The sequence below is a fragment of the Archocentrus centrarchus genome, chromosome 14, assembly GCF_007364275.1.
Source record: "Archocentrus centrarchus isolate MPI-CPG fArcCen1 chromosome 14, fArcCen1, whole genome shotgun sequence".
NCBI classification, from domain to species: Eukaryota; Metazoa; Chordata; class Actinopteri; order Cichliformes; family Cichlidae; genus Archocentrus; species Archocentrus centrarchus.
This window is the reverse complement of record NC_044359.1, coordinates 31,563,385-31,634,830: the sequence shown is the minus strand read 5'-3', so window position 1 is coordinate 31,634,830 and position 71,446 is coordinate 31,563,385. Positions and strand designations below refer to the sequence as shown.

Genomic DNA, 71,446 nt, shown 5'->3' with positions numbered 1-71,446 from the left:
GCCAAATGCCGTGGGACAGATCGCAGTTAAAACAGATGGAGAAACAGTCTCAGGGTACCCAGAGTTAAAGAGGTAGAAAACCAATCTCCAGGCAAAATGAACTCTCTGAATGATACTCATTCTCCCAAATCTGATACTCCTGTGGCTGCCGGACATCATGCTGTGATGAATCCGTGTGACGGAAACCCTCTCCCTCATCCACTTATCTAGCACACTCTTCTTTAGTTCTTTGAAAATCCTTTTTTCTGTGTAATCATAATCTCATCTGAGCAGATCCATCATTGCCAATGAGACAAAAGGCCCCTAATAAGGTATGTTTCTTTTGAAAAAAAATATTATCATGAAACAACCAGATCACCTAATTTCAGCTTCCCTTGCATGAAGGTAAAAACAAACAAAAGCGGGGAAGCCCTGCAGCAAGGTCACAGTCTGTAATCCAGGTCCCGTGTTAAAATGAAGATATGATCAGTTCAAAAATTAAAGTGCATTGTTGAGCTAATAATGGAGAAAGTATAGAATTGGCTCCACCTGAGCAAACTTGGAATTTCAAAATCTCTGACGAAATGTATCTGCATCCAGTACTATAAAATATGTATTCCTACAACACTCATGGGGGCTATTTTGTAGTACTTTTACTCCACTTACATTTACTTTGGTACATTCTACATTTGGTACATTTGGTAGATTCTGAAAACAGATTATTGCTGGCTCAGTCACACTAAAGTACAAAAAGGACTGCAACCTCTTGTGATTAGGAAAAATTGGTGGTTGCCTGGTGATTATGCTGAGTTGACCTCAAGGTGATTGCACAGGTTGTCTGGGGGGAAGCAACCTGTCTCCAAACAATCGTGGTTCAACTCGGACTGACTGCAGTCACACAGATGAGTGCAACTCATCATCACACCTCTTTGCAATAGGAGACTTGATTCAACTGGTTGCCAACTGGTTGTATTCTAGTTATATTCTCATATGAAAGCAAAGTTGTCGAGCACCTGTGTCATGCTGCAGTTAAATCACTGTCTTGCAGCAACAATGTCACTATTTGTGGAGTTTCTGCTGGGTTTTAGACTCCAATTGTAGGTAGTTAAGTAGTTGTGAAAGCAGTTGTAAATTTCTGTGTATGTAGATAGAAGCAGATTTGGGATTTTCACTGATTTATCACAGTTACTCATTATATCATCTCAAACAGAATGCATATAATTGCCAGCTTGGCCCCATTCAATCACAAACTGATAGCAGGCTGACTGTCTTATTCCCATATTATCACCATTTCGATGCACCAAAGTCACTATGAAGACACCAACAGCCATTTGAAAGGCAACAACATTACAAGTTCACTGCACACGGTTGCAATAATTTTAGTCGTGCGATGGTTCCCAACCACCATTTTCCCTGGTGTGACTGCACCATTACTTGTAGCAGAAGATTTTTTCCACTGTTGCACTGCTACTTTTACTTTAGAAAAATGAAGGCTCCAAATACAGCTTCAACTAATGCTGAAGCCTCTCTCAGTGAGTGTACTTGTGAAGTATCGGATTCTGGAACAAGAACGCAATAAACTCATGCCAGCAGTTTTCCCATTCCACACAGCAAAGACCGCAGGAAGGTGTTAAACCTTTGTGATGGAGTGTTCTGAAAATCATGCTGCAAGCTGACTTACATACTGATTTCCTGAATCCAGCGTACATACACGTAATGCATAACTAAGTTTAAAACCTTCAGATGCACCCAGACATTGCTTTGTTAATATAATAAAGAGAATCTGATCCTCTGAGTCTAAAAATGCAAAACAAACATAAATCCAGCCTCCCTGAAGAATTCTAAAAGCGGCGCAGAAGAGAAGCAAGCTTTACACTGACATGTGGAAAGCAAGTACAATAAAATGACTATAATACTGTTAAAATCAGCAAATGGAAGTACAAATAACAGACTGGGATGCAGACAGGTGAACACATCCCACAGCACAGCATGCTGAACAATGATAGGAAGTGCTACACATTTGCTTAAGCGCTGTATGTGACCACAAATTTAAGGCACTTTTTTCCAATTTATTGTATCTTTATTTTTTCCACTACAGTTCAAAGTGAGAAAGTTACTCCACAACATTTATCACCAATTACTGGATGAATTAAATTATTCTCTATGAAAACTCAGTTACTCTGAGAAAATACAATGCATCGTTAAGCACTAACCCAGTGACATTTGCGTTTATTGAAATTGAACTGTTTCATTGCAGCAGGACTTTTTTCTCCTCTCACTGTTTGCTCCCAGATTTATTTTATACTCATTGGTTATGTATTCAAATTAAAATTCTAAACTGGATCATCTAAAAAGAATAGATCACTTAGAAGGGACATTATTCCCCAGAAAAACTGTAATACATTAGTTGGCGTTTGAAGCCATGGACAATAAAACTAGGAAGAGCACAACCCTCGTTATCATGTTTACATGGCTTTACAAAGGTATAGCTGTAGAGGGGGTGAAAAAATACTTGCCCCCTCCTTGATTTCTTACTTATTTGCTCATTTGTTTCTTTTACATGTTTCAGATCACCAAATTTTAATATTAGACAAAGATAACCTGATTAAATACAAAATGCTTTTTTTGAATGATGATTTCATTCATTAAGGGAAAAAAGTTAAACCAAACCTTCCTGTCCCTGAGCGAAAAACTAATTGCCCACTTGTGATTAACCACATGTTTTGGGAAGCTGAGATCAATTTCACTAGCCATATTCAGGCCTGATTACTGTCAGACCTGCTGAATTAAGAAGTCACTTAAATAGTGAAGTAGGCTAAAAAGCAACACATCATGCCACGATCTAAAGAAGCACCGGACCAGATGAGAAACAAAGTCAGTGACATCTATCAGCCTGGAAAGGGTTCCAAAGCCATTTAAAAGGCTTTGGGACTCCAGTGAACCATCATGAGAGCCATTTTCCACAAATGGAGAAAAATTGGAACAGTGGTGAGTGGCCGGCCTACCCAAATTACTCCAAGAGCACATCGATGACTCATCTAGGAGGTACACCATCTAAAGAACTGCAGGCCCCACTTGTCGCAGTTAAGGTCAGAGTTCATGATTCAACAATAAGAAAGAGACTGGGCAAAAATGGCATCCATGGGAGAGCTCCAAGGAAAAACACCCACTGCTGACCAACAACAACACAAAGGCTTGTCTCACATTTGCCAAAAATATCTCGAGGATCCCCGAAACTTTTGGGAAAATATTCTGTGGACTGACGAGACAAAACCTAAACTTTTTGGAAGGTTTGAGTCCCGTTACATCAACATGACATTTCATAAAAAGAACATCATACCATACCAGTCAAACATGGTGGTGATGGTGTGGAGCTGCTTTGCTGCTGCAGGACTTGAACGATTTGCTGTAAAGTCCTCCGCAGCGACGTGGAAGACTCCAGTTATTGCCAGTGCTTGATTGCAGTTCTTGTTGCCAAAGGGTGGCACAACCAGATATTAGGTTTAGGGGGCAGTTACTTTCTCCACACAGGGCCAGGCAGGTTTGGATAACTTTTCTCCCTTCATAGAAGGGGGAAAATGCCTTTTCACAAAACTGGATATGAGCTTCAAATGAAGTTTGCTGAATGAACGAGAAAAGTGAGTGTTGACCTGATCTTTGCGCTGGTGAGAAAATCGAGCTGCTTTCGTACCCATTCAGTCATTCAGTCACAGCTGTGCACACATAATGTTTAACAACACACACAGAGAAGCACAGTTATCATTACGCTGACTCATTTTGGTGTGACTGTTATTTTTTAAATTGAGTCCAAGAGAAGTGCCTCTTTCTATTATCTGCCTCATTACTTAACTCACAGTTTGATATGAAGTTAAGATAAATGGACATATAAACACTGCTGTTATTAAGCTGTGATTTATTTATGAGCTTTGGGGTTTATGATTTTTAATGACAGACTCTTCCGAAAATTCAGTTATGTTGTTTGGCACCCTCAGCTGCTAATGAACATACTTAAAGTTAGTTTGGGAAGGATTATGTGGAGATGCTTCCTCTTATTCCCAGCTCATTACTTATTGACAGTTGGTCGGGAAGCCCTTCTGTTTTAAAAGAACTTATCATCGGTTTCCAGTGTGAGGAAGAAAAATGACCAAGAACATAATACATACAACACGAGCGCTACCCAAGGTTAAACTGAAACTAATAAAAACTAAAATAAAAATATGGCTAAGTTTGGTCATTGGATTACATGTTTGGGCTTAGACCTTAAAATTCACCCTTTCACAACATTAAAACACACATTAGGAGGCGAATGTGTCCCATTTCCAACAAACCTCTCCAACACTTTAACTACCACAACAGTTACACAACAGTGATGACTCTAGCGAAGGACAAATTCCCTTCATCTCATAGTTTTGATTTAGATGACGAGTTTCTCCTAAACTTTATCAAACTGCCACACACATTGAAAAGCAGTGCCACAGAGGTACCCAGTTTATGGAAATAATGAACTATTTAACTAAGTTAATTTTGCCACTCGTGACTGACAACTCATTAGCCAACTAGCGTGTGGTTTCACAGCAATACCCGCGTCTTGCTGACACATCTGATTTTAAAAACATCAACATGGTGATGATGAAAACGCTCATTACAAGGCTTTAAAACAGGATTCTGGGGATTTTTTTAAAGGGATGGGATGGGGGAAAGACTTCACAGCAGGCTGTTTTACTGGTTCGTGTCTCTGTAATTGTCAGCATGCTGTTATGTTTGGGCCAAAAGCAGAGTCAAAGAGCACTCCACACAGAGACTGCAGTTTTGAAAGTTTTATTAAAAGTGAATAAAGATTTCAGCAAACAAAGTTAAGTGGCTGGGAGGACCAGGGCTTGGGCAGGTTTGCAACTAGAGTCACTGCCAGAGAGGAGAGGAGAAGTTAAAGTCTGACAAGGTAATATAAATATACTTGGTAGTATTAGATTAGTGGCCTTACTTGTTTGATTCTTGAACAGAGTTTCTCGGGGGGGGTTCAACTCGATGATTCAGGTAAGTGGGACTGGCAGTCCTCACAAAACTCCTCATAGGAACAGGGATCCAGGAAAAAAGCTTCGGGTTTCTGAGCTCACTCGAGAAACAAAGTTACAGGATGAAAAGCTAGTAAACAAACAATTTTCAAACTAAACCTGATTACAACCATAGAGACAATAACAATCTGGAAGAGGGCAACTGCACCTAAAACAGCAGGATCTTGATGAGGTAACTCAGAGCAGGTGTGTGAGGAAAAACCCAGGATGTCAGTAAGAGACATTGGTCCACAACTCTAGCTGCATCCAGGAGAGAGAACCCCCAAACCAGCCAGCCAGCATGAACACATGCATCTCTGCAGTTCATGAAAGTACATTAGAAACATCCAAAGGTAACGCACTCCAAAAACTGGGCTGCATTTTTGATTGATTTGAATGCAGTTTTCCATGTAATAACATTAATGATACATCCTTACAGTCGGAAGGGAAGGGAAGAGAGCGACTGAAGGTGCTGTGGTTATTTGCATTATCATAAACAGAAAGGTCTGCCAGGAGCTGCATATGAATATCATCTCCTGCCAGAATCTCCAAGACAACAGAGTTAGTGAAAGACTCAAGACCTATATGTGGCCTCCATTCACAATTATGCATAATCTTATTGCTGTTCTTGTGCAGATATACAGCTACAAGACCCAAGGAGCTACCACACACAGTGAACTGGAAATTTAGAACCATCTGCTAACATTACTTCCAGCATTTACCTGGAGTTGGATTTTAAGTACTGCCAGTGTTGGTGAAGAAAAAAGTGTGATTGTTTTGGATGAATTAAAATTAAAATATATTTTATTCACATTTAAAGACATTAAAATTTATGCCTGAATTATTTCTGTTCATTATAGATTTTGTGGACTATCATTTTCAGCTTTCAGCTCATCCACCTTCTTGCAATTGTCATTAACTCCGCCCTTAACTAATTTCCTTTCATAGATTTATTAAACCATCATATTGGTTTGTGAAACACCTGCATTCTCTATTTCCAGGTGAATTGTTGTGTTCTCAGGATTCATGCCAGGGGTGGCTGTGGCTCAGGTTGTAGAGCAGGACATTTACGAATCGTAAGGTCAGTGGATTGATATCCGCCTCTTCCTGTCTATGTGTTGAAGTATCCTTGGGCAAGACACTGAACACTGAGCTGCCCCTGATGCATCCATCAGAGCGTGTGTGAATGTTAGATAAAAGTGCCTAGCTATAGATAAAAGTGATGTGTTGCTTTCAGTGGCTTTAGTCTGGTTTCTAAAGATATTAGAGCTGTAGCTTCAACTGGAAAATAGGTGTTTTGTTAGTGAGATGTTTGAATTCAAATGGAGTCCATAAAAAATAATAAAAAATTCCCCACTCCTCTCAGGGGCATCTCTGCACAGCCTGCACCTGGGGTCTTGCGTTGCGTGGTAGACCCCTGCCTCGATCAACCTTGTGCCCAGAGCTTGTTCCTGTGCTGCCATGATTAGTGCCTCCGTGATGTCTGTCAGTCCAGCTTTGTTCAGCTGTTGGTAGGATTTTTCTGTATCAGCCACTTCTTCTATCTGCCAGTAGTACATGCCCTGCAGAGGCCTGGCTTTCCATGATGAATCCTGTTCTTCCTCCTTCCTTCCCCCATCTTCCTGATGTATTCATAGATCTTTGTTTTATCCAGGATAGTGGTTCTGATACTCACGAGTCCTTGGCTGCCTTCCTTTTACTTACCGTAGTCTCAGGGTGCTGGATTTGAGGTGAAACCCTACATGAACGGTAAGGAGCTTCCTTGTGTTGTTGTCAGTGGAATCTATCTCTTTTGGCCAGCTTATTATCCAAGCAGGGTGTGTGTGTTATTAGGGCTTATTAATTGATGCTATTCGTACCAGTTTAAAGATTTAATTTTTAAAATGGATATCAATAAATTGCCAGTGAAAGCCTGAAAGAATATTTATATCTACCTGAATTTTTCCTTGCACCTGTTCAAGGTGCATTGTGATTGGTCAGCTCAGCTTTCAGCTCCTTCACTGTCCTGCCATTGTCCTTCATTCTGTCCTTCATTCTGTCCTCCACATTCCTTAGCTCTAAATTGAGCTCCACCACCATAACTCTGAGTGCTCTCCCTTCTGCTCAGACATCAGCTAGGTCAACTCCCCACCCATACTGTGAGGTCACAACAAACCCAACAAAAACCCTCCTGTTTTGTTCAGTGTTTCATACAAGTTCCAAACTATTTCCTGAATCCATGGGTGGCGGGAGAAAGTGCTTTAATTTGACAGTTTGGGAATAATTCAAAGCCTGATCTCATATGCAGTCACAGCTGTGTACATATGTTTAATGACAAATAAATTGACAAATTTAATGATAAATAAAATGAAAAATGTCCTCTGTTAATATGCTGTGTTTTAATTATGAGAGTTCAGTTTTTTTAATCAGTGAAAAGTAAACTCTGTCTTCTAGCACCCTCTGGTGCTAACAAAAATACTCCGTTTGGATCCGAGGATTCTTCAGATTAAGACAGATGTTATGGTTTCAGGTTCAATCAACACTTGATTTAAAAAAGGTTTTTAAATATATGATGAACAAAAAAAGATCCACATACATTTATACAGATACATTTACTTCAACAGGCGCTAAAGTGCATATGAATTAAAAGCTAAAGGTTTACAGACAACCTATCATAAAAAAATGTCTCTAACTTCCTTGATGTGGTTACAAAAACTGGCATCTGTGGTTTATTTGATCAGGCTCAATTCTAATTTTTAGAAATAACACAAATTTAAATATTATCACCTCGCACAGACGCGTATTTGTCTCTGCTCGTGTCTGTGTGGACTTTGTAGGTAACTGTACTACACAAAAATGTTGCTTTGTTGGAGTGAAAAACTTGTTTTGCTGTCAGTGGAAGTCAGCCTGCTTTCTAAAGATATCAGATCTCTGGTTTGACCTGGAAACAGGCGTTTGATTCACTTCGGGTAAAATGAGCTGAACCTTTAGTTTAAATACTCCTACACAAAACTGAAGACACACTGAAGCTCATTAACAGTTAACACAAAAATCTGCAACTCAACTTTCTGTGTGAAGCAGCTTCATGTACACCTTGTTCACAGCCAGCTGAGCTTTCAGCTCCTCCACCTGCCCTTCACTCTGTCCTCCACGGTCCTCAGCTCCACCACCACATCTCTCAGTGCTCTCCCTTCTGCCCAGATGTCAGGGGTGGTTTGCTTCGTGGTCTGCTCGGTTAAGTCCCCATCCTCCCTGTGAGCTGCATACTCACACAGCACCAACAGCAAACAGAGAACGCCCCCTTCACTGTCCCGGTCTTCGCAAAGATGTAACTCTATTTTTTAACTTTCTAACTCTATATTAAATCATTCATATGCAGCCTTGATATTATTCCTATGTAATTCATTAAAGAGATTATTGACACATTTGGGCCCCAGCACTCTTTCAAACATGCTGTGGTCCAGCCTCTTTAGAAAGAAAGCAGTTTTAGGCCAATTTCTAAACTTCAGACAACACAAACTGCTCACTCAATGTAACCTATGATGTCATTTTAGTAGTCACATAGGGGAGATAAAGTTTTCTAAGTGATTTTGTGAATTATGACATTTTTATTGACCCCCATGAAACATGGGTTGACATCAAGGACGCTGCACTTGGTTGGCTGCATTCTCATTTTTTAGAAAGAACCTTATCAGCCCCCACAGGTGCTCATCATCATTACCTGTAGTGTACTGTAGTTACATTTTGGGTCCTGTTTGATTAAACTGCAAATCATCCAATGTTTCAGGATACAGTATCTTTCCATTACAAGGACATCTTTCAATAGGTTTTTTTTTTTTATTACTAGTGCTTTTACTCTATTATTTGTATGTCTTATTTACACTGACAGCTCTAGTTTAGCTTTCCATTTTGACATCTGTTTCTACTAAGCAACATAAGATTGTAATGCACGAATAATTCCTCAGAACTGCATCAAGTAAATTTTTTCTTACAAACAGATCTCACAAACTTTCATTTACTGGATCAGACACGTTTAGCAAACACATAAAATGTTTTTAAAAGCTTTGCCTTTCATCCTTAAAATGCTGTGCACACAGATCAGACAGGACAGACACACTGTTGTATTATCATTGTTATGAAATGATATACACAAAATAACTTGGTTACAAATCACTGACAAAAACATGTGGAAGTGTAACATTTTGTCACTTCAAAGTAAACATAATCCAAAGTCTTCTGACGTGAAATTATTCTTTAACACTGGATTTGAATCTCATCATAGAAAAATAAAAGGCTAAAATTACAAACTCCCTCCTCCCAATAACAGAACTCAAGAAGATGTGATGTTATTCGAGGATTTAAAGCGAAAATAAATAAGGTAAAAAGAGAAAGTACTTAAGAACACTTCAAATGACAACACCATTTACAATACCAAGGTTAGTGTGACAACCCCATAATGAGCCCATCATATCTCACCATCCAGCCCATAATTAAATGTGTCTAATAGGCTGGTCCAAATAAACATCCAGTACATCCAGCCTCTGGTGTTTTGAGGATGTAGGACAAGTCTAAAGGTCACTGCATTACTCTTGTACATGTGTATTATTATTATTAAACTCATCTAATTTAAACACTGTTGGATACCACGCTGTCTGTCTTTGGTGGTAGTGATTGTGTATGCATGGGGTCCTTAACACCAACCCTGAGAAGTGCATGATCAGGAAAAAAAATAAAGTCTGTTATTGTGTAAATTAATTAAAGGAAGACATCACCAACAAAACTAAAGTCACCCAAATGCTAAGATCCATGAGCACGATGCCACCAAATAAAACCTCAGTATGTTAACTTGTAACAGCAAAAACGATAAAAAATAAAAATAAAAATAAGGCACATCTGCAGTCTAAAGTACAAAATATAAAATCTTGCAATGGCAGAGCTCAAGCTTTTACCTGCGTACAACATTTCTAATAAACAATAAAGGCATCTATGTGATCAAAACAAAGACCAAACAATGAATACAACATTATTAAGGAGCGTCTCACCTACGCATCGACCCTGCATGCATCTGCCTGTCATATGTTGATATTTACAAGCTTTAATTTATACTTTTATTGATTGCTTATCATCATTTCCATAAGTCAGTTCTCACATTACATATTCCCATAGACTGCGTATAAAAGATGGCTATAACCAAAGCTGTCGCCATCTTCTATTCTGACACAGATACATAACGCAAGACGTTCTATTGAGGTTTCCTCAAAGTAAAAATAACAACTCGCTTCATTTTTAACCAATTTCAATGCCACACAAATGCCACACATATGTTTATGATACAGAACATTCGGTTAAATTAAATCTGCTGTTTCACACCAAAATGCACAATTCTGCCGCTGCTTTTTGTGATGCTCTGCTATAAATACAGACTGTAAATATAAAAACTGATGAGATCAGTCAATGAAACCACTTCCTGTCCTGTCCCTTCAAACTCTTCTCACATGAAATGAGAAATCATTTGGCTCAAAGTCTCTTCTGCACATAAATGCCTTCTAAAGTCGATCTTTGTTATCCACCTGAAAACCTTAACTGTTACTGAACATCATATTAGTGCCATGAATCGATTTATCAAACAAATTTCTGAAAGTATTTAGGAGTACCTAACACAGCAACACATACTGCAACATCAGCCAATTGACAAATATTCTCAACTCCCAATTTATTATACTGATGAAAATATTTTTTTTCGCTTCAGCTGGTATAACTTAATGTAACAGTCACTTAACATTAAGTCAGCTTAAAAGCCACACTACGTACTGTGACATATCAAATTAAACGTGTTTATGAGGCTAAAATAATGTAAAACAACTTTTCACTTGTGGAAGGTTTTTCTCAGTTTCTCTTCTGTTTTCTTTCACGGGAACATCACAAAACGCACACAAGTCTGGCATTTTTTTGGAGGAATGGGTCAGCGCTTGTGGTCAGATCCCCCGAGCAGGATGGTGACAGCAGAGACACATCTGCTGCCAGCTTCACTGTGTACATCGATGGGTTTTAAACCCAGATATTATAAGCAAGAGGATCTGATCTGAACACGGCATCCTCATACAACAGTGACTAATCAATCACAAGCTAACAGCACCCTAAATCACACTTCTTTTATCATCTATTCTACTGTAAATGGAACACAATTTATAAAAGCACAAACCATGCTGTATTAAATAGAACTAAAAATTAGAGAGAGACCATATTCCCATCACCAAAGTGTTTAGGTAATAAATCAGATGAGCAGTAGGATTATTTTTGCAACCAGGTCATCGCCCCCTGCTGAACAAATGCAGACTTTAGGCATTTCTCAGTTCAGGTCCAGAGGCTTCATCCATCTTTTACATACAGTCTATGTGATTTACTGAACAGCAGCTTGATAAATCTGAACTCTAACCCATGTTTGAAGAACATTTTTCTTGTCTGGAAGGAACCCAGTTACAAAATTCATCACAGCTTGACATCACACCTGATGTAGGAAATTTGCCAAAGTTGATTTGTCACTTTTTTTTTTTTTTTTTTATACATAATCCCAGTCTCAAAATATTTTAAGGCATTAATGGATAGCTCAAAATTAAGGCAGGCATAAGTTCTATATCGGACCACAATACAGCTAGGTATAAACAAAAACTCTTATGTACCATCCTCATCAACTTATCCTGAAGAAGCGCTGGATATATGTCATCCAATAACGGGCTCGAAGAGAAATGCTGATGCTGCTGCAGTGTTACAGGTGGCACAACCCAGCCTAACAGTCTGCTCAGGCAGACACACTAGTGTTATTAGTTCATCATTGAGGACAGATTTAAAGTCTTTCCAAAACACAAAGAGTGTCTGTTGATCTGTTAGCTTCAGTCAGTTAAAAATTAACCAAACATGCTGAGAACGCCGTGTCACAGCAGCTGTTCCCACCATCTTGCAGGACTAGGATCACACTTCTTCAAAGAAGGCCATCTGAGACATGTATGCAGAGTTTCTCTACAAAACAAGATGAGTATGAGCAGAGGTGGCCAGAAACAAGTGCAAAGTAATGGAGTATTCAGCAATTCTAAGAATACTAAATAAAATATGTACAGAATAAATACAAATGAATTTGATGTTTTCAATTATTTCATATTTTCCACATATTTACAACAATAACCATTTACCTGATCTTGTACATTCATTATTTACAGGCCAACTGAACAGTCAGCACATGGCTGAATGTGCATCCTGTCATCTGTTATCTGCAGGGTAAGCTGGGCTTCACAGAAATGCCACAATTTTTATTACATATTAACAGAAATCAAAGTGATTTTCTTGCATATGCTAAAATGTTGCCAACACAAAGGCACTTCCTTTGAGTATAATGTTCTCACATCAGTGCAGTCAAAGAAGCCACTTGAAAAAACATGAGATCATGGATGCGCTCAGAGTAGAACAGCATCATATACAAGTACCAGCGCATTTGAATTTATTTCTTATTTTAATGAGGGACAGATCTTGTGATACTCTTTAGATGATGAGATCAGAAGGCCCAGATCTGACTCGCAATCAGTGATTCAAGATAAACAGGAAAAACTACAATTACTAGTGACGCAGTGATATACTGGCCAAACACTTAATATTGACCTTACTGACTAGTAACAGCGTATGTGACGCAGGATGGGAAAAGCTTTCTAGCAATGACGCGAACAAAAACAACTGGACATTCCTGTGTTTCCAGCGTTTGCTATGTTAACTTCACTGTCATGAATACCGCTCAAAAGTCCTAAAAACTTTGGTTTCCAAACAGTTTCTGATGCACAAACTGCAAATAAACAACACACTATTTTGTCCCAAATCCTCACCCAACAAATCGTTCAGCTGTGGAAGGAAAAACACCCATGCACCTGGACAGGTTGCCTTGAGGGTGCAGCCTAATGAGTTAGCCAAGCATAATTTGCACTCTTGAGGCGCCAGTGACTTTTCCATCTTCAGCCTGTGGTGATTGTGGTTGACTGATTGTTTTTATGAATAATTTAATCGTTTACAAACATGTTACAAGTGAGTATTTATCTATCTACGTCATCACTAAACTACACAGATGCATAAGATAAAAAGAATCTCTTTTGCAGTTAATCAAGAAGTTTAAACTTTTAGGAAACGAAGTAAGAAATTTAATTTTGGACTTTAATTTCACAAGCGCTGAATCCCTAGTGGCCATGAGCTGCAGTCAGTGGTTAATCATCCAATAATAATAACACTCTGACACATGACTAATCATTGGTAACCCTAATGCCATTATATGAAGGGGGTCATACATACATTGCTGTGAGGTATGTAGACGGGCTCCGGGATGTACCCCCTCGCCTCACTGTGCAGGTTGTAGAGGCTGGCCTGCTGCTGCTGCTCTTCTAGCTTCAGAGACTCGATCTCGGACTTGAGTTCCTTCAGCTGGTCCTGAAGGTGTTTACTCTTCTCCATGTACTCCAGCCTGTATTTATGCATGCCACAGCATCATCAACAAACAGCCAAACTGTCTTTCTGAAGTACCGTTGCGGGGGATTTAAACTCCGGCTTACCTCTCTCTCTCAATCTCCATAGACAGCCTTTTCATGTCGGAGTCCTTGAAGTCGAGGCGTGCAGGTGCTGACTCATAGGCAAAGTCGGCAGCTTCAGGAGGAGCAGGAGGAGCGGGGGGAGCAGAATAAGCTGCTATGAGCTGGAAGACGAGTACACAGATGTCAGGGAAGGATGAATATTCTCAAAGGTAAGGCATATTACAATTTCACTATCTGTGGTCACACAGGGGCAAAAAACCGAGCTGGATTCACTTAACGTGGATTATCGGCACATCAGATGTCACTACTATTTCACGTCCCTCACTCTGAGTGACAGCACATAAAAGCAACCTTTTATAACCCAAAGCCAAGCTACAATAAAACATTTATAGGTGCTGTACTGAATTTCTCCTTCTGTTTAACTTGGTTGCTACACAGTTTATTTATAGCAAATCTATATGAAACACATTAATGCTCTACTATTTGTTTGTTGTCAAGTATCAATATTGATAAATATGAATCTGTAAGACTTATAAAACACCAGAGTTCCCACCTCTTATCTGGCCATTAAAGACATTCTGTGAGACAACAAATCAGTAACTTAGAGAAATACATGAGGCAAGTTATGAAACAATAACACCCCTCTGAACATCTCAAATTGATAATTCACACTAGACACATAAATTACCTCCAGCAGCTAATCAATGGCCTTAGTTATTAAAGTGACTGCACTGTAATAGCCTGGATTTATGTTTCAGATACTCTATAATGACCTTAGAAAGAAAAACCCTGTTTTTATCTACAATCTACAGTCATCACAGAGATCAGAGACTCAGCGGCAGGATCACAGTACAGGGTAAGTTGTTTTGGTGATCTCCAACAGCTTCTGCTTGGCTCTCCGCTCAGCGTCCTTTGCCTCAGTCAGGTCCTGTTTCAGGTGATCAGCTTCCTTCAACCTGGAATCAGAGTTTGGTCAGTTTTAGAGTAGGAGGGCTATAGTAAATACATGTCACTATATTCACATAGTATAGTCATATAGTTTTATAGTCTTACAGCTTATTCTGGATCCAAGGGAACATATAAATTATAGGTTGAATTATATAAATATAGGTTTCTTTTCAAATAGATGAAGCAAAGATTAGACTGAGTGATGGAATTCATATAGAAGGACTTTCATCCTTCTTTTGAACTGCTATGTAGTGTAAACTGTGAGACTTGTTTTTTACATATACTGACTGACACACAGGCGTGCGCACACACACACATACACAGAGGAGTGTTGCTCTAATCTTACCACCGGTTTGCCACCAGTGGAACCCAAACAGATCCTAGACATAATTAAAGCAAAGAGCGTGCACCTGTTACCAGATGATAAATGTTATCCACAGATTGGAAAGTTATAAAGGAATTAATATTTAACTACAGGAAATGTCTAAAGTACAAGCTCAGATGATTTCAGACCTCCGCTCAGACTGCTCCACCAGTTTTACAGCCAGCTGCTCTGCCTCCCTCATCTTCTGCTCCATGAGTCTTTTCTCCTCCTTGGTCTTCATGGCTGCGACCTCTAACCTCTGCCTCTCCTGCTCAGCTTCTGCAGCTTTGTGGGCCAACAGCTTTGCTTCCTCCTCAGCAATCTGAGCTTTCTCTGCCAGCAGGTCTGCTGTCTCCTCAGATCGCAGCTGGAGAAAATGCATTATAACATTTAATCACCATTTTTACAAAGCTGTGCAAGATAATCTGTGAAGATATTTAGGATTTAGCCAGATGTGGGAATCGGGCTCTTTAGAAAATCCAACAATTATCTCATGTTAAGTGTTCTCACCAGTGCCTCGTTAGCCAGTCGCGCCTCATCCTGCAGCTGGAAAAGTCTTCGTTCCATTTCCTCTTTTGCTCGTTCAGCTTCCTCCCTCATCTGTTTCTCCCGTGCCAGGATCTGACGCTCCATCTACATGACGGCCCATTTAAAGCTTGTTAACAACAAAATTTTCTTTATCATTGTGAGCATCTTATCTAATGTGATAGTCACACAGCTCCAGTGGGGCTGAGCAAGCAGAGACCTTCTTTCGGGCCTTTTCCTCTTTGGCTTGGGCCTTCATCTGCTGTACTTCGATTGAATCCACCTTCCTCCTCCTCATGAATAAATCATGATTTCCAATGCACAGCTGCAGGATCTAGAGAGATGGGAAACTCACTGCAAACAACTCACATTTAACCTTCAAATAGATAACATTAACATGAACAAAGAGTCAAACCTACCAGCTTGTTGACACGGAGCTGAGATGAGTAGAACTTGAAAACATCTTTCTTCTTGTCCAGGGGTTTGATTGTGAACTGCAACAATATAAAGGTAAAAAAGATCAACAGAGCACAGCTGTGAAGTGACCTTCTGACATCAAGAGAAAAACATTTATGATAACTGTGTTTGGTCCCAGTAACCAGTTGGCAACCATCTAGTAACTACTGGTTTTAAGGGAAAAATGTTTATTCCCTGAGTTGCTGGCAGCTGGAAAGTGAAATTGGTGAAACACCTGACAACATCCTTGTGATTGCTTTGGTCACCAGTAGTTTGTATGAAAGACACCGATTTGTCTGCAAATACTCACCAATTATTCTCTGAGTGGTAGTTAAACTATAAAAGTGCTTTTCAAACAGAGATCATTTGCCTTCAAAGTAAAAGCTGTATGTTTTACAATGTGTTAGCATTAACGGTGCAGCCTTTATTTTGAAGGCAAACATTCTCTGTTTCCAGACTGGGAAAAGTGTGACACAATCATTACTATCGCAATCACAGTCACAATTTATATATATATATATATATATATATATATATATATATATATATATATATATATATATATATATATATATATATATATATATATATACAGTTTTTTTTTTCTTTTCTTTTCTACTCATAAAGTAACACAAAGACAGTTCCAAGTCAAAGCCTTATGTTCAAATGTCACACAGGCACTTTCATTCAAATAAAGCTGTAGATGTATGTACAATGAACTACAGTTTCTGCATATAATAAATAATAACACTCCTTGAATAAAATAAAGATTGTTCCTTTCTTAGCAAAGACTCACAGCTGCACGATTAAACAAGCAGAAAAGGTACGGAGCAAAAACAAAAGCCTGACTTGCTCTTTAAAAAGTGACTTTCCACTGAAGTAGTTCCTTCTTTACCAAAGTGCTTCCTCCTGTGTATAGTCCTGTACAAAGATCTAGTAGTAAACAGATGGAATGAAATTAGCAACATTTCATCTCTTAGCCAGTGCACGTTTTGTGCAAATTTCAAATAATGGCAAAAATATAATGAGAACAAAAACAGCAACATGCCAGGCCAACTACTGTACATCTTACAGATTTTGTTCCAGGAAAAGTCATCTGTGAGCAGTATCAGGCTTCTAGGACGCTCTGTGGGAGGTTACAACGTTCCCATTTCAGAAGAAGCGCTGGCACACAAAGGTACTTCTTGGCCAGGTGGCTCTGTGCTGGACAGGCAACTTCCACCATTTGAAAGAGTCAGCATCACTCCCTAAACAAACTGACAACAGGCAATTCTTCTATTGCATCCCTCTGTGTTAAAGTGGTGCTGGTGGCTGTGCTGCGCTGGAAGAAGCCTGCCAGTGATATTTTCTTTTTAGCTGTGTGCACCTCTGCTGCTTGTCCTCGGTCTGCAGTCTAAGGAACAGCTGGGCCAGGCAGCTCAGACAAACATCTGCCCCGATAACCGACGACTTTATGTTTTAGTGGATCCATTTTTTCCCCACTCGGGATGCATTTGGCCCTGAACCACAGCAAGTGTGCATCAGCCAGTTCTCCCCTCTTTCTCCAGCTGTAGGAGAAGCTTTGTAAGAAGCTTTCTTACAAAGAGAAATGACCCAGATGATGCAGGTATGATCCATGCCATGTCCTGTAACACACACACACACAAAACCTTTAAAACTCCCTTTCATTTTTATGTTGTGAGGCAGCTCACTCAAAAGCAAATTAACACCCATCCATGTTTAGTAACACTGTATTTACATGTGTACAGTATAAACTACAAATGGTTTTATTCTACTTTGGTAAAATCACCAGCAGACGAGTGGAACAGATGTATATTTGTACATTTTTTCAGACTCAAACACTTCTGTATTTAAAATGCATCCCTGTCTCTTCTCAGCTGGGACCCCTTATTCACTGTCACAACACACAGTCTGACACACATGCACACACCCCAAATAGGCCTGAGAGTTTATGTAATGAAGTTTCAATTTCGTAAGTAGTACCTTTATAAACCTAAACATTTTAAATAGATAATCTTGTGGTCAGTAAGCGTATTAGTTCTGTAAGTGATTCGAAAAAAATGTTTTACTGAGTTCATTTGATGCTGCACTCACCAATGGTCAGAGGAAGTCTGTGACCAAAACACTGCATCCTCAGCCACCTGAAGGTTGAGCCTCCAGCTCGTCTGGGTATCCTGCAGGGCTTCAACTATATGCTCCCCGCTGTGGTCCTGGGAAAAGGAGCTGGTTTGGAGATGAGCACTTTTCCGCTCCCAGTTTTCTCTGAAATGTAGTCACGCTCACGTATGTCTTGCAGGTCCTGCTGAGCCACATATTGGTGGTCAGTGTGCAGTGAGCCACGTCTGCAAGCTGGATACCGAGACTTTCTCTAACTTCAGGAAACATTTTTGGCAGAACTTCTTTTGCAAATTCCAACTAGGGACAACATCAAGTTGTATGAGAGAAACAGGGAGAAGACAAAGGCGAACTTGCGGCTCTACGAGTACAATTTTGATGCAATATAAACAAAATTGTCTTATCTTATATCAATATGTCTTAAAAACTCAATATATCGCCCAGTCCTTTGCTCAGCTAGCAGTTACTGGGAATTTGCAGACAAGCTGGCATCGTTGGTAAAAACTAAGGGTTGAAAGTGGCAGCCAGCTAATGACCAAAACAATCACAAGGAGGTTTCTGGCTTTGCAACTGATTTCTCGTAGCGACAGCCAGCAACCATCCACCAACCAGTCTCTACCTGTGTGACTGAAGCTGGACAAAGTTAAAAAGTTGAAAACACGAAACAGCAGGAATAGGACTGAGAATGTAGAATACTACAGTACAAGGGTGCTCATGGGTGCTCAGACATACGAATGACAGAACCTTTACAGATACAAGCACGGACATTAATAAACACTGTGAGTGTCTTAATTCAGGTGGCAGGAAAGGGGTGAGAAAATGCAACAGATGACAAAAATATATTAATCTAAAACTACACAGCTCAAAAAATTAAAGGAACACTTTGAAAACACATCAAGTCTCAGGGGGAAAAAAAAATCATGCTGGATATCTGTACTGATATGGACTGAGTTTTGTGTTAGTAACAAGAGGATGCCACATCGTTTGATAGAAATGAAAATAATCAACACTCCTCTTTGGGGGTTGTCTCATTGTTGCCCCTCTAGTGCACCTGTTGTTGGCTTCATTAACACCAAAGCAGCTGAACCTGATTAATAACCCCCTCTTCTACTTAACTGACCAGATCAATATCCCACGTTTGACTTGATGCTATACTCTGATTCAAAGTGTTCCTTTATTTTTTTAAAGTAGTGTATTTTAACAATATCACTACAGATGTGAGCTTCACGTCCAGCTTCTCTGAAGTGAGAATCTGCAGGATAATCCACTCCTTGCACTTACCTCCTTTTCACTATATGATATATTACGGATGCCGCTCCAAGGAAAGGACTTGTTAGGAGTGAGTTTGCTGTTGGGGTTGTAGATGTGAAGACCCTGGGCGTCAACTCCAAGCAGCAGGTCTGTGTCCCTCTTATTTTGCTGTCAAAAACAACAGCAAAAACCCAAATTGTTAATCAAAGAGGCAGCAATGTTCAACATTTTCAGATTCAAACATGTAACATCAAGTCACAGTAAGTTGCACTCACAGTAATTTCAAAGTAGCTGACGCCGTACATCTCAAGATCCTGAGCAATCTTTAGGTATTCCATCTCAGCTTCATCTCTGTTTGGACGATGTGAAAATAAGAAAGACGATCGCGAATTGGATTAGCGAAAGAAACTGGATGGATGGATCATATTGTGATACATTTATTACACTTTAACTACATGATCTAGTGCAATCTTTTGATAAAGGTGTTAATGTGACTTCACATGCTGGTCTTCAGCGGGCGCCTGGGTCAGTCGTACCTGGCGAGGCCTCTGTGCTCAGCATACCAAGCTGTGATCTTCTCCTCCCACATGTCTGCTGTCATTTGGTACTGCATCAGAACCTGGGAAAAGGCACAGGATCACAGGAAAACTGTAAATACACTGAATGCCCAGACAGTGACCAACAAACCTGACAAGAAAATACTCAGAACAAAGGAAAATACTCCAAGTTTGACCTGTTTTCATAGGTCAATTATGCACAGAGACCTGTATACTTACTCTTTTTGGCAAAAGCTCATCTTGTGCTAGGAAGCCTGGTTTATGAAAGTTTGGATCATAGTCTCCATACTGAAGGGGAAACAGTGACAAACAAGAAAACCAACATTAATGATCCACACAGGAAAAAAATGTATTCAGATTTTCTTAGTTTAATAAGTTTCCCTAAAAAACCATTTGTCCATTTTGTATTTGTTGACCTCATGAACGCACTGCTATTCATGCTGTCGTGTCCATCCTCCATACATATCTAATCTGCATTATATTAATTTACTTCGTATTTGCATGAAGGATAAATGTTAAATTTTAAATGGACTCTTAACAGAAGAATTATTTTAAGATGCAAAAAGGCCGAGCTTACGGCAGGTTCAACGAGAATTGAACCCTGCAGCGTTTTCTTACCTTGGCTTGGACAGCATATGATGCCAAAAGAACCGAAGCTTCAGGGGAACAGAAGATCTCCTCATCCAGTATCTGTTTCTTCACCTAAATAAGAGTTTGCCAATATGTGTGAATATGTGCTGAGCTATGTAAAAGCGTTTCCTTCAACTTTTATATACAGGTAAGATTAAACTGCCACTGAAATCTTTAAGTGTTTGTATTAAAAATAAACAAAAAGAAACAAAACCAAGCAAACAGCTGCACCAGAAATGTTATCAGACTACCTGTAAGAAGAAGAGGTGCTGAGTAATTTCTTGAACCAGCTCCTCTTCTACTTTTTCTGGGAAGAATTTAGCCAGGAAATGAAATGTTATGGGAGAGTCCTTTGGGACCTCCTGGTCCAAAACCTTGATGAAAGACAGAAGAGGAAAAGTGCACAATATTATTGTTATTACACAAGCCCAATTCAAAAAAGAACACTGTAAATGTAAACAAATGTACAACAAACGTAAATACAAACAGAATGCAATGATGTGCAAATCTCATAAACCAACACTTTATTCACAATAGACATTGAAAACATATCAAACGTTTAAAGACGTTCTAAAATTTCATGAAAAATATTAACTCATTTTGAATTTGATGGCAACAACAAATTTCAAAAAAATTAATTAGCACATGCCAAAAAAATGCTGGAAAAATAACTGCTATTAAAAAGAATCAGCTGGAGCTACATTTTTCAACTAATTAGGCTAACAAGAAAGAGAATGGCTACATGAGTGGGTTTAAAAAGCATTTTAGAGAAACAGCGTTTGTAAGTAAAGATTTGGCGGCTCACCAATCTGCAAAAAACTGTATCTACAAATCATGGGACCAAAAAAAAAAAAAAAAAAATACAACAAAGCTAGGATCCCGTATCTGACAAGAATGGGACGACATTCCTCTCCCAAAAGTCCAGAAACTGGTCTCCTCTGTTCCCAGATGTTTACAGACTGCTGTTCTACACAGTGGTAAAAGCAGGCCAGTCCCAACGTTTCTGAAGATGTGTTGTCTTAAAATGGTACATTTTTGATGTGTTTTCTGTGCTCCATTGTGAATAAAAAATTATGGGTTTATGAGATCTGCAGATGACTGCACTCTGTTTACATTTTAACCGCATTCCAACATTTTTGGAGTTGGGTTGTACAACAACTAAAGAATTACTTATAATTTATCCACAGTTAAAACAGAGAATTCATGATCAAGTGATCAATCTGGCCAAATAGACATTAGCTCATTTCAGTGTCTGAGATGTCAGCCATGTGGCGCGTTTTTCATAGCCAGATGAACCTCTATAGATTCAATCCTCCCCTTACCCGTTTCTCTGGTTTCAGCCAGGCGTAGGTGTCCTTTACTGTGTATCTGAGTCCAAAAAACCAGGTCTCCCTCAAACCAACAGTGCGACACACCAGATCAAAGAGGTCTTTCCCTTTCCACTTAACCTGAAAAAACAAAGCGAGTGACAAAGATGCTCCAAGCTAAAGCATTTGCAGCTGTAGCTCGTTACCTAACCAGTCTTTATTTAAAGAAGTAAGAATAACAAATTATGTTAAAATACTGATGCAGTGACAGGGCTCACTGCAGTGTTTTATTGTGTAGGTGGGACACATCACCACAAATCTAACTTAACCTTTGACAGGATAAAAATGAACTTTGGTTTAAAGAGATAATATATTAATGTTAATGGGAAAAGTGAGTAGAGTTTGCGTAGATAGCCATTTACTACCTCAGTTAATCACAGCATGATATGTGTCTGGGTATTTAGCTGCTGCTAGACAGTTTTATGGGTGGACCCTGAGTGATGCATTTCCAACGAGGTTGTATGACATGCTCCAGAAGGCATGCGTCTTAGATTGCAACAGTGCTGCTCAGGTTTAAAACTTGTGAAAGGACTCCTAAAATTCTGCCTGCTTTAACTTTTGCAAAGCTGTGATGCATGAACTTTTCTACCATTTCCTCACTGTCAATCTGATAGGGTTCATTTTTAAGGTGCCAATGATTACATATAAACATGTAAGCATACAGTAAATTATTATACATATAGCCACACCTCACAGCTGAACTCCATTTCAGCGTCCATAGTGATGACTTTGACTTTAAAAGTCTTTGGCTGTTTCTTCTTTAATCCTAGGATAGACATTTTGATGGCGTTTCGCTGAAAACCTATGGAAAAAAATAATAGAGCAGGTTATACAAGTGATACAATGAGCTAAACTCATGATACAAAACAGTAGATTTTATTATAATTTACAATTTTAAGCACATGGATGGAACTGCTACTGGGTCCTGCTGTTTTTTAGCCATCAAACGATATTTTAGTTTTTCCAGCGGTTTTAGAGATACAAAAAAAAATCATATTTATTTAAAACAACATGCATTTAAAATATAGACAGGGCCATTACCAGTGAGTAAAGTTTGAAACTTCTGGTGTCCAACAACGCCGAGAAGAGGCAGGGCTTTTGTGTGGGGAGAGCAAAGCTAGGCTAACATATACTACACCAAGCAGCGTTAGCTTTCCAGCTATGCCACGAAAACGGAGCAGGGAAAGTTGTAGAAAAAGCGCAACTTTTGTGAAGCTCCCATAATGAAATACATCAGATTAAGTGAAATGCAGATGTTAAAGTTGATTCAAATAACATTTGAAAACGACTTTGCTAACGCTCTCGGTTTTAGGTGAGTTAGCTTGCTATTCAAATTTGAGGACGACTTTCCAGAAGATTTTTGTTTTGACTCCCAGGCGCTCTACAGGTGGGAACACGAACAGCAACCGTGGATAACGCTACTGCGCATGGGCAAGAGTTGGGCTCGAATGCCTCCTTCAAGGGTTGTCGGGAAATACAGTTTAAAAGCGTTCGGGACCAAGTATGACAGTGAATGCTGCAGCTAGTAGAGACCACAGGCTATAAAATAAAAGGTGTACGGAATCAACGCAGTCTGGAAGAAGGTAAAGGCTTCTTCATGGCGGAAGAAAGGCAGAAAGTGCTGCCCCTGTCCCTGGCAGTCTTTACTGTGTTAGCAGCAAGTTCGTTAATCGTAGTGCTGTTGCTTCCTGGTGTTCCAGCACAGGCTTTCGGTGCTCTTGAAATATATATAACCACATATTATCCTGTCCCCGATTATAGTTTGTTATATTAACGTTCTTCAGTTGCGTGAACTGTGAGCTCAGGACGAAGAAATAACCAGGGATGCTACTGCTGGTAACTGGCACTGCCTCTTCATTTTTCCACGTATACGCATATGTGGTAGCAGCAGACTCTACCTTGAAATCAAACCAGCTATAGTGTGTGGGGTCAATATGCAAGTCAGTGTTTCAAAGGAGTCAGAGTTATTTACTGTTTGTCAAGATAATTCAGCCTTACAGTGGCTTTTCATTGCAGAAGTTCCCATATATATATATATATATATATATATATATATATATATATATATATATATATATATATATATATATATATATATATTAGATTTTCCATGTTTAGAGCTGCTACACTAAGGCGATTGGTCAAGTTAAAACTAATAATAATAACCTGCAGCTATTTTGATAATTGATTACTGCTTCAGTCTGTGCATACAGGCAAACATGCCGGTTTAAGTACTCAAATGTGTGAATAAACTGGTCTTTGCCCCTAATGTGAAAGCGATCAACAGATGTGTTGATTATTAGAGCAAATCTAATTAACAGAGCAACTAAATATAATATAAAACAAAATTGATTATTTGTTAGAAATTTCGGCTCGCTTAAGAATGTATGCTGAATGCATTGCAAGGCTGCATATCTATAATGTCTATTCACAATTACAGTCTCAAATGGATGCGCTGTTATTTTGCTTGACTATGGCTCTTTTCGGCAGGTGTTTATATAATGTCGGCTGTCACTGACACGTTTGAACATGTGAAAGCAGTTATTCAGTCAGTTCATAAAAACGCCACATCAAGAGACAAGATCAACTTCTACAACTCCTGGGCAGAGCACTATGAACAGGTGATATACAATACTTATACAATACTGTCCATTTACAGTGTTTGTCTGTATCACAGCCGATATGACTTTAAGTATAATACACAGCATTTACAGTGGGGGAAATAATGATTTGAGCCCCTGCTGAATTTCAAAGTTTGCTCATTTTTATGGTAGTTTCATTTTAATGGAGAGAAACAGGATATCAACCAAAAATTAAGAAAAAACACATTACATTAAAGTTATAAATGAATTTGCATGTCACTGAGTGCAATAAGTGTAACCGGGTGGTTAAAACCTAAAACTTAATTTCATAAAGGAGTTTTCCATCTGGGCTAAACACATTTTTCTCTTGGGATGTTGGGGTGCCAGTAAACATTTTTTTTTTTTTGTCACTTTCTTTAGACTGACATTAGTTGTTATTTTGTGGTTATAAGGTACAAATGTAAAAATGTACATTAGCTTCACTTTATATTGCAAACTTCTATCACAAGGTGGCAGCATTGCAAAGAGCAGTTATTACCCCTTCAAGCATGCATTGTGATTTGAAACTTCTTCGTAAAGTACTTGGTAAATATGGCTGTAATGTGTTGAAATATTCTTGTCAGTGCTTTAAAGAAGTCACGAACAATATCGAGTCATTTTTAGTCAGCAAGACCATTCCTGTCGCAAGGCAGAAGCAGCAGTCAGTGTTTGGCAAAGTGACTTTATCCTTTGTTTCCTTTATCTGGCTAAAAAATGTCTTTATTAAATTAAAAACATTAAAAATCTCCTTTTTTTTCCAAGAGAGGTTTGACTGTAGCAGCAGAAATTGCAACAAATATAACATCACAGTTCTGTCAAGATATTTTAACTGGGCAAAAAGGACTGGATTGATTATAATGTAGGTGCAAAAACCCAACTTGCAAAATTGGTAATTTATTTATTTTAAATATAACCCCTTCATAAATCCTGTTGACTAGAATCTATTTACCAATGTAAGCAAAGATATTAAACATAAGAAACAAAAAAAGAAACATCAGAAATCTCTTTTTGTCATCTGCTTTTTCACTTCTACACTATGATGGATGGATGGGTATGTCACTGTTATGCAATCACAATTAGATGCCCATTTTTTGTGGCAAGCTGTAAGCATTAATTTGAAGGCAGTGTAACCCAGGCAGCTTCTTAAAATCAGCTGTTGTGTCACATACAACCAAGTGGAGGGTTAGGTTTAACACTAAAAACTAGCATTATAGCTGACAACACATTTAGAAGTTAAATTGACACCGGGAGTACAACATTTGAAAATGACCCTACGAGGTTTTGGTGAGTCTCTCTGCCAGCTCTCAGGCCTCCTCATTTAATTACTTTCTTCATTTCTGTGTCAGACAAAAATGAAATTCTGAATTGTTTTAACAAATGTTTGTCATTTCTTCCATATTTAGCACAGTATCTGATGGTAAGCCTCTCACAATTCTACTAGTACCAACCTGGTATTAATACTTTTTCCTTTAAACCTGTCATGGTGGAAGAGGTTTGTAATTTGACATTAAAAAGTTGTCATTTAGGTGTTCACTGGCAAACTCAAGATGGGCCTACATGTGCCTTCTTGAGCATTAAAAAATGAGACTGTTCATTTCTTTTTCAGTGAGCAAACTTACAAATTCAGCAGGGGATCAAATAATTATTTCCCCCACTGCATTTTTTTTTTAACTATTTATCTTGTAGTTTAAATGCTTAAATGTTATCTTTACTTTTCTAATCCTAGGCATCAGTGTATTTGTCACTCTGCTGTATTGTATTACCTTTACGGTGTAATTTTTCAAAATACATGAAGTTCTTCTTTATCTTTGTACTGTAAATAAAATATGCCTTCTATATTATCAATATAAGGCTAAATGTGAAGTACAAATTTAAAATTCTGTATCTGATGGAACTATGAGATGTGTTTTATACACAGATAATAACTGTGTTTGGATACCTATTCATGTTTACCTCGTGTAATGGTCACTGTTTTTTCCCAACATGTTTTCGAGTAGGATGTGGCCGTTTTGGACTACCGTGCTCCAAGTCTGGCAGCACACTGCATCTCTTCCCATTTCAGTGGAGAGCGTGAAGCTGCCGCCGTGTTGGATGTGGCCTGTGGTACAGGACTGGTGGCCAAACAGGTAAAAGAGAAAGAACAGATTGCCTCAGTGAGTAACTGCATATATGAAGTCCTGATGAAGTGATTTGTAATTTATAATTTGACATTTTTTGAAAATACTGTTGACATTTGTCTGTTTCAGTTTTCAGTAAATGTCTAGAAATATCTTATGATGCAGTGACCTTTCCTTTCTTGATCCTGCAACTCAGTAACCACGTGTCTGATAACCTAAATGTGTCGCTGTTACACAGTTGAAGAAACTTGGATTTGGAAACTTTGTGGGGATAGATGGAAGCAAAGGTATGCTGGAGTTAGCCAGGCAGAGCGGGTTGTACCAGGATTTGAAGCAGGTCATGCTGGGAGAGGAGCCACTGCCTATCCAGTGGGGTAATTAAATCTTTAATAATTTGCCCAGGTCATTAATCACTGTGTGATTTAGCTTTCAGTCCTCAGGTAAGATGTTTTAATCTGTATTTATGTGTATTTATTCGTCAGAGCTATCTCTAAATTAGTTGCATTTCAGTCGCTGTTTATTGTGTGGTTGTTATCCAACTCTTTCATCTGTAATGAACTCTATAATCATAATTTTAAAAAATTCTCATTATTGTCATATGATATTATGAATCTTACCTTTTCTGACTTCTCTTTGTCACTGTCAGTATGACTTTAACCACCAGAGACTCTCTGTCATCATATGAGGACATTACATTTTGGTTTTTCTGCACCTTGTACTTCATTCTGCCCAATAAAGTGCTTTATATGTTGATAAATAATAACTTTATTGTGTTGTAAAATATTGTCATTGTCCCCATATACAATAAGGACATACCTTCCTTTTTTTTTTTAATCAAAAAGTTACTTTCTGTTAAAAGATTATGCTTAGCTTTTATACCTTTTGGGTCCAACTAATCCCACCCCATCCACAGGGGAGCCACAAGGCAATGTACTCCTAGTCCTGGTCCCAAGCTGGGAGCAGGCATGTTTGGAGGAGGGTTGGTGAGGCAGTAGTGGATGCTAGCGATGGTGTGAGATGGAGGAAGATGACTTACTTTAGTGTATACATTTAAAAAACTAAATAACACAAAAGCTATTATCAATTCTCTGCTTATACTTTGAAAAAACTCTTGAAGTATTATTATTTCTTTGTATCATTACTATTATTATCTGTATCAGTAGCAGAAGCCACTAATTTTCCTTTTTTCCTTCTCGCAGCAGATTTGTTTGATGTGGTCGTGATCGTCGGAGCGCTGAGTGACAGTCATGCCCCTGTTGCTGTGGTCAGAGATCTGTGCAAGTCCGCCAAACCAGGTGAGAATATGTTATTTTGGTTCAGTGCTGTCTCACCTTATTATCGCCTCACTTCACTGAAGAAGAGCTCTCACCACTGAAAACCCACTGCACTGTCGCCTCTTTCCACCAGGTGGCTACATTTGCATGACAACCAGAAGTAACCAGGACAATCAGGAGTACAAAGGCCGCCTTGACGCCGAGCTCAAGCAGATGGAGAAAGAGGGTCTCTGGACTTGTGTAGAGGTCACAGAGGTGGAAGATTGGGAGAGAGCTGTGACAGAGCACGAGGATGGCTACATATCTGGTGCTGTGTATCTCTACAAGAAACTATAATTGTAAAAGTGTATGGTGATTTCAAAACACACCAGCAACATTTTTACAGATGATACAAATACTGAACAAAATTGTTATAAATTTGGAAAAAGAAGGCTTGTTTTTACATTCTCAAGAGCCAGCTTATGGAAAAGCTACAGTCACACAAATGAGTCGCTTGTGGATGTGCAACAAAATCCTTATTAAAAATAATGACAATCTTTTAATAAATGATGTAACTTTTGTCTGTTAGCTGTGTCTCTTGTGCATTAATAACTCACATGGATTAATCAGTGGGTTAATGAGGGTACATGTTCTAATTCAGCACAGTGATTCAGTTAGTTTAGTCCATACATGTTTGAAGAATGACAATTTTTAAAAGTTTGCCTCTGTATGCCACCACAGTGGACCTTAAGTCAAGCAACCACGATGAAGGGTAGACTTTCAGCTTTAATTCAAGGGATTACATTAACTGTAATTGCATTTCTATAGACGGCTTCAAAAAAGCAGGAGAGATGAAGAAAAAGAGAAAAGGTGGCAGTGTAGGCAAGCTGGAGCCCTAACACATGTTGGGAAAGTTTTTTTTTTTTTTTTAAAAGCCTGTCATGTCTGGTAGATCTTGCAAGCAGAACTGTGATCTGAATGTGTTGTTGTGCCAAACATATTTGCTATTTCAAGATGAGCTCTATAGGTTCTCAATAGGCTCTTCTTGTTGATGTTTTAACCCTTTATTTAATTTATCTGAGTTATTTTTAACATACAATGTAACAGCCAGAGCTGACAGGCTGAAGAAAAGGAAAATAAAGAAAAGAAAAAGGGAGAGAGAAAGAGAGCAAAAAAAGGAGAATAGAAAGAAAAAAAAAAAAAAAAGGGGAAAGAGCACAAGTCTATTAATCAGATAGTTCATCACTTTAACATTAAAAAATACTATCAATACTTGCAAAAATAAATTTGTGTGTGAAAAACAAAACTAACAAAGCATGTTACATACACCAACAATTTTGTTGAGTTGTGATTGAGTGGGTGTTTGTGTCTGTGTCATGTTTGTGTCTGTGTCATGGAACGTACTTACCAATGAGGGCAAAACGCTGCAGCTCCACCCATCAGAAGCCAGAGGCAGGTAGGGAAAGCCCCCGGAAACCCAGGCCACCAGCAGCCCACCAAGAGCCAGGAAGACCCATGGCTACTCAGTCCAAAGACAACCACACACCCACCCCAGCAGACGGGAGAGGGTGGTCTCAGACGGAGCCCCCCCAGTCGAGGAGCAAGGGCTCCAGGGAACCCAAGGCGATGAGAAGCCAGTCCCCCCCCAGCGGCCAGCCCCCTGCACTGGCCAGCGGCAGGGCCCCCGGGCCCACGGCACCCAAGGACCGCCCGACCCTCCACAGAGCCCCCCCCCCACGCCAAAGAAGCCAACGCAGCCCCGCACTGCACCCCCAAGGGGGGCAGGCCAGCACCTACGCCAGAACGTCCAGCCCCACCCAGGAGCCCTGAGGCACCCCCACCCCAGGGGGCAGGGGGGAGGAGGTACCCAGCAAGGAGCGGCCAGGAGGCAAGGCACAAGGCCCAGACCCAGGTCCAGCCATACATACAAACACACCCACACACCCGTGTACACATTTATGCACAGATACTCATACATGCCCATACATACTTACCCACACACAGATATGCCATACATACACATTCACTCACCCACCCATACTCACAGAGACGGTGACAAATACACAAAGACACACATTCATCCATAGCTACCCACCCTCTGAAGACGGGGCAAGTGGAAACCACCCCAGGGCCAACAGCGACCCCAGGACAACACCAGCCCGGTCCCCAAGGAACCACCCGACCCCTACCCTGGGCGAGGTGTAAGAAATCGGGGTGTGAGATGACCCATCCACCCCTCCTCCTCCCCAACTTGTAAGTGTATGTGTTAATGTTTGTGAGTGAATGAGGTGTATAGGGAGAAATGAATCCTCTCAGGATATTGTGACTTAAGGTACACTGAAGCACTGAAGCCACAACTTCTACATCACAATCATAATTAATATGGAGAATAACCCACGAGCACCATTTCATCCCGCAATACTCCTAACTGGCCCGCAGCAGCCTCTAATATAACCATACAAGTGTTACAATGCTGATAAAACTGAAGGCTACAGGCAATGATACAAATGTAAGACTACCTGGAACCATCATAAAGAAGCTTTATTGGTTTCCCACAATAAATGATCCACATCCTGAGCCTGTTAGAGACCAATAACTTGCTCCAACACAAAAAAAAAAAAAAAAGTTAAATTTGCAGATAAGAGCAATGTTGATCATAAATAAGAAAATTCTTATGATTCTATTTGCATGATGTGTACAAATTTTTTTGTTTTGTTTTTCTTATGATCTGTTAAATCAAGTCTTTACAAGCTTCCTACATACCAGAAAAAGAGGACTGGTTACCACCTCTGTGTGAGGATTAATGCCTGTTTTAATGATATAATCCTGGAAAGTGAAGCAGTGGACAGTGTCTCCTCTTTCAGGTTTCAGGTTTCCATTATGGGCTGTTGAGAGGTATGAGGCTTTCTATTGTAGTGTTGATAGTAAGTCCCAGTGTTGCTCTTTATGCTGGATGCGTGAATGTTTGTTTGCCTTGACAATGTCAAGGCTGTGCGATCGCTTGTTGTCAAGTGCAGCATTAGGCAAACTTGAATTAAGGTTAGTTTTAAAGATGTAAATGATTTCTGATTTGTTTTCATTCACAACCTGTTACTGTCCTCAGAAAGCTGCACAATGTCTGCAAACCTGGTCAAATCCAGTTTACCCATAATTATTTTTAATACTTTTTATGTATATATTACTACAGAGAAAAATCTGAAACACAAAATATGATATCTCTGGATTGTTGCTCCTCTCTTAATCTTGTTCCCTACTAATTATTGCAGAAAAGGTTACAAGGTTACATTCTTCCCCCTCAAAAAACAGCTTCTCTTTTCCATTACGTGGCTACATTAGCATGCAGAGATCACCATGGTAGTCTGCAGTGCAAAACATTTTGAAGTGTGAACTGGAGCAGAGGAGGAAGAATAGCTCTGGCGCTATCTCTGGTGGAGCAAGAGGATGAATGCTTATCTGGTGTTGTGTGTCTCTACAAGAAATGCTTGTATAGTACAATGTAGATTTCACCAGACCTGCAAATTCAGTTCAGTTCAATTCAATTTATATAGTGCCAATTCACAACAACAGTCATCTCAAGGCACTGTAGACTTGTAAGGTCTATAGTGGTGTATAAACCAAACTGTGTATGAAGAGATTAATCTCAATGCCTGTTTTGGTTCTTCTTTTTTTTTCTTTCTTTCTTCATGTGCAAGGACAAGTGACGTGAGTTATTATGGTCCGTCTCAAGTTATCTGCTACACTTGATGTAACCTAACTGTGACCATGAGCACCACAACCACTGTGCACCAGTCTAACACAGAGCTTAAATTCACCACAGTACAGCAAACTAACCTGTTTATCCTGCAATAAACTGTGGAGTATTTTCATGCAGACTTTTAAGTTAGTATAGTTAGTATACCTCAGTTTGTTTTGCAGAACACCTCCCAATATGAAAACAGATAACTTTACATCTACAGATCCAATATCTGATGTAGAAAATGTAAGTTGTACATGTAAGCTTTACATTTCCAGCTTATCAAATATCACTGAGCCGTCCTTATCTTTACCTGCCCTGCTCTTCTTACATCTTTCTCCATCTCTGAGTGAAGTTATCACTCATTCTGGGAAATCCAGCAGCTGTACCTTCAGCTAGCAGTCACACAGTGTGCCAAACGCTGTTAGAAATGTTGTATTTGAAATTACCTGCTACAACACTTCTTCCCTTTCTGGTTGCTCCGTAGCGCTGGCTAGATGTTGAAGTGCCGCGGCCACAACTTAGGAGATCTGCACCAAAAATGCAGTTTTGATTCCCGCTTTAACTCCTGAGTATAGCACGATAATTGATACATAAATAATATGGTTTTGGCTCTTTATTGTCTTTGTATCCAACAAGCCCCAGTGATGGATACACCCACAGGATTGGCTTTTATGTGTTATTGTTCCCTCTATTTAGGCTCAGATTGGTGCAGTGAAGTGAAGTGAAAATTTCCCTCAGTCTGGGTCTCTGGTTGATTGATACGTTAGAGTGAAAGCTTGCTTTGAGGATTTAGACAGCACGATTCAGGGGTGTTAAACTAACATATTCATTGTCCTGTAATCAGATTTCTGTAATGCAAAATTAGTAATTTGATCTATTATTCAATTATTTACTAACAGAGACTTAGAAGAGAGAGACCTAATGTTTAAAATCTGCAGTTAATTCATTCATTCTTTAGTGCATTTGAGGTTGTTATATTATTCTGTAAGTTTTTACACCTAAATAGTTTTTTAAAGATTTTTTTCTTAGTTAAATAAATTCAGCCAAATTTCTTGAAATGAGACCTGCTCCATCCAAAGTGGGATGGTTGCATCTCTCCTAGCATGTGTACATTTTCCAATTATCTATAAAACCCACATGGTTTTCTGGATACCACCTGGACAGCCAGGGGTTCAAGGATGATATGTGGCTAATAATGTCACCGCTGGTCCCTGAGTTTTGTTATTTCCCAGTTTGTTTTGATGCTCTTGTTCCCTTTGTCCCTGTCTCCCCTGCATCCATGGTCTTGTCTGTTTGTCATTTTGTCTTGACCCTGTTTTCATAGAGTTTTATTCCTAGTGTTGTGACTAGTCTGCGTCTCTGTCCCGTGTCTGTGTGCCAGTCCCCTGTCTAGTCTGCGTGTACCTTGTTTAGTCACTTCCTGTTTTATTTTGCCAGTCTTGTGTTCCCTGTGCTTTGTGCTAAGTTTTGCTTCCACTGTGTTATTAGTTTCATTTGCTTCACCTGCTGTTTCCTCTTGCCCTGATTACCTATTGTGTATTTAAGCCCTCAGTTTTCATCTGGCCTTTGTCGCATTGTCATCGTTGCTCCCAATTCTGTGTGTCTCCCTGTTCCGCCTCTGTTTAGTTCTCGCTCCCGTCCAGTCCCGGTGCAGGTTCATTTTTGTCTTTTGTTTCGTCATCCAAATAAACCACTTTAAGTTCACCCTCTGCCTGAGTCCTTCATTTTGGGTCTAACCCCTCCAGCCACACAGCCCGCCATGACTGCTAGGTAGAAAGCAAAGGGATTCGTCACTCTCACACGTCACACAGCTTATGAACAGAGTTGCCAACAAACCTCCAAAGCTACAAACAGGCTACATTTGTTACAAGTGCACTTAAAGAAGCAGAGGAATAACTAAATGTATGAAAAACAGAGCAGTAACCTGTTGCAGAACCCAAATGTGTTAGTCACTGTGCTTCAAAACATTGTTTAAATCCACAGGCCCATATTTTATATGGATTAATGTGTACATTAGGTGTAATCTTAGGGAAACCTTTTATACGCAGTGCAACATGATAGATGCAGATTTATATTTAAGGGATTCTTGCCAGAATAAAAACAAAAAAAAAAGCAAAACAGCTTTGTTGAACCCTTTGGATGAGTGTTCATAAAAGCAGGGTTACATTTTTCAATAATATTGTGTTTTGCTGGCAAAGAATAGCATCCGTTCTTAAGTTTTCCTCTTTTTGTTGTTTTCTTTAATGGTTTAATTTTTGTACTGCTATTCATTCATTTTTACACTTTCGCCCTTTGTTAAAGGTGTAGTCACGCAGTCATTTAAGCTCATAACAATGCTTTCATTGACATGAAGATGTTCTATTTTCCACTTTGGAGAATTCACAGCATAATGTTATGGCTGCGTCATGAAAACAACATAGATGTTCCACAAGCAGGATTTACTGAAACTAAACGCTGAATCCTCTACAAATGCACAATGCTTCCTCCTTTAACACTGCACACTATCCTGTAATGACACTTTCTGTCAAACCAGTTTGTCCTGTGGAGGAACAGGCTGAGAGTCCAGGGGGATTCTGAAAGGCTATTTTCAGCTCATGGCTGAAACTCACAGTCATTTATTGAACAGCAAATTATAAATACCAGTCAGTCAGTCATCTGACCAAATAATAGCAAAGTGCAATGACATTTCACTGCTGTGTCAAAGAGCATAATCATTACAATAACAAAATAACAAAAGACAATAATAATCTCACCAAATGAGCACATTCAAAAATGTAAAGATATAATCAGATATCAGAGTCAGGGTGATAGAAGCTACAAGCCCATTCTGAACAGAGGTAAATACCAAAAAAGATAGCTGATAGCATTATCATTTCACATTTACATCAGTGTTTAAATAACAATGTTAACTTCTTAAGAGATAATTATCAATCTTCACACATGACACAATAAAGCCGTAATTCTCCTTCATGTTGATCTCGTCCTTCAAAAAGAAAGCATGCTTGAAGCATAGTTAAATCCAAACAGAATCACTCTTGTGTGTAAACATAAGTAAATGTAATTACATATATGTGGCCATATTAAATGTATGTTTTTGCTGGATTTAGGGATACATCGTCACTGTCACTATCAAGTGATAAGATCTCTTCCATTTCTGCTTTTTTGAGCTGAGACTTTGTAGATGGTGCATCGCTGTGTTTAGATCTTGTAGATTCTGCTCTTTTCATCTGTGACTTTGTGGAAGGAGCCCATGATCTCTCTGAGTCCTGTTTCAAGCCCTGGTCAGACACAGCCTCCCAGGATGGAGGGCTTGTGTACTGCTGAGGCTTTGCAGTCATTCCCTCATAGCTTTGAAGCCTGGGGTAGTCCATGCCAACAGGTAGCGTCTCTGCTAATGACATCTGGTTGCGATGCAAACCTTTATAGCTAGATGCATTGGAGGAGCGGACCACCTGGTAACGAACAGAGGGGCTCTTTTCAGTTTCATGGATTTTGCTGGGGCGTGAAGAACTGATGAACAAACCGCCTCCCAGAACAAGCAGAATGGATGCTCCCCAGCCGATGTAGAGACAGGCCCCGATCTCCATCTTCTGAGCATTTATAGAGGTGCTGTAGAACTCCTTCACTAAAGCCCCAGCCACCCATGATGTAGGAATCAAACAGAACAGACCCCCGGCTATCAATGTTGCCCCTGCCACTACAGCCACTTTAACCTTGACCACGCCTCCCTTTTCATCCAAAAAGTGGGTGCACTTTCCACCAACAAAGGCCAAAATGAGGCCTATTCCACCGACAATGATTGAAATGACAGTAAGAGTCCTGGCAGCCTGCAGGTCACTGCCAAGAGCAAGGAGGGAGTCGTAAGGTTTACACTGCATGTTGCCTGTGCTTTGGACCACACAGCTCATCCAAATGCCCTCCCAGACAATCTGGGCAACGATGATGGAGCTCCCCACAAAGGCTGACACCCTCCACATGGGCAGTAGGCAGCTGGCGATGACCCCTGTCCAACCTAGGAGGCACAGAGCGCTGGCCAACATTTGAATCCCCAATGAAGCCATAGTGTGAGACTGGAGAAAAGATTTCTGATGATATTAGAAAAAGCCTTACAGACCTTTAAAAGGTGCCTTGCTGCTTTTCTTGATTTTCCGAGTTTCTTTAGTATTCACTCCGTGTTTCTCTGGTTGCTCTTCTCGTCTCTTGTATCTTTCTGTGAGCTTTTCTTTGTCAGTCCTTGTCAACATGTGTTGGCATTGTGATACAGCTCCATTTTTGTTTGTATTTTTTCTTGCTACAGTTGCAGCGTTGTAAAGTATCTATCTTAGGAATGCAAAACCCAGTATATTTCAGTTGTCGTCTTTCCTCCAGGTGCATCTCACTTAAGCCTCACTTCATTTGTTTACAGCATATCTGTCCCTCCCCTTTTGCATCTTTAAATACACTCCTTCCTCTGACTTTTTGTCTCTTCCTTCTTTAGTTCCCTACTTAAGAGTGTTCTTTTTTTGTCACCTGAGTGGCAACCTATGTGCTACTGGACGAGTGTAGAAGTGCCACACCCATGCTATGGAGAAAATAAATAAAAGTTGGCAAATAGGCAGAGACACAGAGAGAGAGAGAGAGAGAGAGAGAGAGAGAGAGAGAGAGAGAGAGAGAGAGAGAGAGAGAGAGAGAGAGAGAAAATGAATTGGGAGTGACATCATCTATTCCCTCCCTCATTATCTTTACCCCATGAGAACATTTTGTAAACAACAGCTCTCAATAAGACAGAATGAACAGAAAGCCGGTGGGCATAAACCAAGAGTCTATCAGTGGTCTGTCCTGATGTTATTCTGTCATAGACAATCCTGCATTTGATTAACAGGCAATGTATATACGTGCATCTACTGTATTTGAATGATGTGCTCATACAGAATGAAACAGGAGGGTGGAACACAGTCTCCTGAGAATAGACAAGTTTCACTCTACCAACCCGTACTGTGCAGAAAAACCTGTTTGAAATATGCAAAAACACCCGTACCACTCCCAAGCACACACACTGATGTAAACATGTGGCACCAAACAAAGCCTTTCACTCAGGCTCAGAATAATCTGTAATTTCTTCTGTTCCTGTAAAGGTAAAACTTTACAGAGATAAAAATCAAAAATGGCAAAAATGGCATACAACTTTGTGAATAAAACTGATGCAAAACAGTATTTAATTTGATATCCTTATTTAGTAAGAAATATTTTGTGTAGTTGAGCTCATTTGTAATAAACTGCCAATGCAAATCACTTGCTTCTCTCATGTGTCCTCAAACAGAAACTGTGCACTGGTTTTAATGATGAAGATTATTCATGACAACACATTTTAACATGCTTTGAGTCAAAATAGCTCACCTCTGTATTGACTGCCTGACACAATAGATGCGTTAAAAGAAGTGACACACTGCTTGAACACACTTCAAACATGACTGGTTGTCAAGTCTGACGTGTGTGTTCACTAAAAAAATCATACGCATTAGTTTGTGTTTTTAAAACAGCTGTTATCATTTGCTTTACAAATGCAACATTATTTGTTGTATAACAAATAATGTTATACAACATATAATATAATGTTGTCTTTAATAAAAAAACATTTTTTAATCTTCTTAAAATGTACAGAACTAAATACAAATAAAAAGTACCACATCAATGTTAGCATTCAGTCTTTTGTTTGTTGTCTAGTCTCTTTGAGAGGAAAGAAATGTAGCAGAACCTGTTTGACGATCGTTTCATGGACTCTCGGAAAACCAGATCTGCTATTTCTTTACCATTTGTCATTAGTGTTGCACTTCTTCCAATATCACAAGATGGAAAAAAAAAACACATAATCTTAATTCTCAGATTTTAATGGCATATAATCGTATGTAAAACAAAAATATCAATTAAGTAAAATATGACATAAGTAACATTCAGACAGTGAATCCAAATCAATCACATAGCCATCAATGATCATCTAGCTCAACAGAGAAAGAGCAGGCCTAGATGTAAAAGAGTGGCAACACAGGCACATTTGACAGCAGTTTTGGATTTCACACGTACTCAAAAGAAAGTCTATGTAAGTATGCTATACAGATATAATAAAGTAACATAATAAAAAAAATACAGAAAAAAGGTGTGGTAGAAAACAGCAACGAGGGATATATTCACAAATAGACTGAAAACACTGCATGTGTGTGTTCCCACAGCATGTTTTGAAGACAAAAAGGAAAACTTCAGTTACACAGACATCGTCTAATCATTCCTGCTTATTTTCAGATGTTGTTATTCTGGACTCTACTCTGGACTCAATAAAAGGACAAAACATTTTTGTTTTCGACAGAAGGCTGGATATCTAAACGTATTCTTTATGAGAATCCACAGAGCGAGCCTTGGAATACCTAACGTCATAATTCTTCTCGTCGTTCGACGGACAGGAACTGCAGAGAAGGCCTCCTCCCAGTAACAGCAGCGCTGCTGCACCCCAGCCGATGTAGAGTGACGCTCCCAGCTCCCGCTTCTGAGCGGTGGTCAGGACAGGGTTGTAGAAATCACGAATGATGGTGTTGGTGGTCCAGCAGACTGGTATGAGCACTGCGAGACCCGCGATGATGAAGACAACTCCAGCAGCTATAGATATTCTGCTCTTTTGCCTTTCATCTGACACAAAATTTGTGCACTTGGCCCCGACCACAGCAAGCAGAATCCCGAAGACTCCGATGATGATGGCGATGACGATGAGCGCTCTGGCAGCCTGCAGATCTTGAGGTAATTCTAGCAGAGAATCGTAGACTTTACACTGCATCTGGCCTGTACTCTGGATCACACAGTTCATCCACAGACCCTCCCAGATGATCTGAGCTGTGACGATGTTGGCGCCAATGAAAGCCGTGACTTTCCATACTGGGAGAGCGCAGATGATGATAGTCCCCAGAAAGCCGATGATGGCCAAAGACAAACCCAGAAGCTGCCTACAACCAGCCACCATGATGAAGCTCTGTTGATCTCTTCAATGAGGAAAGATGTCTGAGAGAGAGAAATTCAGCAGGTAGCTGTTTTTATTGTCCTGACAGGGAAGATGTTGGCTGTGACTTTCTCACTCACTGGTTATATTGTTGAGATGACAGAGGAGGAGTTTTTCTTGTATCTGAGGTGAAACAGGTTTGTGAAGAAATGCCACCCAGCTGGTTTTCATCAGAAACACCTGTAGAGAGGACATCCACGTATCAGACATACATACGAAGGTTGACAAAATGACATAAATCACAAAAACAAGGCACACTGGAATACTGATCGTCATCAACACCATATTTTAAGCTCTATAAAATTAAAAAGGAACATTTTGAACCGTCATTTTCATCAGGATGATATTTGCTTGGATGATACTGAGTACACATACTGGGACATACCAAATGACCAATGCTGAAAAAATGCCACTGTATTATGACAATCTTTGTTTCAGTATCAACTCTTTTTTTAATTCAAAACCTTTTGACCAAACACAAACTGAATAAACTCACAATGAAACAACTCAATAAGTTGTTTAAGTGTAGGTCCTAAGCAGCATATCCTGTACCACTGTGATATGTGAGATTCTTTCACCAAAGATTCAAATGTAGAAAGAAGAACTCATGACTTTCAAAGTGACCTCATTGCCAACCGATACTTGTTGCTCACAGATTAATGGTATGTAGGTGTTCGAAAGCGTGTGAAGTGATTTCCTACAAAGAAACTCTCTGTTCTCCTGGGTGAGTCAGTGAAATGGGAATGATACTGTGTTGCATTTTTTAACCTCAGCCATGTTTTATAAAATGCTTTAAAGCATATCTATAAATCACACACACACACACACACACACCCCAAAAATATAAAAATAGTCATGGAGTTGCCAAACCAGGTGCTGACCCTCTGAGGTTTGATGTCTTGCCCGTAAACACTTTGGAACATTTAAGCTTCAGCAACCCGGCCCTTGAAGCAAACCCAAAAGAAACAAATTGTCCTTTGACCCAGCGTTTTGGTTTATGATTTGTTTTTTGACTCATGTTTTCCTTTGAGCTTCTTTTGTTTCTGTTCATGGTTGTGTTTTGATTTCTAGTTTACCAGTGTTCTCCAGTGTTTAGTGTTCAGCCTGTGTCTTGGTTTCTCATTTCTTAGATTCTTGCCTTGTGTCTCATGGAAGGTCATGTTTTGGTTCCCTGGGTGCTTACCACCTCTTATGTCAAGTCTGCATTTTTGTCTTGTTTGTTTTTGACTTCCTGTTTTATTGTGATAGTCTTCTGGTCCCTGTATATTATGTTGTTTTGCTTCCCCTTGGTCATTAGTATAATTTGGTTCACCTGTGTTTGATGATGATGACGATGATACTTTATTGATCACACAATGGGGAAATTACAGTTAACAGAACACCCATCCAAGCAGACAAACAAACATGGGAAGACAGGTGAACTGTGGCCATGTTGCCCCTCTTTTGGAGATGCTGCCATTAAAAAGAGAGAGACAATAGTGCAAAACATACAGGGATGAGTGAGGAAAAAACAATCATCTCATACTTTGTATACATACACACATACACATACACAGTAAAAGTTTACAAAAACCTCTGCGATGGTGCAGAAACATATAGCATGGGAGCACTAGGTGGGTAGGTCAGGGATGGAAGTTAGCCAGCGGAGGCGCAGGGGGGCTACTGTGAGCTGACTCAAACTCCCCTCCTCAACTAACAGTTCTGATAAGATGTGGAGTTCATCAGCAGCTAGGTCAAGGTCAAACACAGGTCAGAAGAAGACAGGACGGGGGGGTGTAGAGCATCTGTTTACGAAACATCCCGGAGAAGAATGAAATAAGTGGCAGTCCAACGCCGCCAGGGAGCCAAATTTCTGATTCTACGACTTGTTTTGGGTACAGACTGTACTGATTAATTTGTCGACAGTCTTTAGTCTTTCCGGCACCTCTCTGTGGCGAAAAAAATTTCAATTCATCCAAATCTTCTTGGTTCATTCCTTCGCCATGCAGAACAGATACGTCTCCAAGATCTAATCCCACCGAATCATCGCCAGAAATACTTTCCAGCTGTTTCTTCTTCCCTCTCAGCCCTCTTGTATTTAAGTTCTATGTTTCCTCTGCTTGTGTTTGGTCATGGTGGTGTGTCGTGTGCCCATGTCTTGCTTCCAAGAGGATTTTGGTTTTCTTATTTTGTACTTTTACAATTACTACGGAGTCCTGCATTTGGGTCCAAATCTGCCCATTCATGCCACCTGTTATGACACAAATCCTCCACAGCACCAAAAATTTAATTTTTCCCATTTTAAGTTATATCAAAAATGCATTATCTAAGCAGTTTAAAAAAGTGGATGACTGAATATACTGTTTTCATTTAAATTTTTTGTTGTTAAAGATACAGGTGCTGGTCATAAAATTAGAATTTCATGAAAAACTTTACTTTCAGTAATTCCATTCAAAAACTGAAACTTGTACATTATATTCATTCATTACACACAGACTGATCGATTTCAAATTATAACTGACAACTAATGAAAACCCCAAATTCAGTATCTTAGAAAATTAGAATATTGTGAAAAGGTTCAATATTGAAGACACCTGGTGCCACACTCTAATCAGCTCATGAACTCAAAACACCTGCAAAGGCCTTTAAATGGTCTCTCAGTCTACTTCTGTAGGCTACACAATCATGGGGAAGACTGCTGACTTGACAGTTGTCCAAAAGATGACCTTTGACACCTTGCACAAGGAGGCCAAGATGCAAAAGGTCATTGCTAAAGAGGCTGGCTGTTCACAGAGCTCTGTGTCCAAGCACATTAATAGAGAAGCAAAGGGAAGGATAAGATGTGATAGACAAAGGTGTATAAGCAATAGGGATAACTGCACCCTGGAGAGGACAGTGAAACAAAACCCATTCAAAAATTTTGGGGAGATTCACAAAGAGTGGACTGCAGCTGGCACAGACGTGTGCAAGACACGGGTTTCAGCTGTCGCAGTCCTTGTGTCAAGCCACTCTTGAACAAGAGACGATGTCAGAAGCGTCTCGCCTGCGCTAAAGACAAGCCAAGACAAGCCAATTTTATTTATAAAGTACTTTACAAACAGCAAGCGCTGACCAATGTGCTGAACAATGAAAACAGGACAGAACAGTACACAAGAAGTGTATATAAAAAGTAACAAACAAGATAAAAGCAATAATAAAGTACATAACTTACCATAAGTCAAATAATAAAATAGTATAAAATAACCAGATAAAAATAAACAAGAAATAAATACACAATGACTAAAATCAACATCTCAAACCTGGTCAAAAGCCAGGTGAAATAAGTGGGTCTTAAGAGATTTAAAAGTGGCCAGCAAAGAGGCCTGTCTAATACACAATAGCAGCGAGTTCCACAGTTTAGGGGCTGCCACAGCAAAGGCTCTGTCCCCCCCTAAACTTCCGCTTAGTCCTCAGCACATCCAAAAGCAGTTTATCAGCTGATCTGAGCACGCAGGAAGGGGTATGTAGGTGCAATAACTCAGAGAGGTACAATAGAGCAAGGCCATTTAAAGACTTAAAAACAAATAAAAGAATTTTAAAATGAACTCTAAAATAAACAGGTAACCAGTGCAATGAGGATAAAACAGGGGTAATGTGCTCTCTCTCACATGTTCCAGTCAAAAGCCGTGCAGTGGCATTCTTGACCAGCTGAAGACGAGACAAGGAGAACTGGTTAACGCCAAAATACAAAGAGTTACAGTAAACCAGCCGGGTTGTGACAAAGGCATGGATTACTGCTTCAAAATTATCTTTTGACAAGATAGTTTTAATCTTGTCAAAAAAAACTGGATTTCACCACAGCAGTAATCTGACCCTCCAACTTAAGACTCTCATCCATCTTTACACTCAAATTTGTGACCTCAGGCTTTACATACAGGGATAAAGGACCCAGATCCACAGAGGTTGACCCCCTCAGTGACCCCAGGTCTGTAAGGCGACAAAAGGACTGGACTGCTGCTCAGTGCTCCAAAGTTATGTTCTCTGATCAAAGTAAATTTTGCATTTCCTTTGGAAATCAAGGTCCCAGAGTCTGGCGGAAGAGAGAAGAGGCACAGAATCCACGTTGGCTGAGGTCCAGTGTAAAGTTTCCACAGTCAGTGATGGTTTGGGGTGCCATGTCATCTGCTGGTGTTGATACACTGTGTTTTCTGAGGTCCAAGGTCAACGCAGCCATCTACCAGGAAGTTTTAGAGCACTTCATGCTTCCTGCTGCTGACCAACTTTATGGAGATGCAGATTTCATTTTCCAACAGGACTTGGCACCTGCACACAGTGCCAAAGCTGCCAGTACCTGCTTTAAGGACCATGGTATCCCTGTTCTTAATTGGCCAGCAAACTTGCCTGACCTTTAACCCCATAGAAAATCTTTGAGCTACTGTGAAGAGGAAGATGTGATACGCTAGACCCAACAATTCAAAAGGGCTGAAGGCCGCTATCAGAGCAACCTGGGCTCTCGTAACACCTGAGCAGTGCCACAGACCGATCGACTCCATGCCACGCCGCATTGCTGCAGTAATCCAGGCAAAAGGAGCCCCAACTAAGTACTGAGTGCTGTACATGCTCATACTTTTCATGTTGATACTTTTCAGTTGGCCAACATTTCTAAAAATCCTTTTTTTGTATTAGTCTTAAGTAATATTCTAATTTTCTGAGATACTGAATTTGAGGTTTTCATTAGTTGTCAGTTATAATCATCAAAATTAAAAGAAACATTTGAAATATATCAGTCTGTGTGTAATGAATGAATATAATATACAAGTTTCACTTTTTGAATGGAATTACTGAAATAAATCAACTTTTTCCCGATATGCTAATTTTATGACCAGCACCTGTATAGATAGTATTCAAAGAGTACAAATGGACTGAAGTCAAAGCCTGAAGTGTCAGACCAAAAGCTAAAGGTGAAGCTGTCCCAAATCAACAGTATTAATAATGACCAAAATCCATTTTATGTTTCTGTAATGGTTAATCACCAGAATGCCAAGTTCTTTAATTAACATTTAATTATTTAATGCTTAAATATAATTGTTATTCATAATTTTTCAAGTTTAGTTTTACACAAAAGTAAAACATTCTTCAATTTCCTTGCAGTTTATTTTTGTGCTTGAAAGTTTTACTTGATTATTTTCTGACTTTTCAGAAAAATGCACTTTGCTGGCTCCAATTTGTGTGTAAAAACATCAAATCAGTTCAGTGAATTATTTTTTTCTTTTAAACACAATTTAACAGGTTTCTAAAATATTTGTGTTTTCTTGTTTTTCTGACAGGGGGTCTAGTAATTTTATTAAGCACTGTAAATAGACAAGAAAATACTGGATCTTTAAACGTCACTCAGCAAACATTTAAAGATTATACAATATTCAATTTGGATGTAGTAGCTTTACATCATGAACTGGCAGAAACCTAGGCATAATTACAGAAAGCAGGATTAAAAGTTAAACTTTCTTTGGTGAATTAACAGAGAAAGGAGCTTCCAGGTGTGGTTTGGCAGGGGGGAAGGTGAGTGGTCCCCTCTTTGTAGCTGTTTCTAGCCTCTTTCCAAACAGACCTGCTTCAAAACTTCTCTCTCAAACAACCCCTTCCCCTCCTCAGCAGTGGGCATCTAAACATAGAGTCCAAATTCATAATAATACAAGTACAAAGAACTTCATGCAGCACAACAATCCAATATCAAATGAGGAAGCCTCCAACTTAAGTAGAACATTCATAATGAGCCCAAGTGCAGTCAGGAATGCAATTAGCAATGCCTTGCAGGTGTGATACCAAAGGAGCTGCAAGCCAGATGAGCTCCACCCCTGAAAGACACAAGCAAGTACACACACACACACACACACACACACACACACACACACACACACACACACACACACACACACACACACACACACACACACACACACACACACAGATAAAGAAGGGAGAGAGAGAGACAGGTGAGTAGGCCAACAAAACAACTTTTGTTGAAAGGTGATGGTGTGGACCTGTCCTGGGTGACAGTTAAGAAAAATTTTAGCACATTTAGAATTTGATGGCAGCAACACATCTAAAAAAAAAGCTAGGACAGAGCCATGTTTACCACTGTTTAGCATCCCTTCTTCTTTTAACAGCATTTAATAGCAGGACCAGCTGTTGGACTGAAGTCCAATTCTTGCCTAATTTAGGACCAGAGGTGGCAAAATTACAGACATTCTGTACTCAAGTAGAAGTACAGATACTTGTGTTAAAAATACTTTAGTAAAAGTTGAAGTACTGAATCAACTTCTTTATTCAAGTAAAAGTGAAAAAGTACAGGCTCTAAAATGTACTCAAAGTAAGGAAGTAAAAGTAGCTCTTTTGTGCATAGCTAACTGAACCTTGCGGTATGTTAATGTAATAATAAAACAATATTATTACACAAGAATACAAACTTTATTTTAATCTAAATTCTAATTCTAATGAATGCTCTTTACTTGAACACTGTTTATGAGCAGAGAAAAATAAAGAGATTTTCTTTTTTTTTTAAAAAGCTCTATTTGATGTTACCTGCATTATAGAGGGTAATTCTGCCTCATCACCTAAACAGGAAAAACAGTCAGGGGTTACGGGGAAACCTTAAGATCAGATGTAGTGACTCAGCATGGGGAAAAGTGTCCCAGCTCACAATTATTTCTATTGTGAGCTCCAGTTTATTTTCTTTGTGTCAGGCTGGGATCAGCTGCTGCTGCTCTGAGGTTTACTGCTCGGTGTGGAATTATACGACTAAATTCAATAAGATGTAAACCAGTATTTCATGAGCTATCTTGGCTGATTTCAACTCGCTATACTGACAGTATACTGTTTATACCGTCTTTATACTGAAAGCATTAAAGTTGGAACAAAGGTTGAATTCAATGAATGAATCTAAGCATCATCCATGTAAATTCAAACTAATCTCTGCTACACTTGATGTAACCTAACAATGAGCATCAACACCACAGCCATGTGCACCAGTCCAGCAAAGAGCTTTACTGTATATTCACCACATTACAGCAAACTAACCTGTTAATCCTGCACTAAACTGCAGTATTTTGAATAATGCAAAGATAGTCTACCTCAGTTTGTTTTGCACATTGGTGACAAAAGTACTGACATTCTGTACTTAAATGGAAGTACAAGTACTTGTGTTATAAACTATCTGGTAAAAGTTGAAGTACTGGTTCAACTTCTTTACCTAAGTAAAGGTAAAAATTACATGCTCTAAAATGTACTCAAAGTAAGAAAAGTAAAAGTAGCTCTTTGGAGGAAGTTTCTACCTGCTATTTTTCTGTAAAGCTAACTGAACCTCATTATATATTATTGTAACAATATAAAATAATACACGAGAATACAAACATTATTCCAATTTTAATTCTAATGAATGCACTCAGCTTGAATCTGTTATGTAGGACACAAACTGTGAAAAGGAATGTAAAAACAGCTCTATTCTCTGTATCCTACATAGTAGAGGGTGACTGCCTCGACACCTAAACACAAAAATGAGGATACTCAGGGGTTACAGTGGGATTCAGAAGGTGGAGGAACCCTAAGATCAGCTGTAGTGGCTCTCCATGAGGAGAAGCATCACAACTTTCTACTGTGAGCTCCAGTAAATGATGTTGGTGTGCAGGCTGTGATCAGCTGACCTGCTGCTGCTCTTTCTTCCTGTCCTGTCGTCTCTCTCACATTTTTCACCAGCTTTGAGTGAACTTCTCTCTCATTCATTTCTCTCACTGGAAGTACAGCAGCTGGATCTTTAGCCAGCAGACTGTGTGACAAACTGCAGACACTTTGTGTGTCTGCTGATATTTGATGAGCATTTAGAAACGTTGCATTTGAAATTACCTGCAATATGTTACTCCCTTTATTTTTGCTCCCCCTCAGTAGCGCTATCTAAGATGCTGAAGTACCGTGACTACAACTTAAAGACATCTGCACTCTGTCCGGCCCACTGTAACCCCTGATTATAGCACTATAAATGATAGATAAATTATATGGTTTTAACTCTTTCATCTCTTTGTATGTGACAAACCCTGGGGACAGATATGACTGTCTCTTAATGTGTTATTGTTCCTCCATTCAGTCTCAGATCGGTTTAATGTTTGAAGGCGCAGCGACAAGAAATAAAATCTTCCCTCAGATTTTAAAATTAAAGTAATGAATCTGTTTTGAAAATGAAAGAAGTAGAAAGTACAGATATTTGTGTAAAAATACAGGGATTAAAAGTAAAAAATTGTCATATTCAAGTAAAGTACAGACACCTGAAAAATCTACTTAAGTAATGAAGTATTTGTACTTTGTTACTTCCCACCTCTGTATAAGACCATAGCTACTGAGCAGTCCTGGGTCTTCTTTGTCATATTGTTTCTTTCATGATGATTTTGCTTGATGGAAGGTCAGAATTTAAGGTAGGCAAGTTCAGCACCTGGACTCTTCTACTACAAAGCCATGCTGTAGTAATAGATGCATTGAGCAGTTTAATATTGTCTTGTAGAAATATGCAAGAACTTCCCTGAAAAAGGCCTTTCCAGATGTGAAAGCTACAAGTTCCATACGCATTAATGCACCCGCATACCATCAGAGATGCAGGCTTTTGAGCTAAGTGCTGATAACAGGCCAGAGGCCCCCTTTATGCTTTAGCTGGGAGTATGTGACATCTAGGACCAGTTTTATTTACACTACACATGCTTCCCTTGGGCAGTATTTTTAGAAAACATTGCATACATTTTCATTTTCATTTCATTTTTGAGCAGGTTACGTCCTTCAATGTATATGGACTGCTGTCTTTACATTTGTGCAGTTTTTCTAAAATTAGAAACATCCTGTCTCTCTGCAAAGCTAATTTATGCATTTATTACTTCTAAGAATAGAGTAGAGTCACATGTGCTGTGTGGTTGGGGAGGTTGGACTCAGAATGCAGGACTCAGCAAAGAAAAACTGGAACTTAACGTGAGGTTATTGAATGAAAGGGACAAGAAAAACACTAAGCACAACTACACTGGAGCTGGACGGATGCCAGAACTAAAACTAAAGAGAAAGCAGATGGAAGACAAACAGCAGAGGGATCAACAACAAGATAAAAAAAAAACTGAGAAAAACTGTGGGTTTAAATACACACAATAGGTAATCAGGGCAAGAGGAAACAGCAGGGAACAACAGGTACAACAAATGAAACTAAGAACACAGGGGAAGCAAAACTAAACACAAAGTACAGGGAACATAAGACTGTCAAAATAAAACAGGAAATAACCCATAATGATACATCCAGACCAGGGTTATAATAGTTTTGGATTTTACATTATAGTTTAGTTTTAGTTAGTTTTTACTTTTTTTTCTCTAATTCAGTTAGTTTTAATTAGTTTTCAGAGTGGTTTTGCTCGTTTTTATTAGTTTTTATTTTTGGTTTCATGCTTAGTTTTAGTTAGTTTCAGTTAGTTTCAGTATTAGTTTTAGTATTTTCATACCTGATCAGGTGCAAGATTCAAGGCGCAAAAGTGACTATTGTGTAATGAAAACTTGACAAAAGATACAGTTTAAAGAAATATAGTCAACAACCAACTGTTCACAAGACATGCTAAATTTGTGTAATATTAAGGACACACATGAGCATAATCAGGGAGAAACAAAGAAAAACATGAACTCCCAAACTCAATAAATTCTACAATAAACTCCACAATAAACTTCAGCATCAGTGCAGCAGATTAATAACGCCTACATGTGGTGTTAAACAAAAACAAACTCTTTGAAGGAGTCAAAGGTCAAATCCATCTGCATCCTGATGTTCTCACCGCCTGAAGCTGCTTCTGTTTTGGAGCTAGCTTGGTTAGATGCTCGCTAATTAAACCTGCAGGGTCTTTGCGGCCTCTGTACACAACCTACAGAAGTTGCCGACCTCATGTCCGCATTTATGCTTGTGTAGCTGGATTGTGTGTGTTAATTACCTTGTGGTCGTGTGCAGGTGTTTGTACTCAAAGAACCTCCATACGGGACTCGGCAGACCGCAGCCATTACTTTGCGGACCAGCGCGGTGAGCGCACGCGCATGCGCACTCACACAGTTGTCCTGTGGCGCTCCCAGCTTAAACTCGGAGAGCGGAAACAATGATTTCATATCAATCCACAAGGCTTAAAAAACCCCCCCAAAAAACAAGTAAATGAAAGTAAGTTTATCGATTATTTCAGTTAGTTTTAGTTAGTTTTGTAAACTCACAATTCAGTTTTAATTAGTTATCGTTTTTTCCTTTTAATTATAGTTTTTATTTATTTCAGTTAACGACAATGTTTTTTTCAATTTCAGTTTTCGTTATTTCGTTCGTTTTCGTTAACTATAATAACCCTGATCCAGACTTAACACCTAGGAGGACTGGCACACAGAGGGAACTAAACAGCAAGACACAGGAAGACCAGAACACAGGGAAATCAGAATAACAAAAAAACAACTATAATATAACCAAAAACAGAACACAAATCTATAACAAACTGAGAATCTAAGCCATAAGAAAAACTAAGAAACACAACTAGAAAATACAACAAAACAGAACTTCACAAAAAGAACTCAAAACACTGGGCCACCGGTCCGGGATCATGACAGAATAGAATAGAATAGAATAGAATAGAATAGAATACCTTTATTGTCATTATACAGAATGTACAATGAGATTGGAGGGCCACTCCTATTCAGTGTCATGCAGTAGAAAGTCACTTCCTAAAATATAAAATAGAACTACTAAAAATAAACAGAAAGTAAAACAGAATTTATAAAAAAAATAGAGAAAATAAAACAATGTATAAAAAGAGAAAATAAAACAGAATGTATAAAAATGTATACATTGTAATAATAAAAATAAGTATATACATATAATAATGAAGATTATTGCACTTGGTGAATGAATATTGGATATTACACAATATAGGAGTGACGGATCAATAATATGATATTGCACAGTTACAGTGGGTGTGTGTGTGAGTTCAAGGTGGTGATTACTCTGGCGAAGAAACTGTTCTTGAGTCTGTTTGTTCTGGCTTTGATGCACCTGTAGCTCCTGCCAGAGGGCAGCAGGTCAAACAGTTCAAAGCCAGGGTGGGAGCTGTCCTTGATGATGTTTTTGGCTCTGCTGAGGCAGCGGGAGGTGCTGGACTATTGTAATTCATTATTATCAGGCTGTCCTAAAAGCTCCCTGAAAAGCCTTCAGTTGATCCAAAATGCTGCAGCTAGAGTACTGACAGGGACTAGAAAGAGAGAGCATATTTTTTCCATATTGGCTTCTCTTCATTGGCTCCTTATTAAATCCAGAATCAAATTTAAAATTCTTCTTCTCACATACAAGGTCTTGAATAATCAAGCCCCATCTTATCTTAAAGACCTCATAGTATCGTATCAGGAGTAACCAGGAGTCTGAGAGCACTTCGATTCATAGGTCGAAGCATTGAACAAGCATTGAACTTAAGAGTAGAATGGGAGGCCGAGCCAGCTCCCAGTTTGGATTCAGGAGACAGACACCTTCGCTATTGAAACTTTCCTTTTTAATAAATCTTATAGTTAGTTATGCTGATATACGCCTAGGCTGATGGGGGGGCACCCATGATGCACTGAGTACAGATGACCGCCCCTCCCTGAGCCTGGTTCTGCTGGAGGTTTCTTCCTGTTAAAAGGGAGTTTTTATAGGAGGTTGTTTTGACTGTTGGGTTTTGTAGGATCTTTACTTTTTAACATAAAGCACCTTGAGGGGACTGTCTGTTGTGATTCGGTGCTATATAAATAAAATTTTTTCTAAATTTAATTGTTTTTCAAAAATAACAAAATTTTAATTTGTCTGACAGCAAAAACATTTTCCACTTTGCCTCAGTCATCAATCAAAACTTTATTTACATAGCACACTTCATACAATAAAGATGCAACTCAAACACATTACACATTAAAAGCAGAAAATAAACACACATACAAACATCGCCATCACTACACCATCACATCACCATCACATCACCGCTCCATCCATGCACCCCAACCTAGACATTAGATACCCACCTGACTCTGTAGTCTGTACTGTAGCACGAAAACAAGGAAATGTTATCATACCAAGCCTATCTCAGCTGTCATACATATTTGAAAAAAATGTTTTAAATAATATGATTAAAAACCCTAATGCACTGCTGGACAGTATTCAGGAACGTGGGTGGTCTAGAGTTGTGACCGACAAAAGTACAAACTGTTTTGATGAGTTGTGAGATTCAAGTGAGAAGTGCGTCAACACACACACACAGTATCAAATATCTTTAGTACTGAAGCATGCACGGAAACAATAGCAGTCTGTATAAAAGCAATGAGAAAGGCTGTTGTGGGTGGCAAACTGCTTTACTGATTTGAGAACTGCTAGAGTTTACTGTGAGAACTGTGCCAAAGCAATCGAGAAAAACTGTAAACAGAGGCGGTGGCTTACAATACCAGCTATCAGCCATCTACAATGTAACACAGGGTGGGGCAATGTCTCACTGAGGTTTCACTTGGCAGCCCGGAAACAGTAACTACTCACGCCATTTGTCACCTTTGCTCATTTGACAGCTCACATGATCACTGGTGGGTTTACGAACATCAAGACCACCTCCAAAGTCGACAGCCCCCTCTAGGGGTTTATGACATGAAACTCTCCAAGAGTTGTTTTAGAACTGAAGAAGCCTCTTGGATGAGAGGTGGAATGCCTTTAAAAACCTAAAGTCCAGTTATCTTCGTTTCAAGCTCCCAAGACAACACATGGGGATGTAAAACAGACCACAACACTCCTGTGACAAAGCGCTGCACTAATTTATGTGTGAGAGAAATGTTCAGCTGGCAGTTGTTTTTATCGCACAAGCAGAGGAGAATTTGACTGTGACTTTCTCACTCACTGGTTATATTGCTAAAGGTGATGGCAAAGGAGAAGTTTTTCTAGCTTTGTTTTCTAATGATGCAAACAGGTTTGTAGAGGAATGTCATCCAGCCTGTTTTCGTCAGAACACCTGTACAAAGGGCGGCCAAGTTTCAGACATGCGCACAAAGGCTAATATAATGACAAAAACAAGGCACACAGAAATGCTGATTGTTATATATACAATTTTTTATGCTCTGTAAAATACAGAAAATAATGGAAATAACAGAGTTCAGCACAATTTTTTTGGTGTGGATGAGCATGTATATTTTTTCTGTTACACAAAAGAAAACGCACAAATTAGGGCTTCTTCCTTCAAAGGCCACATTTGTAGATGAAGTATGTCACAGCGAGGCGACAAAGTCTGTCTAAATTCAAACACTGAAAAAGAACATTGAAAAATTAAAAAAATAAACTTTAAAGATGTTTTCAGATGAGAATGTAGATGTGTAAACTTCAAATATTTGATTTACCAAGATATCACCTAAGATATCACTACTTCTTAGCATTGCATAATGTTTCAACATGGATCAAACCAAGATTGTTAGACTGCTTATGGCTGGACCTAGAACAATCAATCTGTGGAAAAGTAAAAATCTCTGAGCCAATTTTCATTAGCTACTAAGCAGTGCTAAGCATCACAAATGTTTCAAAAGCCTTAATGTACACACCTCCCTGACAGCCTGGTGAAATATTTAAAAAATAAGTTCACTTATCACATGTAAACTAACACCCATCGGGAACAGTCCAGATCCAAAAATAATAAAAAGAAATAAATAAAGGAAAAGGGGAAACACATGATGAGTCTATAGAGTGTTCATAGAAGTCATCTTGGAAAAACAAATCATTTTGGCACAACAGTGCACTCAGTTCATGATTTTAAAAAAAGTTTTCTGTTATGTGATTATGTGATGTTATGTGACACTGATTCACGCTATGAGTTAGGTGACTCTTTAATAGATTCATAGGTCAGTGATAAGTGGCTTAACAAACAAACAGAAAAAACATTCCTCTAAAAAATGATCACGTACCAGGACTGCACTGAAAATAAGTGAAAAAAGCAGCTGATGTCCAAAGAAAAACTTTGAAAGGTCTTCACAAAGCCTGGGAACTATTGATGAAGGCAAACTGGCTCAAGTAAACTGTGGTTTTAAAGGCATTGTTTCCACAGAAAACACCCACAGAGGGTGGCAGTTATAGGTTGCTCAGATAGATTGTGGGTGTTTACTGACTCTGAAGCCTTGGTACTGTTTTTAGTCATTGAGTTGGGCAGAAACTGTTTGATAAAGTTTTAAACAATAAGAAAGCATGGGCAGTATCTTAAATATCAAGCAAGTAAAATAGAGATAATAATTGTCTCTAATAAATATAGCCTACTGAAACTTAATGATGTGAATGTGAAACATCTGACAACTCCTGAATATGTTAGAAATTAATGCTTCATTTTTATTCATTATGAGAGAGACTATATACACGGTCTCTCTCATATAGAATGAGAAAATCTCTGGTATGTGCTATTTGTGTGTAAAGTGCAATCCATTATTTTAGGGAAATTGTCTCACTTGGCCTCCTAAGAAATGTACCCCAAGTCACGCCATAGTCTAATCTCTCTCTCCTCCATTAAGAATATTTTGGAACCCACATCTAATATCAGCTATTAAAGTTATCAGCCATCCAAAGCTGGATGGCTGATAACTTTCTCCAACTTAATGAATAAAAAACTGAAGGCTTTGGCAAATTTGCTAAATCCTCCATCAGAAACCTTGGGGTAACCTTTGACTCTGCTTTCACTCTAGATACCCATGTCAAATCTCTGGTTCACTCTTGTTTTTACCATTTAAGGAATCTTGTTAACTTCCATTGTGTCATGTTCTGAACTTGAGATTGTTATCCATGTATTTATTTCCTCACGTTTGGATTATTGTAACACTCTGTTTACTTGTTTTGCCAAAAAACTCCTTGGAGTGTCTCTAGGTTGTTCAGAATGCTGCAAGGTGTCTGACAAAGTCTTCCAAGTATTTTCATGTCACATCGTTACTGATCCAGCTGCAGTGGCTCCCCATTAAATTCAGAGTCCAGTTTAAGATTCTGGTCCTTAGTTATCGAGCTCTTCATGGACAAGCATCAACTTACAGAGGTGAACTTTTACCTCCATATCTAATCTCTCCTCTTCTTCACTAAGAATATTTTGGTAGCAACATTTAGTTAGGCAAAAAGAGGAAGAAGTTTCTGGATAAAAAACATGTTTTTATGATTCACTGCCACTGCCAGGGGTCTGTTTTGTTGTTATATTGTTAATTTTGATCCTTAAGAAATGCTGAATTTAATTAGAATGGAAATGATTTCATTAAGAACTTATTACATGTGTGAGATCAGGGGTCTTTGTATCTGTGTGTACAATTCATGTTACCAACATATGAATGCAAACACAATATCCTGTGTGAAAGCCACTTTCACTGTAACAACACATTTCTTAAGAAATACAACCACACAATCCAACCAACACGCATGAAGCACCAAACCAAACCTTTCGGTCAGGCTTGAAACAATCTGTCTAATTTCTCTGGTGAAAATACAAAGTCTAAATATTTGTTATTGATCATTTGACACAACAGATGAGTTGATGTGCAAAATCTGATGTGAACATGCAACACATGTAAAATAATAAAGAAAAAAACTAACACATTTAGATTTGTTAGTCTGTTTCAAACTAACTTAGAAAGAGCAAAGTTTGTCTTTCATCTTCCTATCATCTTGCACATTATTGTAAAAATGTACAAAATCAGAGTACTACATAAACACAAACACAAATTAGATCTCACTCTGATTTAGCCATAAAGAGATGTAAAAAAAAAAAAACCCAAAACAATCTCATATGCTTATCTCATATCCATCTTATTTTGACATTAATTTTCTTGTATACAATCATGCTTTTAAAAAAGCTAACAAATTCTGCTAGAAACATAAAATAAAAGCAAATGCAATCCCATCAACAATACTGAAACAGTTTAATTAAGACACAGTAGCCAAAGATCAGGCCTGGACTTAAACCACTGGCTACAGTCATATTTTAGAGTAGATTTAAAAGCACATACATTTCTTTTCATACAGAAATGTCCTTTGCAGAGAAAGGAGCTGCAGAGGAGGCCGCCTCCCAGGAACCACAGCACTGTGGTGATCAAACCAATGTAGATGGAGACTCCCAGCTCCCTCTTCAGAGAGTCAGGAGAGTCAGGAGAGCTAGGAGACAGCTCACTGTCGAAATTACCATTAATGGTGTTGGTGGTCCAGCGGACTGGTATTAGTACAAAGAGCCCAGCAATGAGGAAAACAACTCCAGAAGCCATGACCATTTTACTCTTTTTCATGTCATCAGGCACAAAGCTGAAGAACTTGCTCCCAGCAACACCAAGCAGGATCCCAATGAACCCAAATATGATGCCAGTGATGATGAGCGCTCTGGCAACCTCCAGGTCTTGAGTTATTGATCCACGTTCATTGTCATATGTCCTGCACTCAGTCACTGAGTCATATGTTCTGGTCACACAAAACTTCCACAAACCCTCACATAACACATCAAAATCATCACTTCTTGAACCCTGGATTTTTGTGACTCTCCATTGTGGAAGAGCCCAGATGATGATGCTCCCCAAAAAGCTGACACTGGCCATGACAAAGCCTAGAAGTCGTCTCACACCAGCTGTCATGATGAGTCTCTGTCGATCTCTTCAAAGAGGAAAGCTGATGTCTAAATGACAGCTGCAGTAATTTATCTCTGAGCAACGAGGTGAACAGGAAGTGGTCTTTTTTTTATTCTCAGAGGGGGAGTTAACTGCCTCGCACACACTGTAACACACTCAATAATGAGTCCACTGTGAATTTTTAAGTCAAAATCTGGCAGCAGGGCTGCTGGAAAATCAATATCAAATTTCAGTGATGATGGATGGATGGAGTTTTTTACTGTATTTTTTTACAGACTGATAATAACTTTTTTACAGGACACTGCTTTAAAAACACCTGGTGATACTGTTTTTTTTTTTTTCATAGTAATAATGTCAGTCTTACATGACATATCTAGTGGTGGTGTGTTTTTCAGTAATTTTTTAGAGTAATGCTGTATTTATAAATTATCATACTTTAAAAAAAATCAAACAAATTCTGCAGAAAAATATCCAGAAAGCAAATTCTAATAATAAATGAACTGACTGACCTTTTTTCTCCTTGTTTCCTGCTCGCCAGCAGCAGCCACAGAGTCGGAGATCCTCACACAGAAAAGTGGGAAAGCAGAGAAAAGAGGAGTGTGTGAAAATCCAGCCTCAGCCACTTTTTCTGTGGTAAAAGACTGCTTGTTGTTAATAAAGACTGACTAAACCTTACCACCGTGCTCTGCGCTTGTGTTTATGTCTACGGAGGGGCTTAACAGCTCCAGTAAACAGGATCATTGGTCTGATATAAACATATGTATCAACTATCTGTAAAATGAAATCTACTGTTGCAGAGAATCTGCACACAGAAAACATGCTGTAAATAAAAAGTACTTATAGACTTTTATCAGTCGCAGGTAGACTAAGCCTACATTTGAATTCTGTTTTTCTATTACTTCTTTACTTGTTCTTAGATCATTAAACACCACTGGTCCTGCAGCTGAAAGAATAAAAACAAAACTGTCTCACACAAATGTGAACATTAATGGATTACTGGATTATAAACTCATGAGATGCTCAAATGTCTTAATGATAGAGTTGTGATATTGATAACTCAAACAACAGGTTACATTTGATCAATATAGCAGCTTTTCAAGTCTCATTAAAGAAGAAGATTGAATTTTATTGTCATTGTGTACAAGTATACACAAGTATACAGACACAATCTTTTTAAAAGTAAACCATTATAAAGTGCTTTTCCTCTCACATCACTGACTTATCTACTGCAGCTATGCTGCTTTCATCCTGTATTATGTGTTTAACCTCTTCATATCTTTCTAATATTATTGTCTTCCTCTATTACAGTATTTTACAATCGCTAAAACACTAAACCCTATTCCCTAAATTCACTCCACAGAGGCCTAAACGAACTTCCTGAATCACACACTCTTTTGGCCAAACTCTGAACACAGTTCAGGCACTTAGCTACATTCGGTGCCACTCAATCACTCTCTTTTGCACAACAGCAAACACATTCTCAGTCACTAAACACTTCACATGCATGCTGCTGAACACGTTGTTGCAAAACTATAAACACTGGCAGCAGAATGCGAACACAACTCCAACACCGCTGTCAGCTGTTACACACAGCAACTCACAATTTAACACACATTTGTCAAATGATGTGACCAGACCAACTGAGTGCGATAAAAGTCAGTTTAGTGTGCAGGTGGCACATGTGCATCTATAACGGACAGACACACACAGAGAGGCAGAAGAGGAAGAGTGCGTGTGAGAGGTGACAGATGAGGAGGAAGAGGACGGCTGAGAAAACAAACCATATCCTTGTCCACGGGATGAGAATGAGGGAAGCAAAGATAAAGGGTCCAACCCAATCTGAGCAGATTTTCTGTGGCAGCATCATCAGGAAAGTTGGGGAAGAGAACAGGTACAGATGCTGTATAACATATGACACACAGTATGCACACTGCAAGTAATGTGATGTTTATTACAATGCAATGTCCACTGGCAATAACAACAAGGAATGTGAGGAGATGTCCAGTGTGGTATGGCCCCAGGTTAGCACAATAGTGGAGACCTCCCATCCCCCCTTCCCCAGTTGCAGTGGCTGAACAGAGGGTGAAATTGCCACCCCACTGGCCAGGGACTTTCACATGTTGAGTGAAAAAGTTGCTCCTGTCCCCTTTTATGTGGTTGTTGTTCAATTTTGGGAAAGGGAGAGTGCACTTACGAATGTATATTGCAATAGACATAGCATTGTATTGAATATCACAGTACTTGCAATGTGGCATACTGTATGTTAAATGTTGCACAGCATGGAACAGTAATGTCCTGATGATGCTGCCACAGTGACTCTGCTCAGACTGGGTTTGACCCTTTGTCCTGCTTCCCACATTGTGATCCCGTGGATGAGGGCATGGGGTACAATGGTTGCCTGTATCTCATTGGTGATGACGGCTCGCAGTCGACCTCTTCATTTGTCACTTCTCACACGCACACTTCCTCATCCGCCTCTCTGTATGTGTCTGTCCATTGTAAATGCACATGTGCCACCTGCACGCTAAACTGACTTTTATCGTGCCCAGTTGGTCTGGTCACATCATTAGACAAATGTGTGTTCCATTGTGAGTTTCACTGTATCAGCACATAGCTTGAGAAATACAACAATGCAATCCAACCGACATGCATGCAGCACCAAACCAAACCAGGCTCAAAACAATCTGTCTCATTTGCTCTGGTAAGATTACAAAATCTAAATAAAGTCAAAATACTTGGTACTGATCATTTGACAAAGCAGATGAGTTGATGTGCAGAATCTGACATGTACCTGCAACAGGTGAAATAACAAATAATGCAAAAACATTTAGATTTCTTCAGAAATGTATATTAATCAAAAAAATACAAAGCAAAATTTTTAACAATCTTGCATATTAATTGAAAAATGTACAAAAGTCAGTCTTTTATAATCAGGAAGTACTACGTAAATGCAAACACAAATTCATTCTTACTCTGTTTATTTAGCTGTAAAGAGATATAAAAAAAAAGGCGTAATCTCGTGCTTAGAAATGTGCATCTAAATTTGATATAAATTTTCTTGTACACAATCATACTTTTAAAAAAAATCAAACAAATTCTGCTAGAAACATAAAACCAAAGCAAAAAGCAAATGCAACCCATTAACAATACTGAACCAGTTTAATTAAGACACAGTAGCCAAAGATCAGGCCTGGACTTAAACCACTGGCTACAGTCAGGTTTTAGAGCAGATTTAAAAGCACATGCATTTGTTTTCATACAGATCCAAAAAAAAAAACAAAAAACATGTTCATATTTTAATAGCAATCAACATGAAGAGTAATCATAAAATCAAAATAGAAAAGGTGTTTGTAAAGGTACAAGATGCAAGAAAATATATCCAGAAGAATGTTACACACTCAAACTGCACTGTTATTCTACTCATTCCACAGACAAAAATGAAGTAAAACTTAAACATTTGTTTTGTTCTAATAGACTAAGAGATATTTAAACATAGGTCTTTTAAATTTATGTAAGTAAAGCCTCACTTAGACTAAGAATACCCAATGCTTTAGTCAGTCCCATCCGTGCAGAGAAAGGAGCTGCAGAGGAGGCCGCCTCCCAGGAACCACAGCACTGTGGTGATCCAGCCAATGTAGACCGAGGTTCCCAGCTTCCTCTTCAGAAAGTCAAGAGAGCTAGGAGATAGATCATTCTCGAAATTATCATTGATGGTGTTGGTGATCCAGCAGACTGATATTAGTACAAAGAGCCCTGCAATGAGTAAAACAACTCCAGAAGCCATGACCATTTTGCTCTTTTTCATGTCATCAGGCACAAAGTTGAAGAACTTGCTCCCAACAACACGAAGCAGGATCCCAATGAACCCAACAATGATGCCAATGACAATAAGCACTCTGACAACCTCCAGGTCTTGGGTTATTGATACATATTCACTGTCATATGTCCTGCACTCAGGCACTGAGTCATATGTTCTGGTGGTATAACAGAATTTCCACAAACCCTCAGATAACACATAAAAATCATCACTTCTTAAATCCTGGATTTTTGTGACTCTCCATTGTGGGAGAGCACAGATGATGATGCTCCCCAAAAAGCTGACACTGGCCATGACCAAACCTAGAAGCTCTCTTACACCAGCTGTCATGATGAATTTCTGTCGATCTCTTCAAAGAAGAAAGCTGATGTCTAAATGACAGCTGCAGTAATTTATCTCTGAGCAACAAGCTGAACAGGAAGTGGTCTTTTTTTATTCTCAGAGGGGGAGTTAACTGCCTCGCACACACTGTAACACACTCAATAATGAATCCACTGTGAACTTTTAAGTCAAAATCTGGCAGCAGGGCTGTTGGCAAATCGATGTCAATGACCATTCTGCAATTAATTTTGCAGCTTTTACTGTAATTTTTTACAGGCTGATAACGCCTTTTTTTAACAGGACACTGCTTTAAAAATACCTGGTGATACTGTTTTTTTAAAGTAATATCAATTTTACATGATATATCTAGTGGTGCTGTGTTTTTCAGTAATGTTTATAGAGTAATCCTGTATTTATAAATTATCATACCTAAAAAAAAAAAAAAAAAAATCAAGCGTATTCTTGAGAAAAATATCCAGAAAGCAAATTCTAATAATAACTAATGGACACCAGGTTTCATGGCAGTCATGGGACTGTTATGTAAACCACAGATGCACAGAATAGACTCTTTCAACTTGGTGTGAAATTCTTAACTGTGTGTATTAAAAACTATGAAACACTATTCAGTTCAGTTCAATTCAATTTTATTTATACAGTGGTATGCAAAAGTTTGGGCACCCCTGATACATTTCATGATTGTCCTTCATGAATCATTGGTTTTTCAGATCAGCAATTTCAGTTAAATATATCAGACAAACACAGTGATATTTGAGAAGTGAAATGAAGTTTATAGTATTTACAGAAAGTGTGCAATAATTATTTAAACAAAATTAGGCAGGTGCATAATTTTAGGTGCCCTCGTCGCGGGGGGGCTGGAGTCTATCCCGGCTGACATAGGGCGAGAGGCAGTGTACACCCATCACCAGACTAAATGATTACCGCCCTGTGGCCCTCATACCGGTAATCATGAAGTGCTTTGAGAGGCTGGTTCTCCAGCACATCAAAGACCCCCCCCCCCCCCCCCCCCCCACACACACACACACACACACACTTTCGACACCCATCAGTTTGCATATTGTGCAAACAGATCCACAGAGGACGCCATCGCTGTAGCTCTCCACTCTGTGTTGAGCCACTTGGAGCAGCAGCAGAGCTACACTCGCATGCTCTTTGTGGATTACAGCTCAGCGTTCAACACAATCATCCCAGATATTCTCACCACCAAACTGCACACCCTGGGCCTCCCCCCCTCTCACATGTTCCTGGATAAAGGACTTCTTAACCAACCGGCCCCAGACTCTGGGACTTGGCCCCCATCTCTCCTTCACCTGCATACTGAGCACTGGCTCCCCACAGGGCTGTGTGCTGAGCCCCTTCCTGTACTGCCTCTACACCCATGACTGCAGTCCGGCCCACAGTAACGACCTCATCGTCAAATTTGCTGACGACACCACAGTGGTCGGACTCATCTCAAGGGGAGACGAGGCAGCCTACAGAGAGGAGGTCTTGAAGTTGACAGCCTGGTGTTCAGAGAACAACCTGCACTGAACACCATGAAAACCAAAGAAATCATCATCAACTTCAGGAAGCACAGGACTGACCCAGCTCCCCTCTACATCAACGAGGGTCCACACCTTCAGGTTTCTCAGTGTCCTCATCTCTGCTGATCTTTCTTGGTCAGATAACATCACAGCTGTTATCAAGAAGGTTCAGCAGCGACTTCACTTCCTGAAGGTCCTCAGGAAGAACAACTTGGACTCAAACCTGCTGCTGACCTTCTACCGCTCATCCATTGAGAGCCTGCTGATGTACTGTATCACAGTATGGTACGGCAGCTGTTCATAAAGATGGATATGGTGTATCCATCTTAGACCGCTCATTAATTCCTCATATATCCATGGAAAGTCGATGCCATTAAGTATCTCATGTGAAGAGGGTGGTGAGACTGAGGTATACAATTCTGAATAAAACGATGTAAATGTTTCGTTTATTTCAATTCAATTCAATTCAATTTTATTTATATAGCGCCAAATCACAACAAACTGTCGCCTCAAGGCGCTTTGTATTGTGGGTAAAGATCCTACAATAATACAGAGAAAACCCAACAGTCAAAACGACCCCCTATGAGCAGCACTTGGCGACAGTGGAAAGGAAAAACTCCCTTTTAACAGGAAGAAACCTCCAGCAGAACCAGGCTCAGGGAGGGGCAGTCATCTGCCGCGACCGGTTGGGCTGAGGGGAGAGAAAGACATGCTGTGGAAGAGAGCCAGAGATTAATATCAATTAATGATTAAATGCAGAGTGGAGTATAAACAAAGTAAATAAGGTGAATGAGAAGAAACAGTGCATTATGTGAACCCCCCAGCAGACTAGGCCTATAGCAGCATAACTAAGGGATGGTTCAGGGTTATCTTGCCAGGATCTGAAAGAATCTCCCCTGTAGCTGATCTGATGGATGGGATTAGTTTGGAGGTTGCCTCTGTTTGTGCTTGGAAAGTTAGGAGTTTTCCAGCTTTGTCGCCAGATTTAAAAAAACACTGCCTTGTCCTGATTAACTGAAGTAGCACTGCCGTAGAGATACTCAGGTTAAAATCGGTTTGGAGTTTAACACAATCATTATAAAGGCCAGGATCTGGTTTGGCTGCACATTGAGAATCAGCATCTTTAATCTGTTTCAGGAATTCATTGATGTGGTGTAACCACACTGCAACCACAACTGTTGCCCACTGTCCTCATTTTCTATGTTGAAACAACTACGTTAAAACCACTCCTTCAGTGGACTAAAACATGCAGCTAAATTCAGCCATGTGAGAACCAATATGCAACCTAACAATATAAAAAAAAAATGCAAACACATTTACAAGCAGTTCAGTCAACAGTAAATAAATATAGCGAAGGGGGTGTGCATTTCACTCACCTTGTTTGAAAAAGAATGTTATACTTTTCATTGTGAGGTTTGTATGAACTATGTCAAAATTCCACACCCAGGTTGAAAAGTCTGTCATGTTCACAGTGTTTCTCAAACACAGTACAAAGAAAATCTAAAACATTTAATGATTTTGGAAATTCAGAATTATTGGTGTAAATGATGAATTCAAGGGTTTACAAAGTGATCAGTGCTTTTAAAAAAGAAAAAAAAAAAAAACAACCCAAAAAAAAAAAAACGATCTCTTGTGTTCTGTGGTAATCTTAATTTCAGTGTCAACTCTTCATTCAGAGCTCTGTGACATCATACCAACAGAATCACTAAACAAGCTGTTTCAGTGTAATTAAAGGAATATAAATTTGTTCAGTATCACTGAAATGTGAGAGATGTATTCACAGCAGATGCAAATGCAGAGTTTCCAGACAGAATATGTGACTTTCACAGTGAGTTACACTTGATGCTTGTGGACTGATATGCATATATGTTAAAAGTGAGCCAAATCTGCCTTAATATAAGAAAATAGTTCTAATGGTGTCCAGCAGAAAACCACCACACTCACACTGGAAATGGCTTTGAAAAGAATTTATTCTCATCAAAGAACTACTACTGAATTAGAATTAGAATACCTTTATTGTCATTATACAGGATGTACAATGAGATTGGAGGGCCACTCCTGTTCAGTGCCATGCAATAGAAAGTCAAACTTCCTAAAATAAAAATATAATAATTGAATATAATTTAAAATATACAGAAAATAAAACAGTATGTATAAAATATACTGAAGATAAAATGTATAAAAATAGATACAGAAAATAAAATGTATTGAAAATACATTGAAAATACAAGAGAAAGTATAAAAATATATACATTGTAAAAAATAAAATAATTGTTTACATATAATAATGAAGATGGTGAGTATTGCACTTGGTGAATGAATATTGGATATTACACAATATAGGAGCGATAGATATTGTTCAGTATGAATAATATAATATTGCACAGAGATGTGGGTGTTGCACAGTTAGACTGGGTGAATGTGTGAGTTCAGGGTGGTGATTGCTCTGGTGAAGAAACTGTTCTTGAGTCTGTTTGTTCTGGCTTTGATGCTCCTGTAGCTCCTGCCAGAGGGCAGCAGGTCAGACAGTTCAAAGCCAGGGTGGGAGCTGTCCTTGATGATGTTTTTGGCTCTGCTGATGCAGGTAATCATTTAGTCTGGTGATGGATGACCTTTTGGGCATGAGGATGATTGTGGCTGTTTTTATGCAGGGGGGTGACTGTTTGGGCCAGGGAGAGGTTGAAAATCCTGGTTAGAATCAGGGTGAGCTGGTGGGTACACGGTCTGATCACCTTTTTTTTTTTTTTTTTTTTTTTAAAGCCTGTCATGTCTGGTAGATCTTGCAAGCAGAACTGTGATCTGAATGCGTTGTTGTGCCAAACATATTTGCTATTTCAAGATGAGCTCTATAGGTTCTCAATAGGCTCTTCTTGTTGATGTTTTAACCCTTTATTTTATTTATCTGAGTTATTTTTCCACATACTATGTAGCAGCCAGAGCTGACAGGCTGAAGAAGAGGAAAATAAAGAGAAGAAAAAGGGAGAGAGAAAGGGAGCAAAAAAAAAAAAAGGGGAAAGAGCACAAGTCTATTAATCAGATAGTTCATCACTTTAACATATAAAAAAATACTATCAATACTTGCAAAAATAAATTTGTGTGTGAAAAACAAAACTAACAAAGCATGTTACGCACACCAACAATTTTGTTGAGTTGTGATTGAGTGGGCGTTTGTGTCTGTGTCATGTTTGTGTCTGTGTCATGGAACTGTCATGGTACTTACCAATGAGGGCAAAACGCTGCAGCTCCACCCATCAGAAGCCAGAGGCAGGTACGGAAAGCCCCCGGAACCCCAGGCCACCAGCAGCCCACCAAGAGCCAGGAAGACCCCCGGCCACTCAGTCCAAAGACAACCGCACACCTACCCCAGCAGACGGGAGAGGGTGGTCTCAGACGGAGCCCCCCCAGTCGAGGAGCGAGGGCTCCAGGGAACCCAAGGCGATGAGAAGCCAGCCCCCCCCCAGCGGCCAGCCCCCTGCACTGGCTGGCGGCAGGGCTCCCGGGCCCACGGCACCCAAGGACCGCCCGACCCTCCACAGAGCCCCCCCCCACGCCGAAGAAGCCAACGCAGCCCCGCACCGCACCCCCAAGGGGGGCAGGCCAGCACCCACGCCAGAACACCCAGCCCCACCCAGGAACCCCGAGGCACCCCCATCCCAGGGGGGTAGGGGGGAGGAGGCAACCAGCAAGGAGCGGCCAGGAGGCAAGGCACAAGGCCCAGGTCCAGGTCCAGCCATACATACAAACACACCCAGACACCCGTGTACACATTTATACACAGATACTCATACATGCCCATACATACTTACCCACACACAGATATGCCATACATACACATTCACTCACCCACCCATACTCACGGAGACGGTGACAAATACACAAAGACACACATTCATCCATAGCTACCCACCCTCTGAAGGCGGGGCAAGTGGAAACCACCCCAGGGCCAACAGCGACCCCAGGACGCCACCAGCCCGGTCCCCAAGGAACCACCCGACCCCTACCCCGGGCGAGACGCAAGAAATCGGGGTGTAAGATGACCCATCCACCCCTCCTCCTCCCCAACTTGTAGGTCTATGTGTTAATGTTTGTGAGTGAATGAGGTGTATAGGGTGCAGTTAAAATTGAGGGGACAGTTATGCCACAAGCGCCAACTGTTGGTCGTCAGCGCTTGCCCACACTGCCCCCCAAAACCCTCCATGTCTAAAGTGCAAATAAAATTTGGAGACAGACAGTGACGAGGATCCGAGTGGGGCCACCTCAGCGGCCCATCTCATCAACCTCTGAGGAACATGCCTGCCCCAAAGGTCCTATGTGTATCAGGTTGTAAGTGTGTATGTGTTGTGAGTTATAATGACTAAAGTGCAATTAAAACGGAGAGGCAAGTGGTGGTGCAGCTCTCCACGTGGCCTCTCCATCCTACATCTGTGAGTGATGTGTATTCTGTGTGTGTGTGTGTGTGTGTTTGTGTATGGGGAGGGGGAGGGGGGGGGGGGGGCATATGACCAGGAAAAATCCTGGAAGAAGAGAGCCAGCTGTCCGCTGGCTCAATAGGCACCCCGACCTCCCACACCCCAGCACAGGGCAGGGGGAGGTGAGCCCGGGGCCGCGGTGACAGCATCCCGGAGTACTGCAGCACCCGAGGTTGGCGCCCTCGCCCCCACCGCAGAGGGCGGCCCGCTCCTCCTAGATGCCCATTCACTCAACAATAGACACAAACAGGCGCCAGGACATACTGGCCTGGGCATGGAAATGCAGTGCCCAGTCCCCCCCAACCACCCCACCGCGGCCCCATCCCCCACCCCACCCCCCTGCAATGCAGGCACCCCAGGGCCCCAAAAGCGTAGACCGGACATCCCGACGTCAGGCCAACCCACCCCACCCGGCGGCGCGGCCGGGACAGCAGAGGCCCCCCCCGCGCCAGGGGGGGCCCACCGGGAGCCGGCGCGGCCCCAGTGCCGGGGCCCCAGACCCCAGCCCCCAAGCCATACAGGGAAGACCAGCCAACCGACCGAGGGCCGGCACCACCCCCCCAAGCACCCCGCCCACACCCCAGGACCGAAGGCAGCACCATCCAAGCCCCCACCACCATCAACCAGGACAGGCACACAGACATCACCAGAAGGTCGCCCCAGGACCCCAGCCTCAGGAGGCTACCAGCTACCCAGGCCCCCGGAGTCCCCCCCCACCCCCCCACAAAGCACATCAGGAGCAGAGCCTGCAGCCCACCACCCCCACTAAGTAATGGAGCTGAGCAGTGGGAACCAAAGAGAGTCAAATTCCTCCAATTTGTTTTTAGAAGAAGCAGACATTCTCTCTAAACTAACATGATCTACTAATAAATTTCTGTACTGAGTAATACATAGTTTATTTTTTGTCTTCCAGTTCATGAGGATCATCTTCTTAGCGATGCACAAGGCAGTAAGAACTATGTGTGATATATTTAACTCCATAATTAATTCACTGACATCACCTAAGATGCATAGTCTGGGGGAAGTTGGGATATGACAGCTAAACCATATGGATAGATCTTCACAAATCCTCTGCCAAAATCTCTGAACTGGTACACAAGACCACAGAGCGTGTAGATGATTATCCTCTGAATTGCTTGTACAGTGGGTGCATATGTTTGAGTGTGTAAGGCCCATTTGGAACATCCTTTGTCCAGTGTAGTATGTTCTATGGAGAATCTTATATTGTACAAGTTGTATTTGGGGTCTTTTAGTCATTTTGAAGATATTTAAACATATTTCTGTCCATAAATTTTGATCCAGGTTGACAGAAAGATCACGCTCCCATTTTGTAATTGGGAGGGAAACTGAATCATCAGTTTTTATTAATAATTTATATAATTTTGATAACAATTTTGGGGTACAGAGGTTAAGAAATTCTGTTACCCAAGTAGGCATTTCTAGATTCAATTGATTAAGGTTAAATCTTCCCTGTAGGACGGACTTAACTTGTTGATATTCCAGAAATCTACCGTTGCCAATTCTATATTTTGATATAAGTTCTTGGAACGTGATAAAATTTCCATCTTGGATAATATGTTCTAAGTTATTTATACCCTTATCACGCCATAACGGAAAATTCAGCATTTTCTTTTTCTGACAAATATCTGGATTGTTCCAAATGGGTGTTAGTTTACAGGGGATGAGTGAAGACTTAGTTATTTTTAAAAATTCCCACCAGGACTTTATAGCAGTTATGATGTTTAATACTGGAACTAATGAAAGGTAAATCTGAGATTTTTATTTTTCCACAAAACGCCTGTTCTAGATCCAGCCATGGGTTGTCTAATGAATTGGATTTGATCCACTTTGAAATATACTGCAATCTACTGCTTAAGAAATAGTAATAAAAGTTTGGTAATTCTAGACCTCCACTGTGTTTTGGCTTTTGTAAAGTTTTTAAGCTTATTCTTGACGGTTTGTTTTTCCATAAAAATTTTGAGATGTTTGAATCTAGTGACTTAAACCAAGGAAGAGTAGGTTTATTAGGGATCAATGAAAATAGATAATTAATTTTTGGTAAAACCATCATTTTAATGGCAGCAACTCTCCCCATGAGTGATATAGGTAAACTGTTCCAACGTGTGAGATCATCCTCTATTGTTTTTAATAAGGGGATATGATTTAATCGTACCAAGTCTGAGAGCCTGGCGGAAAAATTTATGCCTAAATATCTAATATTTCCTGACTTTAGTGGGGTCCTAGAGGTTCTCTGGAAATTACAATTCAGAGGCAAAACTGTTGATTTACTCCAATTGATAGAGTAATCAGATATAGATGAGAACTTATCTATCAGTGTGATAGTCTTCAAAAGAGAGCCTTGTGAATTCCCAAGGAAAAGTAATACATCATCAGCATAAAGGCTAAGTTTATGGTCCATATTTTCAGTTTGAATCCCTTTAATATTTACATTTTGACGGATTGCTGCTGCTAGCGGCTCAATGAAAATTACAAAAAGAGAGGGAGAGAGTGGGCAGCCCTGCCTAGTGCCCCTCTGCAGACTGAAACTTTGTGAAATGAGATCATTTGTCCTAACACGCGCATTCGGAGAGCTGTGTAGTGTTCTGATCCAGTTTATAAAGGATGAACCGAATCCAAATTTTTGCAGAACTGCTAGTAAGAATTTCCAATTTACCCGATCAAATGCCTTCTCTGCATCTAAAGACACGATTGTCGTCTCTAATTTGTTAATAGAACAATAGTCTATTATATTTATCAGTCGACGTGTATTATTGGCTGAGTGCCGACCCTTGATAAAGCCTGTTTGATCTGGATGTACAATAAATGGAGTAATACTTTCTAATCTTTTGGCAAGGGCTTTGCAAATTATTTTAAGATCTACATTAATGAGAGAGATTGGCCTGTAGCTGGATGGGAGTGTGGGGTCTTTGCCTGGTTTAAGAAGCAGGCTAATGTTAGCAGAGTTTAAGGTTGGAGATAAGATGTGATCACTCTGAATCTGAGTTACCATTCTGAAAAAAATGGGAGCTAGCTCAGACCAAAATTCTTTATAAAACTCGGCTGGAAAACCATCTGGGCCTGGGGCTTTATTATTTGGGAGATGCTGTAGGGCTTCACTAAGTTCAGACAATGAAAGAGGTAAATCCAGAGCTGCAGCCTGGCTGTCATTTAGTTTTGGTAGATTTATATTATTAAGAAATTCTTCAATTTCAGTATCAGATGGGTTAATCTGTGGTGAATATAAGGCTTCATAGAAGTCTCTGAAAGAGTTATTTATTTGTTGTGGGTCATGAGTAATAATACCAGTCGAGTCTTTAATAGAAAAAATAGCTGTTTTTTCTTTATTCAGTTTTAATTGCTTGGCCAGGAATTTTCCAGATTTATTTCCATGCTCAAAGTTTTCCAAACGCAGCCTCTGCAACATAAATTGTGTCCTTTTATCAATTATTTCATTTAGCTCCAGTTTCAGTTTCCTCAGGCTGATAATTGTATGTTCATGTGGTGAAGCGGCATAGGCAGTTTCTAAAGATTTAATTTTTTGTTCTAATTCTAACACAAGTGCTTTTTCTTTATTTTTCCTATGCGAGCAGTAAGATATTATTTTGCCCCGCATTACTGCCTTTCCTGCTTCCCAAATAACACATGGTGATATTCCTGGAATATCATTATATTCTAAGTATGCTGACCATTCCTTTTTGAAATAATTAATAAAATCTTCTTCTTTAAGTAATGATGTATTAAATCTCCAGTTCCTGATTGGTGGTGTGACTCTTTTCTGTGTCAGAGACATAGACACCGGTGCATGATCGCTAATAGTGATAGGGTGAATCTGAGTGTCTGTGATATCCATCATTATGGAGCTGCTAACTAAAAAGTAATCTAAGCGGGAATGAGATTTGTGTACTGGTGAGAAATAACTATAATCTCTCAAAGTAGGGTGATGTGAACGCCAAGCATCGCAAAGTCCAAAATCCTTCATGTACTGTTTAAGAATGTCTGCAGACTGCCAGTTCCTCTGACTCACTGCTGCACTGAGCCTGTCAATATCTGCATTAAGTACCAGGTTGAAGTCTCCTCCTATTACAAGTGTGGTGTCAGAGTGATCTGAGAGTGAAGTGAACAAAGCATGAAAGAAGGAGGGGTCATCAACATTTGGTCCATATATACTAGCAATACATAAATCTGTATTCTGTATAGATAAATTAAGTATTATAAATCTACCTTCAGGGTCTATTGTACTGTTGCTAATGTTAAAGTTTATCTTCTTGTTAATCAATATAGCTACACCTCTTTGTTTGGAGTTATAGCAGGCTGAGTACGTGTGAGGGAACTGTGGAGAGGAAAGAGTGAGCACAGATGTTTTGGACACATGTGTCTCCTGTAGAAAAACAACATCTGCTTTTAAGTCTTTTAACCGATTAAAAATTTTTAGTCTCTTTTCCCTCGAACCAGCCCCGTGCACATTCCATGAGACAAATCTGAGTGTGCTCATATTTAAACTAACTGATGGACTGTTGTGTGCTCACTAAGGATGTGTGTGTGTGTGTACATATGTTCTGTATGTTGGCGTGTGCCCTTTATATTGATGTGTGCGTGTGTATGTGCGCTGTATGTTGGTGTGTGTGCATCTGCGCTGTATGTTAGTGTAGTAAACTGTAGCATTGTAAGTGACGTAAACATATTGCTGAGTGCAGAAAGAAAAAAGACGTGTAAAAAGTGACCTAAGTGACATAAGAATGAAATTAGATGAGGGGGAAACAAAACAGAACAAACAAACAAACAAACGATCACGGTACTATGCTGACTCGTCGGCGTTAATGGTACTACTTAGACAGATTTAGACTATTTAATGGTACTGTTTAGATGGTTGAGAAAAAAAAAACTCAGAAAAGAACGTTAATATGGACACAGATCACCTGATCGATCAGCAGAGCCATGGCGTGGTGTTTTTGTCTCGGTAAAGCTGTCCGTTTACATACAGTTTGTCCACGGCGATGACAGCCCGGGAGCCTTCCTGCATGAGCTTCTTCCGGATGGGGAATAGAGCCTTGCGTCGCTCCAGAATCTCCTTTGGAAACTGGTCGTTGACGCTGAAGTCCGTCCCTCTCAGCTCCCGGCCGCGGCTCTTCACCAGCTCTTTTTCTTTGAAGTGTTCGAATTTGGCCACGATCGGTCTGGGTCTGCGTGCTCCGGGTCGCTTCCCTCCCAGGCGGTGGACTCTATGGAAGGCGATGGTCTTCACGGCGTCCTCCGGGAGCTTCAGGTGAGTTTGGATAAATTCCTTCACTGTAGCCTCCGGGTCCTCCTCTGCCTTCTCCGGGATACCTGAAAACACAAGATTTTCTCTCATGCTGCGGGCCTGAAGCTCGATAATCGATTCTTTAATTTTCTTATTTTCTTCTGAGAGCCGGGTCGTTTCCTCGGTGAGGGAATTCACCGACTCTCTGAGGACAGCGTTTTCAGCAGCCAGTGTTTCCACCTGATGCTGGCTGAACTCGACTGACTCCCGCAGGGCCTGAAACTCCTTGTGAAGGATTTCAACCAGGGCCAAGCGGGCGTCAAAGCTGGACAATTTGTTATTAATGGACTCCAGAATGTCCACAATATTGGTGGTGGGTGGCGAAGTTGCCTCTGGGGAATCTTCTGGGCGGCTTCTTTTTGTGGACGGCGTTGCTTTGCTGGTGGAGGGAGTCGGCGTCTTGTCTGTTTTCCCCATGACGACTCGCTCAAAACACCCGTCGATGTACCGCAGCAAACTATCCAGGTCCTCTTCACCGTCCTCCAGATTGTTGAAAATAATTTAAGTTAGGCTAAGAAACTACCTATATTTTTTGGTTTTAAGCCTGTCTAGTTATAAATTGGCGAAAAAAAAAAAGGCTAATCACGCAAATGTTTGCTGATAGAGTCACGCCGCCATTAACGATACTGCCGAGATTCACAAAGTCTCGCGTGACTACAGCATAGTCTCCTCTGACCTAGTGTCTCCTCTCCCTAGTGTCTCCTCTCTGAATTGAAGGTCTGATCACCTTGCCAGGTACTCTGTCTGGTCCAGCAGCTTTCCTGGGGTTCACTGCCAAGAGCACGCGTCGTGCCTCATGCTCCTGGACAGTGAGTGGAGTGGAGTGGAGCTGGAGCCCGGTGGGGGGAGCAGGG

At 39.9% G+C, this 71,446-nt stretch overlaps 6 protein-coding genes across 7 annotated transcripts; 1 reads left to right on the top strand and 5 right to left on the bottom strand.

Annotated features, from left to right (window-relative positions):
• Positions 1-11,551: 11,551 nt before the first annotated feature.
• On the bottom strand, positions 11,552-23,159 carry nf2b (NF2, moesin-ezrin-radixin like (MERLIN) tumor suppressor b). Its single transcript, XM_030746641.1, has 17 exons — positions 22,825-23,159; positions 22,473-22,585; positions 21,739-21,864; positions 20,668-20,790; positions 20,405-20,488; positions 20,006-20,074; positions 19,766-19,848; positions 19,505-19,580; positions 19,260-19,397; positions 15,827-15,901; positions 15,628-15,741; positions 15,393-15,515; positions 15,032-15,249; positions 14,424-14,526; positions 13,592-13,731; positions 13,335-13,503; positions 11,552-12,026 (listed from the first exon to the last, which is right to left on the bottom strand). The coding sequence occupies exons 2-17, from the start codon at positions 22,560-22,562 to the stop codon at positions 11,979-11,981; spliced, it is 1,779 nt and encodes a 592-aa protein (XP_030602501.1). The 5' UTR covers positions 22,563-22,585; positions 22,825-23,159; the 3' UTR covers positions 11,552-11,978.
• Positions 23,160-23,206: 47 nt separating this feature from the next.
• mettl27 (methyltransferase like 27) lies at positions 23,207-28,339 on the top strand. Of its 2 annotated transcripts, none has more exons than XM_030746707.1 (6): positions 23,207-23,366; positions 24,274-24,404; positions 26,402-26,530; positions 26,760-26,895; positions 27,724-27,816; positions 27,929-28,339. In XM_030746707.1, the coding sequence occupies exons 1-6, from the start codon at positions 23,297-23,299 to the stop codon at positions 28,129-28,131; spliced, it is 762 nt and encodes a 253-aa protein (XP_030602567.1). In that variant the 5' UTR covers positions 23,207-23,296; the 3' UTR covers positions 28,132-28,339. The 2 variants fall into 2 exon arrangements, with proteins under 2 accessions (XP_030602567.1, XP_030602566.1); XM_030746706.1 differs by having other exon boundaries at positions 23,208-23,366; positions 27,721-27,816.
• Positions 28,340-33,939: 5,600 nt separating this feature from the next.
• LOC115792229 (claudin-4-like) lies at positions 33,940-36,026 on the bottom strand. The gene is made up of 2 exons (XM_030746688.1): positions 35,625-36,026; positions 33,940-35,522 (listed from the first exon to the last, which is right to left on the bottom strand). The coding sequence occupies exons 1-2, from the start codon at positions 35,752-35,754 to the stop codon at positions 34,591-34,593; spliced, it is 1,062 nt and encodes a 353-aa protein (XP_030602548.1). The 5' UTR covers positions 35,755-36,026; the 3' UTR covers positions 33,940-34,590.
• A 1,335-nt stretch (positions 36,027-37,361) lies between these two features.
• LOC115792263 (claudin-4-like) lies at positions 37,362-38,613 on the bottom strand. The gene has a single exon (XM_030746732.1). The coding sequence runs from the start codon at positions 38,493-38,495 to the stop codon at positions 37,863-37,865; it is 633 nt and encodes a 210-aa protein (XP_030602592.1). The 5' UTR covers positions 38,496-38,613; the 3' UTR covers positions 37,362-37,862.
• Positions 38,614-53,478: 14,865 nt separating this feature from the next.
• Positions 53,479-55,151, bottom strand: LOC115791492 (claudin-4-like). Its single transcript, XM_030745574.1, has 2 exons — positions 54,540-55,151; positions 53,479-53,553 (listed from the first exon to the last, which is right to left on the bottom strand). The coding sequence occupies exons 1-2, from the start codon at positions 55,149-55,151 to the stop codon at positions 53,479-53,481; spliced, it is 687 nt and encodes a 228-aa protein (XP_030601434.1).
• Positions 55,152-58,695: 3,544 nt separating this feature from the next.
• Positions 58,696-59,292, bottom strand: LOC115792268 (claudin-like protein ZF-A89). The gene has a single exon (XM_030746737.1). It carries the CDS (start codon positions 59,290-59,292, stop codon positions 58,696-58,698), a length of 597 nt encoding a protein of 198 aa, XP_030602597.1.
• Between the last annotated feature and the right edge of the window lie 12,154 nt (positions 59,293-71,446).

Bases quoted from the DNA above. Each gene is read 5' to 3' on its own strand.
- LOC115792229 (XM_030746688.1), bottom strand. From the start codon at position 35,754: ATGTTGACAAGGACTGACAAAGAAAAGCTCACAGAAAGATACAAGAGA. The intron at 35,523-35,624 runs GTCTGTAAGGCT...TGTGCCTCCTAG, and splicing joins CAGCAAGGCACCTTTTAAAG to GTTGGACAGGGGTCATCGCC.
- mettl27 (XM_030746706.1), top strand. From the start codon at position 23,297: ATGCTGCAGCTAGTAGAGACCACAGGCTATAAAATAAAAGGTGTACGG. The intron at 26,896-27,720 runs GTAATTAAATCT...TCCTTCTCGCAG, and splicing joins GCCACTGCCTATCCAGTGGG to CAGATTTGTTTGATGTGGTC. The intron at 27,817-27,928 runs GTGAGAATATGT...TCTTTCCACCAG, and splicing joins GTGCAAGTCCGCCAAACCAG to GTGGCTACATTTGCATGACA.
- LOC115792268 (XM_030746737.1), bottom strand. From the start codon at position 59,292: ATGACAGCTGGTGTAAGAGAGCTTCTAGGTTTGGTCATGGCCAGTGTC.
- LOC115792263 (XM_030746732.1), bottom strand. From the start codon at position 38,495: ATGGTGGCTGGTTGTAGGCAGCTTCTGGGTTTGTCTTTGGCCATCATC.
- nf2b (XM_030746641.1), bottom strand. From the start codon at position 22,562: ATGTCTATCCTAGGATTAAAGAAGAAACAGCCAAAGACTTTTAAAGTC. The intron at 20,791-21,738 runs GTAAGGGGAGGA...TCTTTCATCAAG, and splicing joins GGCTGAAACCAGAGAAACGG to GTTTTGGACCAGGAGGTCCC. The intron at 15,516-15,627 runs GTCTCTGCTTGC...GCCGTCATGTAG, and splicing joins AGGAAAAGGCCCGAAAGAAG to ATGGAGCGTCAGATCCTGGC.
- LOC115791492 (XM_030745574.1), bottom strand. From the start codon at position 55,151: ATGACAGCTGGTGTGAGACGACTTCTAGGCTTTGTCATGGCCAGTGTC. The intron at 53,554-54,539 runs GTATGTGCTTTT...TTGTCCATGAAG, and splicing joins ATTTCTGTATGAAAAGAAAT to AGCTCGATAACTAAGGACCA.